Consider the following 67,883-nt stretch of genomic DNA (forward strand, 5'->3'; position numbering starts at 1 on the left):
ACTCAGCAGGTTGCCACAGCTCCGGCACCTCTGGCTGGAAACAAGGTCGACGGTAACGTTACCTAACGTTGCTGGCAATGGCCGCTTCCAGATGTTGAGCCGCTGCTCTTTCCCAAAGTCAACGGTTCGGTTCATGCTGAATGGGGACTCAAGTGTCTCATTTACTATCTGGAATGGAAGCGATGATATGGACTTTGTTTCAAGCAGAAAGGAGGAAAGAGTAGCACTGGCTGTTATGCCAAACCTTCAAGAGCTCAAGTGTGTCCTGTTTACCGTAGGTGCTTCAGTATATGATGGTGGTTTCTATGACCTTCTCGGCTTAGAGTACCTCATTTCGCTTCAGAAAATTACAGCAAACTTCTGTTGTTATGACACTGCTAAAGAGGTGGCGGAGGAAGAGAAGGCTGCACTGAGGCGGGTGGTTGAAGCCCATCCCAACTACCCCAACCTCAAAATAAAGTACTCCATACAGCGCCAGGGCACGCTATTGAAGCCCTGCATCTGAAGCAGCACTCCCCAAATCAAATGAAGAGGTACTATTACTCACTTGGATTTGTGCTAAAAGTTCCATCCATTCTCGAAGTGACTCCCACGACGTAGTATGTTTCATGTACTTACACAGCTCTCTGTTCCAGGTGATGATCGGGCAATTGACAAGCATTACTCTCGTTACGGAACGAAGACACGATAACATCACCGAATCAACAACAGCAGAGAAGACCAGAGGAGAAGACGATCAACCCCATTACTACATACCTAGCTTTTTCTCTTGAACCATTATATTTCGGTTCAATTCAATGCATGCACGTATGTACGTGCCTTTTTACTATTCCTGTCATATTAGTTCTTCTACACCAGCATCTCGTTAAATTCTGCTTCCCCATTCTCTTCTCTTGATCTTTAGGTGTATGCACAGACTCGCTACCTTTGCTTCACAATTGTCTTTATATACTGTTTCCTGAATCTGTCTACTCCTACAGAGTATCATTTTATTCTGTTCTCTTGAAGCTACCGCAGCCCATTTATTTGCAACCACAGGAGCCAGTTGTGTCTGCACCTAAAAAGATCTCCTGATAATATAGCCTTCCTTACTTTTTCCTCTCGCTCATAAGTTCTCCTTTCATTGGCTCGCCTCCATCGGAGGAGTTACTACTCGTGTTGGGATAACCACACTAACCCAACTGGTTAGCGACAGCGGAAGCACTGATTTTTATTCAGCTCATAGCGAAATTAGTTCAGTATCGGTTTCTTTTCACGGAGAGAAACATATCTAGCCACAGATCTCTGGAGGATAATTTCAGCAGCAAGACATCAATCAAGAGACACCAGGTTTAACGTAGAACCCCCCCCCCCCCTCTCCAAAAACGGGGTAAAAACCACGGGACCAAGCCAGCCAAATCTCCTTCCACTATATGATTGTGCGATTACAACAAGTTCTTCTCTAGATAGCGCTAGAGGCTCTCATACATTAAGATTCTACAAATCTTGGACAACAACAATGAGATTTTGGGGTGCTACTTAGGGAGCATAAGACCTCACCAAATGATGGTGGGACTCGGATTAGAGGCACCAAGGATGTGGATCTGATGCTTCACAACCTTGAGGATGAACCTTCTTGATCTTTTGCAAGATCTCTCTAATCTCCCTCTTCTCCCTCTCTTTTCTTTCTCTGGTTTTTCTTCTCCTTCTCACATTAGAAGGCTAAGCTGAAAATGCTCTGGTCTGGTGCTCTCGTAGTGTCCAGAGACTTCCCTTCCTTCTCTTGTAAGCCAAGAAGCAAAATACTAGGTAAACACAAGATTGGTCCACTCCCTTGTGCTGCACCTATGACATGTGGGCCTGCTCACTAGGAGCACTTTCTACTCCCAACACTGGGAGTATCTACTCTCATCTATGCCCACTCATGAGGAGGATTTCCTAACATATCTCCCCCTCCAACTCATGAGGAGGGCACCATCATGCCCGCTACCTTACTGCACACTTGTACCTTCTCTTTGGGTAGAACTTTGGTCATCATATCCGCACCATTCTGGTCGATATGGATTTTCTCAAGTTGTAGCAACTTGGAACTTATCACTTCTCGAAGCCAATGGTACCGCACCTCAATGTGCTTGGTTCGAGTATGTAGGCTTGAATTCTTGGCAAGATGAATAGCACTTTGGCTGTCACAGAATAGATTGTACTTCTCTTGCTTATGGCCTAGCTCTTGCAAGAAGTTTTTCATCCACAATACTTCCTTGCAAGCTTCAACTGCTACTATATACTCAGTCTCGGTTGTTGACAAAGAAATGCACTTCTGCAGCCTTGATTGCCATGACACGGCTCCCCCTGCAAATGTCACCGGATATCCAGATGTGGACTTCCTTGAGTCCTTATCTCCAACATAATCTGCATCTGTATAGCTGTTGGCGCTCCTTAAGTACCCATTTTATTATATAATTAGGAGTGGTTTTGGTAATTTCTTCGGGATGATTCATGTACTAACCCGCCACTTGGCACCCGAACCTGACCGTTTTCGATTTTGTCTTGGATTTTGGAGCATGTTGCATTTTGGCAGGAAATTGGATATTTTCGGAGATGTTTTGACGCAGGGTCACAACTGGGCTAAGATGAAGAATAAGGAGAAGAGCCCGCACGTGAAAGATGGAGCCGAAAGGGGCCAGAAGGAGCCCAGGCCGGCCGGCCTGGAGCCTTTAAGCCGGCCATCCAAGCCCATTCCAGGGCCCAATCGGCCTCAACTTTCTTCAGCGCGAAGTACTCGTCAACCCTAGCCGGTGTTTTACAAAAACCATCGACCAGAGCCACCTATATATGCCCCAAAGCCGCCGTCAAGAAGGAGAGAGCATCCAGAGATGATTTCGAGAGATCCATTCGAGTTAGACACAAGAGAAAGGCGACACCGGAGGCCTCATCGTCCCTCGGCGCCGCTGCAAGTTGGAGGACAGCAAGGGATCCATCCCTTGCCAGAGATTTCATCACCATGATCGACTACGCTTCGCCTAGCTTCATGGGGTAAAGTCCTCGTTTGTTCATGGGGTTGTAAGGAGACCTTGAGTTGTAATTGCCGAATCCTTTATGAGATTGATCTATCATGATTCTTGTTGATGATGCTTTGATGCTTAATAGGTCGCGACTTGTCTTTGGGTTTGCATTGCTCTTGCATGGTTTACTTAGATTACATCAACTATCGTGTTCTTGTTGTTTGTTACCAATTATCCTCGTGTAGTGATAGCATGCGGGAGGGAAAGGTTTTGATCTTGGAACACACCTTTGGTAGATTAGATCCGTTCTTTGTTGCTCGGCGATTACATCTCTAGTGATCCTAGACCCTATGGACAAATGCTTTTCATATCTTGTGCACACACCTATCATTGCTCACTAGTCTAGATTAGATTAAATTGGTTAGATTAGATCTATTTCACACTCAATCACTCAATATAGATCTTTTATCAATGTCATTAGTGCTTAGTTAAGCATAGTAGAACGCTCGTTCCGTGGATTGATAAACCTTGGGGGAATACTCTAAGGGAAAAGCTACACGATCCGTGCGCTTGCGGTACGTAAATTGGGGCTCTAAGGAGTGTTAACAAGCTTTTCTGGCGCCGTTGCCGGGGAACAAGCGATTTTGCTATGTTTAACTTTGTATTAATTTTGTTGGTTACTAACACTTAACCTTTTCCCTAGAATTTTTTTTTTGTTTTTGTTTTGATTGTCTAGATGGCCCTTCTCATTCAACACGTGGAGAAAGGAGAAAAATCACTAAGGGATTATGCAAGCCCGTGATCGGAGGACTTCAACATGCAAAAATCAGATTCGGTGTTGCGAGCCACCGAGTACGAGATCAAGCCTCAAATCATCAAGATGGCGGCGGCAAACCCCTTTAGAAGAGATGAGACAGACAACCCATATAGACATATCAAGTGGTTCACAATGCTATGCAACACGGTACAACAAGACGGAGTTCCGCTAGCTTGGTTTAGATGGAATCTCTTCCCATACTCACTTGCGGAAGAAGCGAGAAGATGGTTTGCACTTGCATCCTTTGAGGTAAAAGGAAATTGGAATGACTTGATGAAGAAATTTTGCGAGCGGTTCTTTCCGCTAAGCAAGGTTCAACATATTCGGAAGCAAGTGATCAACTTCGCGCAAGGAGAAAAAGAAGGGATAGATCAAGCATGGGATAGATTCAATGGATTGATTGAACAAGGACCGAAGCTCGGATTTTCCGGTGATGTACTCTTGCATACCTTTTATTTTTCCCTAACCCCCGAGTCCATGCAATTTGTTCAAATGTGTGCAGGAGGAGATCTCATGGAGAAAACACTCACGGAAGCCGCCCAACTCCTACAAAAAGTAAGCAAGGGTGCAGCCATGCGAAGAGATTGAGAAAAACGATGTTCGGCAAGCTCCGAGGAAGAATCTCAAGTGCAGGTGCTTGCTGGAATTTTCAGAAAAGAGACATCGGAAGTGAGGGAAGAACAACCAAAGCATGAGAAAGTTATAAAGACAAACCACGAGGAAGCATCGATCTGGAGTGCAACGAAAGACGACCCAGAAAAGAAAGGAAGAACCTTGGGCACCGCCAAATCACTAAGGGAATTCGAGCAAATGGATTGGATACCAATTGACTTCGGAAGATTGTTCGGCAAAGCAAGACTGCATCCAAATCAACGAGGAATGGCGAAGGTGATAGCGGAAGACTTTCCGCCGGATAATCACACGGGATATACATTTGGCATGGAATCGGCTGGTGATATTATTCGGAAACTTTTTGAAGAAAAAGAGGAAGAGATTGACTTGGACGAAGTGCTGGAGGTCAAAAGGATCATGGGAGTGAATACGGAATCATCACCATACGCGCACATAGCCCAAGTATATGCGATTGGAAGCAATCAAAGTGAAGGTAATCCATCACCCACACCTCGTGTTGATTGCATGATAAACGGAGTAAAATGTTGCAATGTTCTATGTGACGTTGGCACCCAAGTTAGTGTGATGAGTTCCAAGGTTTATATCGGGCTTTTTAACAAAACACCGAATCTAGATGCTACAATCATTAAATTGATCATGGGAGATGGTAGATTAATCAAATCGCTAGGAGTGCTTAGAAATCTAAATGTTGCTATAGCGGGTAAAGATATTCCTACCGACTTTTTTGTGATTAATGCTAGTAATGATGAACATGAAAGTATAATCCTTGGAAAACTCTTTCTCAAATTAGTAAATGCTATTCTAGATGTTGGAAAAAGGATTGTCACTTTTGATCTAGATGGAGAGAAGTACACTTTCAAATTTTATTCAAAATCGTCTCGTGCTTCACCTCTACCTCTTGATAACGAGGGGGTAGAGAGCATTCGTTTCATTGATTCCTTCAGGGATCCTCTCCAACGCGCTTTGGAGAATGGGGACGCTCAAGATGATCAAGATGGAGAACTAGTGGAAATAATGGAAGAGTTGAAGCCACAACACGGGAATTTGGAGGAAGAAAATTTTGAAGACATTGGAGAGTTAGATCAAGAAGAGGATGGTGCGCCTAATGTTGAGATGAAGCCGCTCCCCAAGGGATTGAAATATGAATTCTTAGGAGATGGCAAGACTTTCCCGGTGATTGTTAGCGACGAATTAAGCCCGGAAGAGACGGAGAAGTTGCTGAATTTATTGAAGAAGCACAAAAAGGTGATCGGCTACTCGATTAATGACTTGAAAGGTATTAGCCCCGCTTTTTGCACACATCGTATACAACTCGAGGAGCAATGCAAGCCGGTCGTAGAGCATCAAAGAAGGTTTAGCCATGCTATGCGTGATGTGGTGAAGAAGGAGGTTATCAAATTGTTGAATGCCGGAATAATATACCCCGTGCCACATAGTGAATGGGTAAGCCCCGTGCATTGCATTCTAAAGAAAGGAGGACTCACGGTTGTGAAAAATGAGAAGGAGCAATTGATACCGCAAAGAACCATCACGGGATGGAGGATGTGCATCGATTATAGAAAATTGAATAAGGCAACGAGGAAGGATCATTTTCCACTACCATTCATTGACGATATGCTAGAAAGGTTGGCAAAGCATTCACACTTTTGTTACCTTGATGGATACTCGGGATTCTTCCAAAATACCTATCCATCCGGATGATCAACATAAGACCACATTTACTTGCCCGTATGGAACTTTTGCATATCGGAGGATGCCTTTTGGATTGTGCAATGCGCCCGCTTCTTTTTAAAGGTGCATGATGACTATATTTTCAGATTTCATAGAAGAGATTATGGAGGTATTCATGGATGATTTCTTGGTGCATGGTACTAGCTTTGAAAATTTCTTGGCAAATTTGGAGAAAGTTCTTAAAAGATGTGGAGAGGTTGATCTTGTGCTTAATTGGGAGAAGTGTCATTTCATGGTGAAAGAAGGAATTGTCCTCGGTCATATTATCTCCAAGAGAGGGATAGAGGTGGACAAAGCAAAGATAGAAACCGTGGAGAAATTGCCACCACCTACAGATATCAAATCTTTGAGGAGCTTCCTCGGTCATGCCGGATTCTATAGGAGGTTCATAAAGGATTTTTCAAAAATCACCAAGCCACTGACACAACTTCTCCAAAAAGATGTGGAATACACCTTCGATAGTAATTGTCTTCACACCTTTCGAACACTCAAGCAATCTCTCATAAGTGCTCCTATCATGCAACCTCCGGATTGGAATCTACCTTTTGAAATCATGTGTGATGCAAGCGACTACGCCGTAGGAGCCGTTCTTGGACAAAAAAAGAGTGGGAGGTAAATGCTATCTACTACGCAAGCAAGACTCTCAATGAAGCCCAAGTTAATTATGCAACAACGGAGAAAGAATTGCTTGCCGTGGTATTCGCCTTCGAAAAATTCAGATCATATATAGTAAATTCAAAGGTGATAGTTTATACCGACCACGCGGCAATCAAGTATCTCTTGTCCAAGAAAGATGCTAAGACACGCTTGATTCGATGGATCCTATTGCTACAAGAATTCGATGTGGAGATAAGGGACAAGAAAGGGGCGGAAAATGTTGTGGCCGACCACCTATCAAAGATGTACCATGGAGATGATGGAAAAGAACCTATCAAGGACCAAATGAGAGATGATCACCTATATAGAATTCTCGACAAAGATGGTTGGATGAATGATATAACAAGGGCAATAAAAGGGATGCCCTTAGATCACTTGGAAAAGAATGTAAAGAAAAGAGTGATCGCGGAAAGAAGAAAATACTATTGGGATCCACCATACTTATATAGATATGGAGAAGATGGAGTCCTAAGAAGATGCATACTGAGGGAGGAACATGAAGAAGTTCTAAGAAAGTGTAACTCGTCGGGATATGGAGGACATTATGGGCACTTTAGAACTCAAGCTAAGGTATGGGCTAGTGGATTCTATTGGCCCGAGATGCATGAAGACGCAAAAAGATTTGTTTCGACTTGTCCGGAATGCCAAAGGACGGGGAATATCTCGCAAAGGAATGCCATGCCGTTGAACTACAACATGCAAATAGATCTATTTGATGTTTGGGGAATCGATTTCATGGGACCATTCGTGAACTCACATGGGTTTGAGCATATATTGGTGATGGTGGACTATGTTTCAAAGTGGGTTGAAGCTATGCCATGTCGGAAGGCATCAACGGAGGAGTCCTCACACAAGATTAAATCGGTAATCTTCCCTCGATATGGCGTCCCAAGAATCTTGATAAGCGATGGAGGAACACACTTCACGGGCAAAGACTTTGGTAAATGCTTGAAGAAATTGAGAATTGAACATAGAGTGTCAACAGCTTATCACCCCCAAACAAACGGACAAGCGGAAACTTCGAACAAGCAATTGAAGAATATTTTAAAGAAGACCGTGATAAAAGGAGGAAAAGATTGGTCGAAGAGACTAGATGATGCACTATGGGCATATCGTACGGCACACAAAACCCCGATTGGTATGACTCCTTATCAATTTGTTTATGGAAAAACATGCCACTTGCCGGTTGAGCTAGAACATAAGGCGTATTGGGCGATGAAGGAGATGAACTTTGATGCGGAAGCCGCTGGAATTAAAAGGAGAATCCAAATAAGCAAATTGGAGGAGTTAAGATTAAAAGCGTACAAAAGTGCAACAATTTACAAAGAAAGGATGAAGAGATGGTACGACAAGCGATTACAAAACAAGGAATTCAAAGGAGACAAGGTCCTCCTTTACAATTCAAGGTTCAAACTCTTTGGCAAAGGAAAATTGCAAAGCAAATGGGACGGACCATACGTCGTACACTCGGTTTCACCTATGGGAGCGGTGACAATTATGGATGCGAAAGGCGACCAATATGTGGTGAACGGACAGCGACTAAAGGTATTCTTGGAGCCCGACATCGTGCCCCTTCATTACATCGACATATACACCATGGATGAGGAACCGGAACGTCAAGCCTAACGACGTTAAGCAAGGTAAGTTTGTAAATATTCTTTTTTAAATTTTATTTTCATATTTTTATTTTTATTCTGGACGAACTTTGAGTAAAACATAGGCTTATAATTTGTTAGTTGGCACCTCGGAAAAAATTGGAGTCCAGGGGGCTGAAAAACCCCTTGGGCCGGCCGGCCCAACACCCCTAGGCTGGCCGGCCTGAGCTCTTTCGTGCACGTCTCGGTCTCGATTTTTGGTAGGTACGAGATAAGGAAATTTTAAACCCGTGCCTTATAGATTTCGCATGCCAAAAACACAGAGATATTGGACTTCTCGTCCAAGTCTTTTCAGGACTTAAATAGAGGCGCGGTTTAGATCAATTCTCTCATTCTTTTCAATCTACACCACCACCTTGTGAGAGACGTCGACAATAGCCGTTCCAGCGAGCGCAAGAGCCATGATTGCAGCGATGGAGATCAAGGAGGGGGGCATGGCGCCCGACACCCCCACACCAAACCAACAGGTGCCTAGCTCCACCTCGGCAACCAGTGCGCCGCCCCTCCTTGTCGAAGCAAAGCGATGTGAAGCGAAGCTCCCTCCGAAGAAATTTAATACCCAAGCACGGATGACCATCAGAGGGAAGAGCCCTCTGTGGCGCAAGGAGAAGCTAGCTCAAGTCCAAAGGGTGGTGTTATCATTAGCGACGAGGACGAGGGTGAGAAGCGACAAGACAATGAGCCACCCGCACCTAGGCATTCCTTGCGCCTTCTCAGAGTTAAAAGGAAAAACTACATCGAGCACACCCCAGAGGCGAAGGACTATGCGAGGGACAGCAATTGGGAGAGCTACATGAGCCCCGGTTCATGGGGCGCCACCGGTCGTGACTACGACGATGATTGGCTGGGGTGGGCCGAAGAGGAGAGAAGGGAGGATGACGACCCCTCCAGAGGTGACCGCGGTAAGGGAAAGAAGAAGGACGACGACGAGCCCGAGGAAGACGGTCCCAACCGCGGTGGCCATCACGTCGGGTGCTGTTTCAAGTCCCGCAATGAAATCACGGATCTCTACGCCACCATCAATAGGTGTCACGATCAAATCATGGCAATGGATCGAAGGATGAACGACATCGAGCGCTTGGCCGAAAGAGATTACAACTTCCTTCTCCGCAACATAAGGAAGTTATTCGGGATGGTCGGAGATCTACGAAAGCAAGGAGGAGGAGGGCGCCCTAGATGCAATTGCCCTAGGTGCCGTTGAGAACACCGACGAGCGTCACACCCGTCCTTTATATCATTGCGACGAGGGAGCCGCATAATCTAAGCATGGGGGAGAGGTGTGACGGCTCGTAGATTGAATTTTGTTAGTCTTTGTTTAGTCGAAAGTTCGTCGTGTGCATGTCTTTAATTTCGTTTGTGTGAGAGTCATAGTCTAGCGTTCGTAGATTGAATTTTGTTAGTCTTTGTTTAGTCGAAAGTTCGTCGTGTGCATGTCTTTAATTTCGTTTGTGTGAGAGTCATAGTCTAGCGTTGTGTGCTTTATTTTTCGCATGTGTGAGAGTGAGTCTTAAATTAGTGTTGAGTCATGAAAACAAAATAAAAAGAGTCTTTGTTTTTTTGTTAAATTGTAGGATCGTGCAATTTTATTTATGCATTCAGTTTTACTTTTTTTTAAAAGCAATTGTTCATGAGCGTTGTCATGGAAATTAATTCTTATTTGTGGAGCTTAGTAAATTATTCGTCCATGTTAATACCCACACTTGAGCTTTGATCTAGCGCTTGGTTTCGATTACGCTTGCGAGTAAGGCATGATTTGGAGGACTTTAATTTCACAAAAATAATAAAACCCCTACAAACATAAGGTTGATCAAGTTCTTGACAAGTCGAGAGTAAAAATCCTATCATCCACAAGCTATATTCGTTCCACCATAAGCATTGGATGTGCATTGAGTTGAGTTAGGATTTCTTTCTCTTGGGAGTTTTAATTTCGAGCAATAATCATGTCCGTATTTTTCATCTCTGAATTGCTAGCCCTGTCAATATTCGGTAATGAGAATTCCTCATTGGAACAACTCATGAGATCTACCGGATTCCAAAACCCGAACTCGAGATTATCTTGTTTATTATCCTTTTCCTTGACCACAACCCAATTATGAGGATACGTTTTGTTTCAGCGCATGAGTTGTATAAAAAATAATTTTGGGATGAAGAAAGGAAGGAGTACTAGAAAGACAGACCGAAGCTGAGCTGGGAAAGCCCCAGGCCGGCCGGCCTACACCCCTTGAGCCGGCCGGCCTAGGCCCCTCTGGCCTCGGCTCGGGCTCCAAAAATTCAGGGAGCCACTTTGGAGATTTGCCTATCTATGTTTTATAGAAAGTGTCATATGAAAAGGTTCGGAAAAGAGAAAGAAAATTCGGGAGAAAGAAAGGAAAAAAATGTATGAGAAGAGAAGAAAAGAATAAATGAAGGGATTCTATAGTTAGAGAAGTGCAAAGAGATATCACCTTGTTGTTTGAGAACAATATCCTCAATTCCAACCATGTGCAACCCGACAACGAGGACGACGCTTGTGCCTTGAAGTCAATCTTTTTGTATGCCTTTGCACATGTCCACCATTCTAAATCTTCTTACCCTTGAACCCCTTACATTATGGAGAAACTCTCATGATCATTGGCTCGGAAGGTAAGCAATCATTAGAAGGTTTTCTTAATTTGACAATATATATATGTATATACTTTGCTCGCATCACCTATAGCCCCACTTTATACTTGAGAGACTTTTGGGAGATGAGAGTTTGCAAATAATAATAGGATAGCCACTTATATCGAGAGACATGAAAGGACTTGTGCAAGAATTTTTTGTCTAACCTTTGTTGCAGGGTATTTTGCTTCTAAAAACTAAATGAAAAAAAACTCCAAGGATGGCAAGAAAAGCAAGTGTTGTCAATATTCAAGTTGACGGCTAAAGGTTTGAGTCGTGGAGTAATATTGGATGAGTTTTTAAACGCCCATGATATGATTACCCTCGCTACTCCTCTGACTTTTGTTTGAAGAAATATTGTTAGACTTGTTTGCATAAGTAAATTTTGTAATTTGAGAACTCTCGAGCAACCCATGGAAGGACTTGATGATTTGATTTGCTCGAGGATGAGCAAAAGCTAAGCATGGGGGAATGTTGGCGCTCCTTAAGTACCCATTTTATTATATAATTAGGAGTGGTTTTGGTCATTTCTTCGGGATGATTCATGTACTAACCCGCCACTTGGCACCCGAACTTGACTGTTTTCGATTTTGTCTTGGATTTTGGAGCATGTTGCATTTTGGCAGGAAATTGGACATTTTCGGAGATGTTTAGACGCAGGGTCACAACTGGGCTAAGATGAAGAATAAGGAGAAGAGCCTGCACGCGAAAGATGGAGCCGAAAGGGGCCAGAAGGAGCCCAGGCCGGCCGGCCTGGAGCCTTTAAGCCGGCCGGCCTAGCCCATTCTAGGGCCCAATCGGCCACAACTTTCTTCAGCGCGAAGTACTCGTCAACCCTAGCCGGTGTTTTACCAAAACCATCGACCAGAGACGCCTATATATGCCCCGAAGCCGCCATCAAGAAGGAGAGAGCATCTAGAGACGATTTCGAGAGATCCATTCGAGTTAGACACAAGAGAAAGGTGACACCGGAGGCCTCATCGTCCCTCGGCGCCGCTGCAAGTTGGAGGACAGCAAGGGATCCATCCCTTGCCGGAGATTTCGTCACCATGATCGACTACGCTTCGCCTAGCTTCATGGGGTAAAGTCCTCGTTTGTTCATGGCGTTGTAAGGAGACCTTGAGTTGTAATTGCCGAATCCTTTATGAGATTGATCTATCATGATTCTTGTTGATGATGCTTTGATGCTTAATAGGTCGCGACTTGGCTTTGGGTTTGCATTGCTCTTGCATGGTTTACTTAGATTACATCAACTATCGTGTTCTTGTTGTTCGTTACCGATTATCCTCGTGTAGTGACAGTATGCGGGAGGGAAAGGTTTTGATCTTGGAACACACCTTTGGTAGATTAGATCCGTTCTTTGTTGCTCGGCGATTACATCTCTAGTGATCCTAGACCCTATGGACAAATGCTCTTTATATCTTGTGCACACACACCTATCATTGCTCACTAGTCTAGATTAGATTAGATTAGATTGGTTAGATTAGATCTATTTGACACTCAATCACTCAATATAGATATTTTACCAACGTCATTAGTGCTTAGTTAAGCATAGTAGAATGCTTGTTCCGTGGACTGATAAACCTTGGGGGAATACTCTAAGAGAAAAGCTACACGATCCGTGCGCTTGCGGTACGTAAATTGGGGCTCTAAGGAGTGTCAACAATAGCCATGCAATACAGGATCACCACTTCCAAAGCATAAGCACAACTTCGAAGTGCCTCTGAGATATCTGAGTATCCATTTTACTACTGCCCAATGTGCTTCTCCTGGATTATTCATGAACCGGATAACAACACCAACTGCATAGGCTATGTCAGGCCTAGTGCACACCTTGGCATATATCAAGCTTCCCATAGCTGATTGATAAGATATTTTCTCCATTACTTCTTTCTCCTTTTTACTTGTAGGACATTGATTGATACCCAACTTATGATGTCCTGCAAGTGGAGAGCAAACTGGTTTTGCATTTCTCATATTGAATCTTTCAAGTACCTTTTCAATATATCCATCTTGTAAAAGCCAAAGCTTCTTCTTTGATCTATCACGAGAGATTTTCATGCTGAGTATTTGTTTTGCTGGTCCCAAATCTTTCATGGCAAATGACTTGCTCAAGGTCTTCTTCAGGAAAACGATCATCTTAGTGTTATTTCCTGCAATCATCATATCATCAACATACAGCAAGAGAATAATAAAGTCACCCTCGGCATACTTCTTCATAAAGACACATTGATAAGCTTTTCCATATGGTAACCAAGATCAGTCATAAAAGACTCAAATTTCTTGTACCACTGCCGAGGAGCTTGCTTCAAGCCATACAAGCTCTTGTTCAATTTGCAAACCAAGTGCTCTTTTCCAGCAACCTCGAACCCTTCTGGTTGCTCCATATATATCTCCTCCTCTAGGTCACCATGCAAGAATATTGTATTTACATCAAGTTGCTCAATTTCCGAATCCATTGCAGCAGCCATACCTAAGACAACTCGGATTGAAGACATCTTGACCACAGGAGGAAATATCTCATCAAAATCAATACCTTGTTTCTGACCAAAACTCTTCACAAACAATCTTGCCTTGTACCTTGGATGTGAGCTATTTTCTTCGGTATTCAATCTATACACCCACTTGTTCTTCAATGCTTTCTTGTCCCTTGGCAGATCCACGGATTCAAATGTATTGTTCTCATACAAGGAATTCATCTCATCTTGCATGGCTTCCAACTATTAATCCTTGTGCTGATCAAGCATAGCCTCATCATAACATGAGGGCTCTCCACCATTAGTCAACATCAAGTACTCATGTGGTGATACTTTGTAGAGGGCTGATAAACTCTTCTAGTTCTTCTCAACTGCTCCTGTTGTTGTCAATCTTCTGGAGGATCATCAATTTCAGCATCATTTTGATTAGATGGCTGATCATCATCCTGTACTGGACTAGCATCTTCAATTCTATCATCTCCCCCATGATTGTCGTGCACAATGGGAGAAGGAACTCCTGTTCAAAAAATGGGAGAAGGAACTGGATCCATGTCAATAACTTGAAGTGCTAAGATTTGCTTCTTTGGCTTCACAATATCTTCTATTGTCTCATCTTCAAAGAATACCACATCTTGGCTTCTCACAATTTTCCTGTTGATGGATCCCACAATCTGTAACCTGAAGCATCCCCAAATAAGTAGAGACTAAATGTGATACAAATATCAGTCCCAGGAGGCTGATAACACATTTATTCAACAGATAGTTCAGTTACCGTACAAACCTTCGTGGAGGCGAACACTCGATATAGACGATGATAAGTAGTAAAACAGCTACGGTGATACACCAGACTACGACCCAGGCGGGGTCCAACTCGGGCTCAGAGTAACGCGCTCACAGAAGCATCTTGCAGAGGGCCAACACCACAGGCAACATTGGGTGCGGACGCAACCTCTACTCGACGTCTTCAACAACGAAGTCTGGATCTTCCTCTGAAGCAAAACAACAAATATATTTCGGGTGAGTACAAAAGTACTCAACAAGTCCAACCCCATCCATAGAGGGGGATAACACAGATATGCACAGGATAAATCAAGGATAAGGCTGAGGTTTATTTGTAGCAAAGCTAGATTTTACACATGCAAGGGTTTATTTTTAAAAAAGATTTTCTCAAAGCAATTCTTTAGTAACCGAATAATGAGTGGGTTGATCCTACACAAAGGATCCAAGTTTTAATTCTACCGGACTCCTCATCCGCCGTAGCTCATGGCACAACTGACGGACACCTTCGAAAAACAACTCACACCATGAAACCATCCATCCCAGAAGCAAGTTATGTGACCAAGCCGTAACTCGCCCAGTACCGTGGGCACGGCTATTCGAATAGGTTTTAACTCTGCAGAGGTGTACAACTTTACCCACAAGTGGGGTACCACAACACGATCACCTTAGTGTTGGTGCAGATCCCAACAAAGCCATTACCCACCTTAGCTAGACCTGACTAGCCAACACGGAATCCACTAAGGAGCCATTGACCTATCACTGAGGTTTAACCGGTGCATAAGTCACCACGACCTTATCCTGTCTCTTTGATCACCCGTTGCTCTCAGCTCTCCTGATGGCTATCAGACTAACTAGTGGGGTTTATGCTAAGTCGTTGCCACACACAACAGTCGAGTGGTTTGTACAATAGTTGAGTTAGGCAAGATGACACATCAACTCGGTCCTTAATTGCGACAAGATTGATATCTCCCAACCTTCTTACTCAACCACAAAGGTACGAGCCTCCAATATGACAATTCACACAGAAATGCCATCCATCCATCCCATCTTAACATTCTTTTCTTTAATTTCTCAAATATCCCATTTTTGTCTTCACCAAATACTCACGCATTTTTCCTTTGATAAAACATGTTGTAACTATTTTTGAGTGTAATAAAATGAGCACAAGGTCCTAAGCATTCTAGCAGTACTTATCATCCAAACAGAGCGTATCATATTTAGAGATAAGCATAGGTTATCAAGGAATTGTCATAGCAATCAAGGGGTGGCTATCCAATGGGTTTCAGCAATAAATCATTATGCAATTTTGTAAAACAGGCTGATAGGTTGTGTTTATAAAACTGGGTCAAATATGCAATCAAAGGATGGAATTGGACTTACCATCTTCAAAGCCTTCCGAGAGCTCCTACTCGCGGTACAGTTCTTCAGGCTCCAGCTCGCGGTACTGCCCGGTGAACTCCTCAATGGGTTCTCCCTCGTTCACATCGGCATCTACAACGCACACAAACAAGCACACAATAAGGAAAAAAACAATGGTTTTACTGTTGAGCTCGAATCAGGAGAAATTTAGATAGGAAGATAGGAAGAATGTTTTCGGGAGAATTTTGGATAGCATCGGACGGAATAATGTTGGAAATGACATGGTTGAGTTTCGGAATAATTGGAGGATTTTTGGCGCATGAAATGATAGGTTAACAGGGTGTTTTAGGGGCTAAACCGGGGTTTAGGGACTTCTTTGTAATTGTTTCTGGGACAGAAGGGACTTGATTAGAATTTTTGAAAAATGTTCAGGCTATTCTGGAAAGGTGCAGGGGTCTATCTATAATTATTTTTGTGTAGTAGAGGGGCTGTTTCTTAAAAAGGAACAAAGAAGGGGGCTTCTTGGAAAAGGGCCTAGAGAGGGGGGTTCTTAAAGAAAAGGAGGAAGGGGAGGGAGCTAAGGGCAAAATAGCCCTTCTTCTTCCTCACGACCAGAACAGGGGAGGGGGAGGGGCTGGCACCGGCGGCCCGATTTCGGTGGTCCTAGGCCACGGCGGCGGCCGGGGAGAGGGGGAAAATGGAGAGGAAGGTGAGGGGAATTGATTCCCCTCCTCACCTTGGGCGGAGGTGGAGCGAGGAGGGCTGCCCACGGCAGCGGGCGGAGTTGGGCGGCGGCGGTGCTACTACGCAGGGGAGCGGGCGCGCGGTGAGGGGCGAGTTCGTGGAGGTGGAGAGCTGCGCGGAGGCCTATTTATAGGCGGAGCGAGGCAAGGGGAGGGCGGGGCGCAGCGGCCGGCCGGACGGCGAGCACAGCGGAGCTTTAATGGTTGTGGGGGCGGCTCGGTGTCGTAGAGCGGCGCGGTGGTGCTCGGAGGCGATGGCGAGGGGACGGGCGCACAGAGAAGGACGAGCAAGTGGAGGGGGCGGTGCAAGTGCAGTGGCCGGCGGCCAATGGTGAGGCGCCGTGTGTGTGCATCCGGCACTGCTTGCGGGTGAGCGCGCGCGACGAGGTGGCAGGGGGCATGGCGGCACAGCGAGATGGGACGGGCAAGCAGGGGCGGCCGCGCAAGTGGAGGGGTGGGGGCCGGCGTCAAGCTCTGCTCGGTGTCAAGCTGCTCTGTGTGCTGCGCGTGCTGGAAGGGAGAGAGAAGGAAGAAAGAGAAGGGAGAAAAGAAAAAGAGAAAAAGGAAAAGGGAGAGAGGAAGAGAGAAAGAGGAAAAAAATAGAGAGAGACGTCGGCGGGATTCGCAGTGACGGTCAGGAGCACGTGCCGCGGCTTCAGCGGGAAGCGACACGCGCGGAACGAGGAAGAACAGAGAGACGAGACGGTGATTGGTACGGGTGTCGGGACGGCGGATCGCCGGAAAAGATTTCGGGACGTTGGGAGCTCAAATGGAAAAAGATTTTGGGAATGATTTGAGCTCAACGACGAAAAAGGTTTTGAAAATTATTTTTAGCGAGTGATTTATTTTGATGAATTTTTGGGATGTTACATAACCAAACTCATCACCAGGGTGGCCTAGAAGGATGCATTGCTTAGTCTTGCTATCAAGATTTGACCTCTCATCTTTTGGGACGTGCACAAAAGCCATGCACCCAAAGACTTTCAAGTGTTTGAATGATACCTCCTTTCCATAACTTTTGAGAAATGTCACCGTCAACTGGAACACATGGAGACAGGTTGAGCACATATATTGCAGTCATCAACACCTCAGCCTAAAACTGATTTGGTAATTTTGTATGAGAGAGCATAGCCGTGACCCTCTCTGTGAGAGTTCTATTCATCCTCTCTGCAAGACCATTCTGCTGGGCTGTCTTCGGCATTGTCTTCTGTTGCCGGTTACCATGCATTCGACAGTATCTTTCAAATGGTCCTCTATACTCACCACCACTGTCTGATCTGTTTCCCTTTCAACCATGGCATGAAACTCCTTGAAAGCATCCAACACCTGATATTTGTCCTTCAAGACATATGCGAAAACCTTTCTAGAGTGGTCATCAATAAATGTGACAAAATATAAAGCTCCACTAAGTGAGTTCTCTGTCATGGAACAAACATCAGTGTGCACAAGATCAAGAATATCATTTGCATGATGTGGAGTAGTGGGTGTACAAAAAGCAACCCTATGTTGTTTACCAGCTAAACAATCTACACAGGGTTTTAAGGTCATACCTTTCACCTCAGGGAGAATGTCCAAAGCTATTCTCTTGACCATCAAGCTCAACCCAACACTCTTTGTAAGTTGTGCTAACATATTTGAATATCCTTTAGTTGGGTTGAGAGATTGAGTGTGTGTGTGTGTGAGAGAGAGAGAGAGAGCTTTGAGCAAGTTTTTTTAGAGCAACAGTGAGCAATATCATAGCTTGAGCACTCTTGGTGATGTCAAAGAAACTCATGTAGTATTTGTTACGCTTGGAAGTTTGCCTCCGAGACGGCTCGGAGTCACCGGCTAGCTACCAACATGTGGTGAGTAGTGGCAAGTTTGTACGGGCTGTGATCTTGCCCCCTTGGTGGAAAGGGTCAACATAGCAAAGAGAGGAAGTGGATGGAAGAAGACCCAACTCAGTGGAAATGAGGTGAAATAGACTCACGTTCCTAAAGAGTTCCTCAATGGAGTCTAGAATTCACAGTGGTTAATTTGAACTTCGGTAAAAACAAATCCTCGTGTGTCTCCTTATAGTTTACCTCATTACTTGTTGTTCTAGTTTTTATTTGTGCTTCTGCTCCAATCTACTTGGGTGTGCCTTTCCTGTGTGCAGGGATGATTTAGATACACTTGAAATCATCCATATAGAGGCACTACATCAAGTTTTGTTTGTGCTAGAACTGAAGGAGAGGAACAACTCTGATTTTCGTGATGTTTCTGCTAAGCACCAATCTGACCGGTCACATCAACCAGTGAGGCAGACCGGTCAGACCAATCCAATGACCGGTCAGACCGGTCCAATAACCGGTTAGTATGCTGACAGCTGCTTTAAGTTTTGAATTTGTAGAATTATCTATTCACCTCCCTTCTAGGTGACATCAAGGTCCTTTCAGATTGGCGGCAGGACGGGCGTGGGGTGTGCGGTGAAGACGAAGCGGAGGCTAGATGAACTATTTTCTTTTTTTTTTGGTGGACTAGCGAGATGAACTATTTCAAATTATTTAGGTAGTTCAGGATAGTTTTTGTACTCTTAGATTATAAATTCGATACTTCCTCCGTTTCATGAAAAGTGCAATCTTAAGTTTGAAAAAAAATTCCACAAAGAGTGCAATTCTAGAGATTGGATTTCAACTACCTGCCTAATTAAGTGGTCAGATTTGAATTGTATGCCAATACTAACCATATGTGGCTAACAATTGAGGGCATGCGAGTATTTTTACGCCACCGTTAATCTGTCTGAAAAAATCTAGAATTGCACTCTTTAGAGTATATAGTTGCATGGCCGCATGCATGTTGCATGGTATAGTAACTGAAATTAAAGGCACCACCAGTGTGGTGAAAAAACGAACCGTGGGGAGATTTGATGGAAGCATGAACACTGTGGCAGACGAAACATGGTTGTCGGAGTGAAAATCGAACTCCACGAACGAGCCGACTCATGGTGAATTAAATATTGAGCTGGACTGTTGAGGGAGGCAGATATTCCCGTGCCCTTGGCGTGAGCAGGGTTTACCTTTTTTTACCGAATCCCGCCAACTGCCGGAAACGAAATTTCGGCCGAAATTTCGCTAATTCCAAACGGAAAGAGAATTCAAATTCAAAAAACGAAATTTCGGTGAATTCCGACCGAAATTTCGGTGATTTTGACCGAAATTCGGTGATTTTCCACCGGAAAATGGTGTCAGTTGTGATTTTCCTACTGTTTCGGAGGTCAAATGAAAAACTTTTGAATACCAACTTTGTTCAGTTTTTCGAGATCTACAACTTTTGTTTCAGGAACTTTTTCATTTGAGCAATGGTTTGAAAGTTATTTAATTATTTCAAAAACCACCCATTTAAAGTCTTGTCATTTCATGTGACAACTTCCATTTTCTCTCTTAGGCCTCAACTAGACTTTTATTATTCTTGTTATTACGGATATGCCTATAAAATTTCAGAGACATTGGTTGATCCAATTGAAAGTTGTTTTAAATCCAGGACAAACATGATTTGAATTGGTTATCAATTCATGTGACAGTGTTTGAATTTTTTTTGGATTCAATTTGTATAGAGAATTGTTAAAGCATTCTGAAAGGTGTGCTTTCCTACTTTGTTAACTCTCATGCCAACTTAAATTCTACCTCATTAGACTACAAATAACCTTGTTTTTCAACTAAAATGCAATTTTAGCCTAGCAAATGATCTTAGATTTGAGTGTGTTCTAGTCCTATTTGCTCAAAAGAACACCTAGTTTTTTATCATATTTTTTCCGAATTTTTTATAAATATTTTTGAATTTTTAAATTTCAAAACGGAAAATGGCGAAAAGTATCGAAATTTCACTTCCCGGCTACTAGCGGAAACGAAATTTTCACCGAAATTTCGGCGAAATTTCGCCGAAAAGGTAAACCCTGGGCGTGAGAGGGAGAGGCTGCCCTGGTGGTTTCTTGTTTTTTTTTTCAAACGGGCCCTACATAAACGATGCTAACACAGTAGCCACCGAATACAGATTTTATTCGACGCATGGTGCCAGAACGATTCGCACCAGCAATGGAGCTGCTCTTAGCGGCTCCCACAGTCTGCGTTGCCACATGCATGGTAACAGGAACAGCCGTGATCTCTTTTTTTTTATCTTTAGTTGTTTTATCTTTTTAAAATTTAACGATATTTATTTAAGCTCTTGCTTTTTAGGAGGTAACAGCCTAACAAGAGTATACAAAATATACAAGATGACAATGTCTGAACTTAACAGAGACCGCTCACTGGTCGCTGCACATACAGAAGGACCAGAACTGCTATTCTTGAGAAGACTATTTTGAGGGCACCAGTGGTCAAATTTGAGCATGAGAGATTTTAGTCGTAAAATCATATTCCAGTTCAATCGCAGCATTGTTCTTCAGGAAGTCTGAGTACCAGTGAGCAGAATGTCTTGGCTGCCTTCTTCGCTCGTCAGTGTCGAAATCGACAGCAACAAGGCCATAATGCGACTTGAACCCACCGAATAACTCATACAGGTCAAATAATGACCACACATTGTACCCCCGCACGTCAGCTCCCTTTCTAGAATTTGCAAATGCCATCAGAGAAGGGAACAAAAACAGGTGCTGCTGTGTTCAACAACCAAGACAAGAAGCCTCAGAGAAACACATATAACAAATGCTTGTTGCTTAAATACCTGATGGCTTTCAGGGTGCCAGCTATGTATTTTGTCAAGTAGTCAATCCTCTCCAAATCATTCAGGGTGCCATCTGATCCTCCGTAGCCTGACTCCATGATGGGTCAAGTCAGCACAGAATTTTGCGACATCAGTAGCAATTTTTGAACATGAAAGTAATTACTGACTAACCATTTTCTTGAATATAAAACGTCAAATTTCCATATTTTTCCTGAAAATATTCAAGTATGAGCTCTAGTCCATGAGGATCTACCATTGTCCCTGGACGAAGCTGCTTCAAATAGACCAAGAAAGACACTTAACAGCTGTTTTGATCTGTTTACAATTTTCAGTCAAAAACAAGTTCTGCATCTCACCATTGCGGAAGGGGGGGCATCCTTTGTATCTGCAAACAAAAAAACAGACCAACCCTTAGAATATTTGGAATATGAGGGTACTGCAAAGGAATGTCTACAAACGTTAAACCTCTGAAAAGAATGGCCAAGTCAGCAGACAAGTCCTGCAGGGGTCCCTCTATTGTGTTTGGACGATTGTTCGTATATACAGAAGTGTAATGATTCAATCCAATGAAGTCAAATGCGTGAGTAACAAGCTCAGATTCATAGCTGGAGAAGGATGGAAGGCGGGAACCGGTAATCTTCCTCATAGTCTCTGGATAGTCTCCAAACACCAACGGATGCAGGATCCTAAAAATTTTGTAAATTCTTGTTTATAATTCAAGAATGAGGGTGAACAGACAACTGAGCTTTCCACATTACATCGATGGATCTTAGGCTTCAAATTCTTTTAAACGACTATATACTCTGACAGTTTCATATTGGAAAATATGATTTACACTTAACCACAAAGATGGATAAGTTTTTAATTATTCAGGGGTCAAGGGATACCTGGAGCAACTCATCAACAAAAAAATAGATATTGGAAAAAAAAATTAACATCTGTGTATTACTAGAGTCTACAGGAGAATCAACACTACAAAACATGTACCAGCCAAATAAGAAGGTCTTTGCTCTTTCAGTTGCTTCAATGTCTATTTTGGAATCTGTGAATGGATAGAACCACATGGTGTACAAATTCAGTCCAATAATGCCCTTCTGTGCAGCCTGAAATCGAAAATAAAAGCAACAGACTTAGTTCCCAACTTCACAAACAATATTCAGCTTAAGCTCGAATAAATAAAGTTTAGCAGGAAAAAGGAGTCATGAGAGCGGAAAGCTCACTTTGTACTTCCGCCTGTATAGGTAAACAGTTGACGCATGAGCCAGTAGGCTGTGGTGTATAAACAAGTATGGCTCAGTTGTGGAGTTTCCAACTGCACAATTGCTGCCAAACGGATAGGAGCAATGGTTTGGGGGTAGTTCTCCAATGTCATAAGCACCTTGAGCCAAGGCATTTGGCTGGAGCATAGTTGTCCAATGAGCAACTCTGTCGCCAAACTCATGGAAACACACATTGGCATAGGCCGTGAAATCCTCTCTGCAGGACAAATGCAAGGTAAAGTTTTCTGATTTTATTTCAAACGATTCTTGTGATTGAATGTAGGTAATGTCATCAGGATGGCCTCAAGTTAATTTACTGCTTACATAATTTTGGGGCTAATCCACCCACCGTACTCATCTTCGAGGATCTGAGGAAGGTCCATATGGTAAAGAACAGCATTTATCTTAATCCCTAATAAAAACCAGCAGGGTTAGCAAGGTCAATGTGTGGACAAATTACCTAGAGTTATTAGCATGGCTCATTTAGTAGTAAAGATTGATGTTAAGACATGTTCAGATATTCTTAATTGTGTAACATGTGGCGTTGTTTAGGCACACTAACTTCCAATTTTGAGACTTCATAACATCTAAATGACATGAAAATATCAAAACATATTTACCTTCTTTTACCAGATCATCCATCAAATTGTTGTAAAACTGCAGCCCTTTAGGATTCACTGCTCCTCTCCCACCTAATAAATAAGCAATAATTCAATCAAAGCATCCAAAAGATTAGCTTTTTATGCATGATATGATATCGAAAAATGTCAAAGGTTAAGATCTAATTGCCACACCAGGAATAAGTCTTGACCAAGAAATAGTAAACCGGTAAGCCTCCAGGCCTATATCACTCATTAGTTTGACATCTTGCTACATTGGAAATGCAAGGAATAGAGGTGAAAAGTAATTTCAAGTCTGTAACCACTGAAAGATTGTAGCAAATCAAACTGACCTTTGAACTTTTCACCATTAAGAGAGAAACCATACCTTGTACTTGTGGTAGCCGTCAGAAGCGATATCACCGGTTCCCCCATCCGTATTTCTCTCTATGGCTCGTGTGCGATACAATCACACACAAATTTAGTTAGTTGAGATAAATGCATAACTCCTGATCACAGGTTTAAAAATATATTTTTATTCCATTTAAATGTAATATTTGAGTGGAAATGGCAAGGGGGCTTCCTATCACATTAACAAAGATAGATCAGAGTACAAGACTACACTGGTAATAAAGCTTACCGAAACTTATTTTTGCTAAAAGGCACATTTCCACAACCAGAAGATTAACCAGCATTGGAAATGAATCTTTCTTTGAGGAAATTTGGAAACTAGTTGTGCCAAATTTGGGCAACATTTTGGATAAGTAACTGAACTTTCCCTTTACCATCTCAATCGTAGCGAATATGGGCTAAAAACTAGCATAGAACTTCGATGTTTTATAAGAAATATCCGAGAAAGACCTGAATGGGTGAAGGTGTCCCAGATGCTTGGACTCCTCCCGCCCTCAGCTGCTGCACCCTCATACTTCAACATCATATAGGTCAGGGCCAGAGAAAAGATGTTAACCGAAAATTCTATTGTCACCGTCTTTCTTTTCTATGTGCTTTAATCTAAATCAGGAGTCAGAAAAAGACAATAATAAGCTGTACTTGTATGGTCTTTGAGGTACCTGATAGGCTGAAGTTGCAGCTCCAAACGCAAAGCCATCCGGGAAATCACCCCTTGTGAACCGCAGGGTGCTCACACATTGTGCCCACAGAAGCAGCGCCCATGCTGCAGAGAAGAAGACAAGTTGAATGTGTCTTGCCATCGTGATGCTGCGAGCTTTCAAGCTATTGTCCTTCAGCTCATATAGATCTGTCAATGAGTCTGTCATTATTTAATATAGCCAGCGAATACCCTATTCTGCAATTAATGCCCATAATATAGCTGGCAGATTAAGACATCTGTCTTGTGAGGCACAAGCCAGTAGACAAGCATATTCATCCGTTATCTGTCCAAACACTGAACCCCGCGTGATACGCGTGTGAGCCGGACGTGTCCTGCCTTGGGCCACCTGGCGCGGGCCCAAGGATGAGCGAGGGGCTCGACGCATGTGGCACCTTGGCCAGGCACCTGGAGGAGCACATTTGTGCTACGTTAGAATTGTAGCAATTTTGATTATTTATTAGAGGTATTAAATAAAGTCAGTTTGCAAAATTAACTCCACCATTCCTAGGCTACTTCGCGAGACAAATCTAATGAGGACTTTGACCGCACGATTAGATAATGTACTGTAGTATTACTGTAGCCAATCATAGATTAATTACTGTAGCAAATAAACTTTATTTAGTACTCCATACATGCAAGATTTTTTTTAGCGCGAGTAGCGCAACAGAATCAAACAGCCCCTGTTCTTGTGTAAGCGCGTGGGGTGGTGGAAGCTGGAGGCGAACGGCAACTCCTGCGTTTGCTGAATGTCCAACACAAACAGCTACCTGGTTTGATTGGTAAGATTGGTCATCAGAGAAATGCCGTCCACATGCGCTGCTGTGTTCAACAACCAAGGGAAGAAGACTCAGAGAAACACACACAAAACATATGCTTATTGCTTAAATATGTACCTGATGGCTTTCAGTGTGCTTGCTATTTATTTGGGCAAGTAGCCAATCCTCTGCACATCAACCAGGGACCAGGGTGCCATCTGCTCCTCCAAAGCCTGACTCGATGGCACGACAAATCAGCATAGAATTTTGCAGCATTAGTTACACTTTCTGAGATGAAAATAAAATTGGGTACTGTCTTAAAATTAAAGTCACAAGGACTTCTGACTGACCATTTCCCTGGATATAAAATGACAATTTTCCATATTTTTCCCGAAAATATTCAAGTATGAGCTCCAGCCCATGAGGACCTACAATTTTTCCATGGAACAATCTTCAAATATACCAATCAAAGACACTTAACTGCTGTTTTGAACAGTTTAAAACTTTTCATTCAGAAGCAAGTTCTCCATCTCACCATCGCAGAGGTGGGGACATACTTGGTACCTGCAAAAACATACAAAACAGGGCAAACCGTAGAATATTTGGAGGCATATGAGCATACAAAGAGCAATGTTTACAGACATTGGACCTCTGAAAAGTGTGGCCAAATCAGCAGTGAAGTCCTATAAGGCTCCCTCTAATGAGGTAGCATTTTTTTTTTCTCGAATGCGCAGGAGAACTGCGCATCAATATATTAAGAAGAATGAAAAGGGGGGTAAAGAGCCCCCAAAAACAAAACTGTTACAAGATTGGGAGGGCCTGTAACATGCCCACCATACAAAACCTAAGGTGTTTGTTAAGAACAAAAACTAGGTAGGACCAGACCACAAGACCACAAGATTAGGATGCAGAAGCTAGGGCAAGGAGATGAGATACTCCTCTAGCCCCTGCCACTGCCCAAAGATGTGCTTCCTCCTTAAAGGTCGAGATGACATGGGCCAAGTTAGGTCTTCCTCCATCAAAGAGACACGAATTCCGATGCTTCCAAATTAGCCAAGCCCCCAAGATAATGATGGAGTCAAAGCCTTTCTTTTCTTGACCAGAGAATCTGCTGCTTGCTTTCACCCACCAATCCACGAAGGTCAGATCGTCTAGTTGTGGAGCAGCGGCATCTAGCACAAAAAGTTGGAGAATGCTGAACCATAATTGCCTGCTGAACACACATGATACCAGTAAGTGATCCATTGTTTCACCAACCTGATCACATAGTGGACATCTTGGTGGATGATCAAGACCCCGACGTGCTAGTCTGTCAGCTGTCCAACATCTATTGTGAGTTGCGGTCCACATGAAGAATTTGCACTTCCCTGGAGCTCAACTCTTCCAGATCTCTTCCCAAGGCTTAAAATAGGTGGCCCCAATAAACAAGGCTTCATAGGCTGATTTAGTGGAATACGAGCCAGAAGCTGAGAATTTCCAAATATGTGTATCTTCCACATCAGGCTGCAGTACCACATTAGAAAGAAGTTCCCAAAGATGCAGGTATTCAACTAGAACAGGCACAGTCAATGCACCTTTTATATCTGAGATCCATCTCCCACCAATGATGGCATCAAAAACTGACCTTTTTCTTGCTCTAACTGTTATACAACTAAACAAGTGTGGCAGGGCCTGTTCCAAGCTCTGATCTAACAACCACCTATCTTTCCAGAAATAAGTGTTTTTCCCATTTCCAACCACTGTCTTAACAGCCATATTAAAGAAAGCTTGGACTTGAGCCTGAGCTTGGATGGGGAAGAAAGCCCAAGCTTTGTTAGGTTCAGTTTTCTGCAGCCACAACCATCTGAGCTTCAGAGCATACCCCAAATTTTGAAGATTAGAAATACCTAAGCCCCCCAGATTCCTTGGTCTGGCCACCTTTGGCCAGGCTAGCAAGCAATGTCCTCCCCTCGCATCTCTTCTCCCTTTCCATAAGAAACCTCTTCTTATCTTATCAATAGCCTTCAATGCCCATGGGGGAAGATCAAGTGCCATGATGATGTAAATCAGTATTGAGGTGAGGACAAATTGAACCAAAATCATTCTTCCAGCTTTAGTAAGTAGGTCAGCCTTCCAGCTTGGGAGTCTGTCTGCAATTTTTTCAATGATGGGCTGAACCTGTTCTTTGGTTAGCTTAAGAGGAGAGAGAGGGACCCCTAGGTACTTGCAAGGGAAGTCAGAAAGCTGGCAAGGCAAAGTTTCCTATAGAACAGCTCTATCATCCTCGCTACATCTTATAGGAAGAACACTACTTTTCTGTAAGTTGGTTGTGAGGCCAGAAGCACTTCCAAAGAGCTGCAGGATATCCAACGTGATTTCAATGTCACCTGCTGATGGTCTCAAGAATAAAACAACATCATCCGCATACAAAGAGATCCTGTGTTGCAAAGCTCTTCTGGCGAGTGGTTGCAAGAGTTGTTCATCTGCAGCTTTCTTCACCAAATGGCACAACACATCCATGACTAGAATGAAAAGCATTGGTGACAATGGATCACCTTGCCTTAGTCCGCGTTGATGCTGTATCCTCTCCCCTGGAGAGCCATTTAGAAGCACTTGAGTGGAAGAAGTAGCCAGCAAGCCACTTAAAATATCACACCAAACTGATCCAAAACCCAGATGTTTCAAAACCTCCAAAAGGAAAGGCCATGACACCGAATCAAAAGCCTTATTGATGTCCAACTTCAAGAGGATACGGGCTTCTTTTTGTTGGTGCAGGAATTTTGTAGTATGGTGAACCAGCAAGAAATTGTCCAGGATGAAGCGACCCTTAATGAAAGCACTTTGATTAGGAGAGATCAACTTGTCAAGAGTGGCAGCAAGCCTGTTGGCTAAAATTTTTGTTATGAGTTTGGCAAAAGAGTGAACCAAGCTAATGGGCCTATAATCCTTGATGTTTGAGGCATCTTCTTTTTTGGGCAGGAGAGTGATGAAGGCTGAATTCAGCAACTCAAAATTGGCAAACTTTCTGCTCCAAACAACTGAGACTGCAGCCATAATATCTAATTTTATAGTCTGCCAGCAAACTTTATAGAATTTTCCTGTGAAGCCATCGGGACCAGGAGCTTTGTCTGAAGGTAGGGAGTTAATTGTTTTCCAAACTTCTTCTTCAGAAAAAGGTGCTTCTAGTTCATTGAGAGCAATGTTTGGCATGTCTAGTTCGGATAAGTTGACTGTCACTTCCCTATCTATGCTCCTGCCCAGAAGGTTGCTGTAGAAGTCAAAAATAACCTGCTCTTTCTCTTCGTGTTTGGTAAGAATTACCCCCTCATCAGTTGTGAGCTTACTGATAAAGTTTTTCCTCTTCCGATGGCGAGCATGTGCATGAAACAGGGCCGTATTGGCATCACCCTCGCTGAGCCAATTAATGTGAGATCTGCTCCTTGCTATAGTGCGCTGAAGGGAGGAGAGAGCCAAACAATATGGCTTGAGTTTATTTTTTAGCCAAATCTCAAGCCTGGAGAGACCTCGTGAATCCTGTGCAATTTCTAGTTGATGGAGAACTTCCCTGGCTAAGGCTAACTGTGAGTTGACATGTCCAATTTTCTTTTGACTCCAGCTTTGCAAACATCTCACGGTTGCTCTGAATTTTCTTGCCAGGGTGTCAAAAGGGCAATGAGAGGCTGGTTCAGATGCCCATGCAGATGGAACAGCATCCTGAAAACCCTCCAATTTGGTCCAAAAAGCCTCAAAATGGAATCTAGCCTTCCCTGGCTGAACGTCATTCATCCCCAGGAGGAGGGGACAGTGGTCCGAGCCGTCAGTAGCACAGCTTTGTAGGAGGCAATTAGGAAACAATTGTTCCCAATCTGCTGAACAAAGAACTCTATCAAGTTTAACCAACGTCGGCGAGTCCTGTTGATTAGACCAAGTAAATTTGCGACCAAGTAGAGGCAGGTCCTTTAGTTCTAACTCATTAATCAGGCAGCGGAATCTTCCTGTCATTGCTCTGTTAGTGAGACCTTTGTTTTTATCTTCTGAACTTGCAATTAAATTGAAATCCCCAAGAATTAACCATGGCCCTAGGCAGGCGGCTCTCACATCTCGAAGTTCTTGCATGAACAGAATTTTGTTGTCATCACCTTGAGGACCGTATACACATGTAAGCCACCAATCGTGAGAGCTGGCAGGAGAGAATTGGATTGAGATGCTGTGATTATCAACTCGGGTGGCCTTGGCAGGGCCAAGTCCATGGCGCCAAGCTACCAGAATTCCACCACTTGCACCTATGGACGGCAGCTCCAACCAATAAGGAAAATCAGAGCCAAGCATTGACAGAATGAAGCCACGAGAAATGCCTGAAACTTTTGTTTCTTGCAAGCATACAACCTCGACCTGACAGGAGGTAATCAAAGTTCTTACAGTGTCTTGACGTGCCTTAGAATTCAACCCACGCACGTTCCAGCAAAGTATCTTGGAGGGATTCATTTGTCACAAAAAAGGAGAAGAGCGACCAAAAGCTAGAGGGATCAACAATCAACCACAAGGTCCTGCTCCTCAACATCAGGAGCCGCCCAACCAAAAAGCGCAGACAGTGCCAGAACTTGGTTATCAGGAAGCCACCCCGATCCAGTGAAGAGCTTGCTGTATTCTTCTAGACTTTGTTGATCAATGCCAGCCGTCTCCCCAATCAGGTTCAGGGCCCTCATCACCTTCTTCTTTGCTCGCGAAGGCGCCCCTCCTCCCGGAGTGTCCGGCTCCATACCAGCGATGCGGCGGCTGCGTCGTGGAGGAGCACAAGGGGCACAGGCGCGTGAACGCAGCCTATTAGCTCCTGGAGTAGGGAGGATCATCGTCGTCTTCTTTGTTATCTTCGCCAGGAAGTGCCTCCGTTGGCTGGAGTGTTGAGCTGAAGTGGATGTGCCAAGTCGAACAGGAGAAACAGGAGGCGCGGCATCTGGCCCGGAGTGCTGCTGCTGAGGTTTTGGGCGCCGGGAGTAAACCCGCGCAAAGCTTGGAACAAGCGTTGTAGGAGGCGGTGGGATCTGAGCCACCTCAGCTTCAGGTTGAAGTGCTGGTCGCAGAGGTTCGTGAGTTGGTGAAGCATCCAGCCCGACGTCCTTGGTGGTCACAGCCGCCGTAGAGGCCATCGAGAGTGCAGGAGGTGGTGGCGCGCCATCAACAGTGCCCAGCACCGGAGACGTGCCACACACACCCCCAACAGACTCGAGCACGGTTGCTGAAGAAGCATCCGCCGTAGTGACCACCGAGGGCGTGGACGGGGACACACCATCAACGGTGACCATCACCGGAGGTGTGTCCAACCCACCCACACCGGTAGTCGCCGGGGTTGATGTAGAGACATCCGCTGCGGTGGCCGCAAGTGTTGGGGGGGTGGGTGCAGGAGGGGTTGTCGAAGAGATGCCCGCCGAAGTAAACACAGCCGCGGGGTGGGGCATGCCATCATCGGCGCCCGGCACCGGAAGCGTGCCACCCACCACCACGTCGACGACGGCCAAGGGTGTGGTAGAATCATCAGTCACCGGACAAAAGTCGACGGCGGCCCAGGGCGTCGGAGGAGACACGCCGTCACCGGTGCCTGATCCCGGCGACGATCCACCCGTACGCGGCACGGTGGCTGAAGGTGCGTCGGCGATGGGTGTAGAAGGGGACGTGCCGTCAACGATGACCGACACCGGAGGCGTGTCACCTACACCCGCAATAAAGGGAGTCAAAGCTGCCAAAGTGTCCACCGCTGTGTTGGTCGCGGGGGGTGGAGCCGAAGCAACGGAAGCTGCCGCCGCCAACGGGGTACAGCGGGACGTGTGACCCAAAGCATCAGCCACCGCTGCACCGGCCGAGGAGGAGATGTAAATGTCTTCCACAGCAGGAGAAGGCCCCTCCGCAGCAGGGTCGGGTCGCGTGCCCAGAGCCGCCCCGGGAACACTGCCATCAAAGCTGAGCGCAGGGCCGCCCATGCACGAAGCGTCGCCTCGGTTCTCGTCACCGTGTCCAACGACTGGCGGTCCCAGCCGCGTGTGGACTGGAGGGCGGTGGGCCCCTCCAGACGGCCCCGGCCCGCTCGCCTCCGCCGGAGCAGGGGAAGATGCAGACGGCCACCTGATCCACCGCCGGCGACGACGCCGATCAGAATCGGACGACGGAGGGGGTGGGGGAGGGGGCGGATTGGCTGGGGGTCCTCGCGCCGCCGCCGAAATTCTGATGGGGTAGCGGAGGGTACGAATGCCACCACCAAATGCCGCCGGCTCTGGAATCACGAGGTCCACCTCTGGAGGAATGGAGCTCGGAGAAGAACACCACGCCGTAAGCCGGTAAACTTCACGATTAGTTGCGGTCTCAGGAGGAAGGCCGCAGGGGATGCAATTATCCCCCAGCAGCTGTGCGACCGTCTCCAAATCCCAGGCGTGTGCAGGAATACCACGGAGCTCCACATCCATTGCCGAGGAGAAGAACGCCGCCTCAGAGTGGAGGAAGCGCGACCAACGCATAACATGAAGGCGAACCGGTGGAAACACCAATGGTCTACCATTGTTGAAGATCCTCGTGGCCAACTGCTCATCCGGCGAAATCAAGAGGAAATTAGCTGGTCCAAAACTGTGGAGGGACAGCAGATTTTCCTCGATCTCAAACCTTTGGGCAATGGCCGGCACAATGTACTCCGCGTGGCCGCCAGGGTTGTCGGCGATCACAGACAGAACGAGTGCCCGCTCAGCCAGACGTTCCTCCCTTTGGGAGATGGCCGTGGAGCGTGTGATCACCCATTGCGGACGTCGCGGCAGGCCACCATCATCGACTGGGCGCTCGTCCGCGCCAGAGGTCGAAGCAGGGGAATCGCCCGAGCCCTCCGGGAGTTGGGGAGGAGGCGGAGAAGGGGCGTCACTTCTTCCGCGCCGCTTGCGGGAGCGCCGCCGGTGCCGTCCCTGGCCAGCAACGTCCCCGGTCGAGGTTGGCACGGTAGCAGGGGAGGTGGCCATGGTCGACGGAGGCGCAGCCACCCTGGAGACCGGCCGCCAGACCAGACGTGGTGCGCGGCCTGACGGAGGAGTAGTACTCCGCACCGAGCAGTCGTGAGCGCGGTGGCCAAGCTCCCGGCAGTGGAAACACCTTGCGGCGAGAGTGCAGGCCGCCGCCCGGTGCCGGGGGGAGAAGCAGTTAAAGCACTTCCCCCGGAGATCCGCCGGCACAGGACGACGAGGACGACGCTCCAAACGCCTGAGCTCCTTATGCGTTCGCCGACTCACCACAGTTTGCCAGCCCTCATCGTCGTCGTGGACCGTAGCAGATGCAGGGAGTCGGCGCTCGCGCGGGTGCAGCACAATCCGTGGGGAAGAGCCGCCGAGACGAGCAGAGGAGGCCGCGGGGGAACCCAGCACCGGCGAGGCAGGTTTAACTGCCGCCAGCAACACCTCCTTGAACGTCGGCAGGGAGATGCCGCCGCCAGACTTTCCGGACGGCGGGGTATCGCGACACCAACGTTGCGCCTTGCCGCGGCCAGACTGAGTGACGGGGGAGGGGGGATCCTAGACGCCGGGATGGTGAAGTGGGACGGAAGGGTGGCCGCCGGGCTCGGGGTGAGCGGCGGCGGGCGGCTGGTGGCTGGGTTAAAGGCGTCGGGGAGGGGAGGGGGCGGGAGAGGCGAAGCGGTCGCCATTTCGGCCACTTTAACATATCTGACTCAGATCTCTAATGAGGTAGCATGATTCATTAGCAGTAAAGTTTCCGTAAATAGTGCTGAAATGCGATGAATTTAAAATATGATATATATGAAACTCATACCCTGAGAGAATATCCGTAGTTTATACAGGTAGTCCTAAATATTTCTCTCCGATGCATCAGATAATCAAACTGCATTTCAGCTTGCACACAGCACCGACGACAGAACGAGCGGTCTGGCATACCCTGTATGAAAATGGTCGTCAAACGAACGTGGCCAGTTCCCTTTAGGATTGGGTGCTTGCTGTGCCGGCCGTTTGTTCATTTTCTGATTCTTTTTTCTTCGAACGGCAGATTGCCACACCTGACACGAGAGACACAAAGCTATTAATTATTTAAATGCTAGTGGTTGCGGAAACTTGTGGACAAGGCAACACATCATGTTCTATTGTTCTCACTTCAGCTTATATGGAATGCAGAATAAACACTAAAAAAATTCCAATCAACCTTGCTGTCAGGTCAGGTCAGAGCAACCCAACTCATATATATAATGAGAGTATGTCACTAGCTTTCCATTGCTAGCTAAATTTATTACAAAAGAGTACATAGCAATCGGCTCATTGTAGCCTCAAAATTGAAAAACAAAAAAAAAATACCCCTAGATTTTACTAAATTGAGGACGGAAAATTTTTGGTTCCCAACAAACCCTAGAACTCATTTGCTTCAAAAATTTTCGGGTTTTCGTACTCTTTGACTCTTTCGCGTGTCCACAGCAACAAACATAGTATTTCCAGTGTTTGGATAGTTCAGGCCTGTCTCCTTATTTTTCCTCTTTGACGTTTTTATTTCATGATCTATAGGCTGAGAGTTTCCACTTTTTTTCTTTGGCTTTGGCCCTCTCTTCTTTACAAGCTTCACAATTGGGGCTTCAGCTACATTTATAATTGGCTTTGAATATGTTTCAGCAGTCTTCTTAATCCTCTCAAACTGCCAAAAATCTTCTTCAATAGCAGCCTCATTGTCTATAAGAATATCATCAACACTCTGCAAATATTACCAAAAGAATTGTCAACTGATTGCAAACCTAGCAAGCACCAAGGGAATAGAATGGATAATATGTGTGCATTTTTGATGCAACAGAGTTAGAATGAGATGAGATGTAACACAAGTCGTCAGGCTTATATGACTACAATGTTTGAGCAGCTAAATGAGCTTCTAACTATTTTTTGAAATGGCTTTTACAGTGACTTATTAGATTTAACTCAAATACTTTACTTAGAACTCAAATAATCTCATGAAAAAAAAGATTACAAACATATATCAATGAAATTTTAAACCTAATACAATAAGTGGCAAAAGAATATCAATCATTATCACTAAGCATTACATATCTAATAAAGAAAAAATAACATATTATATGACATGAACTTACTTCTTTGCATATGCCTTCCATATGAGGATCGAGTAGAGAACTATTTACGCCAAATAGCATCTCAAGAGTAATATCATCTTCAGCTAGTTCTGTTGTACCACATGGTGCAACTACATTCTTCTTTTTATGTAAACCATGTGAATGCTTCTTTTTCTGAGACTTTTGAGGAAGGCCTGTTTTGTTGCAAGCCTCGCTGAGATCACGTTGAAGATTAATGATTCGAGTTTGGAAACATTCAATTGCCATAAGACTTTTTCTCAAAGTATATTGTTCTAGGACAACATTACTTTCCTTTGACTTTAACATTGTATCATATGATCCAATACTGCTTTTGTTGTCCTCATCATCTGTATTAAAAACCAAGGATTTAAATGATTACAAACTGATAAGAGGATATAGTCAACACATAAACAAAGTAAGAAAATAGATTACAACAGTATGCAAATTCACCGATCTATCTCTAATAAGACATGCAAAGAAGCAAAATAACTAAAATTTGTATAAGACATGTTTACCAAATTCAAACAAAATATATTATAACATTTAGGTAATGCAACACCCTTATTTTTACCCAACCATGCTTTACAAAGATTGCTAGTGCTAAACAGCAGTTTCAATGGTTCAGCTTGAATTACATTCAGCAAGTACTATTTCCCTGTTAGAAGGGGTATTATAATGTGACATCCTAGGGTTCAAACCAATTCAAAAAAAAAAAAAGCCAAAGAACACACATGGCAGCCCTTTAATTCTTTGTACTTTCGTGCAGCAACAAAAGCTAGATAACAAAGATAATGCTCTTTACTTCAATGCAACAAAGATTGGAGTACATGGGCACAACAACAGCCCCAACGTACCTAAGTTATTGAAGTCATCAATAACCAATGGCTCATTTTCAGCTCCAATTCTTTCATTTTCTGTTCTACTCGTCTTGTTTTCTGCAAAAGAGTGAATTATTGAACAAATTAATGCTTCACTATTATCAAGTATCAACATGAAACTGGTTCAAACTGTTGATACTCTTGCAAGACAAAAAATATATATATTTCCAGGCCTATAAAATTAAAAGGACATAATGTCTAACCATGATTGTAATAGGAAAATATTTGATGCTTCTTGATGTATGCTGATGTGTCTGTACTATCTTCATATCTTTTTCTTTTCCTCCTCTTCATAGTTTCATAGCTGGGAAGGTCTAATTGCTGTAATTCTGATTTACATCTATCTGCTTTAATCATCTCCAACTGCAGATACTTTTCATGATTGATTAAAGCAAGTTCCTTATCATATTTTGCTACTTGCGACAAAAGTTCATTCATACGCAGCTCCAACCATTGACAGCGCCACCTTTCTGGGCCAATAGACTTCCTCCAATCGGATGTCACTTTTTTCTTTCTGAAGCAAAATATTGAGCTATTTACGAACTAATCATAAAAGGAAGTGACATCAAATATACCTATCTAACTGTCAAGAAAAGACATGAAAATAGAATAGAAGTATTATAAAAGATACCCAAATTATTAAGAGTTTCATATCCATTTCCACATAAAAAGAGTAGACGACACCAGCATCCATACTTTCACATTTGCGGGGATGTCAAGTTTCATGCCTTGAGCTTTTGCGTCACAAAATATTGTAAAGACGGTGGACCCTAAACCCCTAAACCCTAAACCCTAAATGATATTCATGATACCAAACTGAGATAATAAGGACTTAAACACGACGCATCTCTTACGATGAGGTGAAGAGTGTAAAAACATCATTTAGATGTAACTGCAAACGATTGTCATTGTTTCCTTCACCACTCCAGTAATAACAATATACAAACTGAACAGAGCTCACCTGACACTATGTGACACGGCAGGGGCATCAGGTCCCTTGATCTGAGAATAAAGGGGTGACTCCACTTCCATGATGCCTGCATCTGATTCCGCGTCATCATCGGAAACAAAGCCAGAATCGCCAAAGGAGCTCGAGCACTCCGTGCTGTCCCCGTGCTCATCTTCAGCCACCTCGTCTCCAAACGAACCAAATGGGGGAACCGGATCCTGGGCACGTTCCACGCCATCCGCAGGTTCGGATTTGACAACTACGTTGCGAGCCTTGCCATTGTCGCTAGACGCTGCCGCCATGAAAACAGAGCAGGAAAACCTGAACCGCCGATGTCGCCGCCGATTTGGCCGCGCCGCCGCCTGATCTAGTCGCCAGTCGCTAGGGTTTCGTGTGGAGAGACAGGGCCAGCCGCCAGCCTGCGAGCCGACTCGCAGAGGCGGCGGAGAACAAGGGAGGCCGAGTCGCGCGAGAGGACGACGAGAAAGACGTACGCACACGGGGCTGGCTGCTGCCTTGCTGGGCTGGGCTGGGCTGGGAGATTTGCTGGCCAACGCTTGGGGCCACATGGATCAAGCCACATGTATTGCATGTAGAGATGCAAACCCCACTTTTTTTTTCATTGGGTTGACTCAAAATTTGATAAAATGAATTAGAATAATATTTTATGTAATTAATTTGGGAGAAAAAATGAACTAAAATGAGAAACTCAAAAACACCAATGGGTACCCACTTGCATCTCTAATTGCATGCATAAGAAATACTACCTCCGTTTTACATTATAGTTCATTTGACTTTTTGACCTCAAGTTTGCTCTGTTCGCCTAAACGGCCGTTTAGTCCATTTAAACAATGTTTAAAAAGCATTTAAATAGTAAACAGAGATCACCCATGTTGTTTAGGCCCTAAACAATAAATTAAACAGTTGGCATGTTTAAATTCGTTTAAACCGTTAAAAACCATCTAAATAGAGTCGAGTTAAATGTGATTAAATGAGCTAAATGACCATTTAGTTCATAATTTAGTCAATAAGAGGAATGGAGGATTACAACGACTATAATCAATACCGAACTAACTAGTATCGTAAGTATATGAAGTGTTGTGGGATTTAGATTTCTTTTAGAAAGATTATTTGGTAGAATATTTACTTTTTATATGTGCAAATATGTAAACTTTCTAGCATATTTGACATTTACCTACATAAATATGTATATTTTAATGCTACTATGTTAAAACCGTTTAACTCCATCCAAACACCGTTTAAACGGACTAAACCTTAAACAAAGGGTGACCGACTGTTTATCGTTTAGCGTTTAGGATAACATTACAAGTTTGACAACTCATTTTACTCAAAAATTTGTGCAAATATCATTTTTTGTTGTAATAGAAGTTCTTGGAGAATGACTCAAATTTGATGATAAATGTGCAAATTTTTTAAATAAGACGAGTGGTCAAAGTTGGGGTAAAGAAAAAGTCAAACAAACTATTATTTGGAACGGAGGTAGTTCTTGCCTAGACATAGGGGATGTATTTTAAGATGGTTCCAGTAATCACTAATAAATGCCTCCTGTTTAGCATTAGTTTATATCCAAAAATAGAAGTACTAATTAGGTGGAGCCAAACTTTAGCATAAATTTAAAAACTTCAAAAGAATTCTAAGTGAAAGTGATAAAAGCTGGTAAAACATAGCACTCGAATTTAGTCCATGCAAACAGGCCCTTAGATTGTCCTGTGCTCTTCCGACCGATATAGAAAAAAATTGTGTGGAATGCGTATATACAATCTAATCGACGAGTTTGTTAGTAGTTCCCAACAAGGGGAAATGACTAGAAGCTTTTAACTGTAGTACTGCCATACGGCAGCAGAGGCTGTGATTTTTTAGATTACACAGTACAATTTGGACACTCACAACACACATACGCTCACATCTCTATGAATATACGTACGTAAACTCTATCCCTATGAGCATCTTCGAAGACTGAGCCGGCAAATTTTCGAGATTGACGAAGTCACCACAGGCACCTCGTTGTCGACGGGAACATCGCCTACCACTGAATGCACAACACCGTTAAATCCCAGAATATCCGCTCTTATAGGGAGTCGAATCCAGGACCTCATGTGCTACCGAGGCTCTTGTAACCACTAGGCTACAGGCCCTTTCGCAGCAGAGGCTGTGATGAGAAAGTGGAGGTTTGTAAGGACCTTAGAGTATATGGACCGTGCTTAGAGGTGGTAACGGGTCATGGCCCTAGTGGTCACTACACAGTCCAACTTGGACTTTTAATTTTTTAGCTCAAAATTATATAAAATTAGAGCTTGGTTCTTAGATTATCTAGATCAAAATTGCCGGTCCTTTACCACCCCTCCGTGCTGCATATAAAATACTTCCTCCGTTTCAAATTATAGATAGTTTTAACCTTTTTAGATACTTATATGTATCTAAGTATATGTAGAAAAATCAAAATGATATATCCATAATTTGGAATAGATGGAGTAAATGCTAAGATTTTAGAACGCGACAATTGCAACAAGATAGGAGGAGATGGTGACTGCACGGAAATTTATAGCCTGGATGAGGAGACGGGAGAAGAAGATTGTGTCTCAAGTCTATTGGCTTTTATCAGTTTGATGAATGGGTTGAACATGACGCTTGTGAGTTGTGACCAAGAGACGAGAGAATCTGAAACATTTGGATTTCACGGCCATTAGAAGCACACGAGAAAAGTTGATGTCCAGTAAAGATCGGATCTATCGTAGAGCAAAATTTAGGTTAGGTATAGATTATTATATAGACTAATATTAGACCTATCGATCTTGTTGCTAATTGCTATACGTAACGCGTGTGCGAATGGCAATTTCTAAACCTGTTGAACTGCAGTTATGCGATGTTGTGACTGCTCGGCGTCCTTATCCCAGTAAAAGAGAGTTCGGTGGACATCTCCCATGTTTTTTTATAAGCCACGGACAGCGAAAGACAACGCTTCGGAGACTTGTCTCCATTATTATTGTATCTTATTAATCCATTTGCGATCATATTGTGCATGTTCGCTGGGCTGGAGCTGGTGGCTGGTGTTGGAGTGGTATGAGAGAAAAATACTGTTGACTGGCTGGTGGCTGGAGACTGATGCTGGAGCGGTGTGAGAGGAAAATACTATTGGCTGGAGGCTGGTGGAGTTGCCGAACAGAGGGACTATTATTCTTCAACAGGATGAGCGGTGCCGTTACTGGACAGATGGTGATCGAGCGGCCGCCACGACAGCGCCATGGATCAACAATGTCGCAGCATCACGTAGCTAGGGGTGGTAATGGGACATGGCCCTAGTGGCCTCTTCAGAGCCCAACAAGACTCTTAAATTTTTTAGTTCAAAATTGTATAGGACTGAGTCTGGCGACTTGGCCCTTAGATTTTTTTTAGTTCAAAATATTAGGCCCTTTACCACCCCTTCACGTAACGCAATCCAAACCCAGGACTACCAGAGCTGGTAGGTCTTTTGAGCTTGAACGGAAGAGGCAATACCAAAGAAGCTTAGGTCATGTTTAGTTCCCCTTAAAGTTCTAAAAAATTTCCAGCGCTACAAGTAATTTTAAACATTTGACCACTAATTAGAAATCTTAAGTGTGAATAACTGACAAAATCCATTCCATAATCCCCGGGTGTAATTTCGAGACGAATTTTTTAAGCCTAATTAGGCCATGATTGGACAACGTCGTGCTACAGTAAATAATCTCTAATGATGGATTAATTAGGTTCGTTAGATTCGTCTCGCGATTTAAAACTCATCCGTGTAAAAAGTTTTATAAATAGATTTCATTTAGTACTTCTAAATGCTAAGATTCTGTTTCCAAAAATTTTGGAAAACGGAACTAAACAGGGACTTATTTATACATGGTTCATGCAGAGTAATTGCCAAAAGGGGGAAAGTGTGCAAGTGTGCATGAAACGATAGTATCTTTTCTTGGACTCTCTGCTGCCAAGTAGATGCACAACAACTAGTCCCATCAGGGTCCAACTTCACTGACTTGAAGAAGCGAAGTCACAAAGGTAAACAGTGATATGAGTCTGGATGAACAGTGTCCCTACCGTAAATCACTTCAGAGAATCCAGATTGGCCACCGCTACAGTGTTTGCTGACTTTGCTTCAGCACTTCAGAGAATCCAGATTGGTCCCATCAACCCCTGCTCTGCTTGCAAGTTGCAGCTCAGAATAACCAGAAATGGGAGACACGTGTTGCGCAATACATTGAGTGCAAGAAACGGCATGAACACACAAAACGTTGATGAATAATGGTTTGTGATCCAAGGGCAGCACGCAGGCATGCTAAATGATCCAGATGCGTGTCTCGTCAAACAAGAGTCCTGCACTCCAGATTCTCAAGAGCTCATTTCAGTTCAGTGTCCCACAGTACTGTTCGCCTGAAGCCTAAATTAGCTGTAACCACTCAACGTGTCCGGAGCAGCACATGCAGTGCAGACCACGGACCAAGTCCAACTCATGCGTGTCTATATCACTCAATCCTGACAACAGACTACAACAAACTGTGCAGAGCTTTGTATATGGACACGAAGGGCAACACATCCATCCTCCGAGTTCATTGCACATCTCCGTCTTTTTTTTTATCAAAAAAATATCAACGGGCAGCAATGTTCAATCTTCATTGAGCCACTATCGGACTTAATCCATTTATTTACAGAAAAAATCATGGTGCTTCAACAGAATGAACGGTGTCGGTTTGTTGGTTCGATGGTGACCGAGCGGCGGCCACGCCAGCGCCTCGGATAAACAATGTCACGGCATCACGTGACGCAAGGAAATCCACGACTACCAGAGCAGAGCAAAGCTTATTTATAAATTTTTTTATGTGTTGTGGCCAGAATAGAAAGTTCATGCAGTCCCAAGTGGATCATTGCCAAAAGGGGAAGTGAACATAAAACAATTGTATCTTTTCTTGGAGTACAGACTAGAATAACCGGAAAGGAAAGGTGCGCATTATTCAATTTAGTCGGTGCAAGACGAATGTGAACCGAGAGAAAGGTTATCAGCTACGTGCAGCTGAACATAAGAGAGAGATCCCTCCTACTGGATTGATGAAAAGAATGCATGGATTCTGAACATCCTCAATAAGTTCAAAAGGAACAGGCAGCCTTCATGTAAATACAGTACAAACCAAAGGGGACAAGAACAAACGGGTGTTCCGGTCTTCTTGGACGAAAAAGGTTCATTATAATATCGGAGTTCTGCAATTCCTATATACAATCATATACTCAGCATTAAGTTATTTTCAGTCATATCGAACCAGAACTCAGAAGTACGCAACAGCACTTCCATTCTTATGCAGCTAGCTACTCTCGGCATCAGGATTACAATCCTTTTATGCAAATATTTAAACGCCTACCCTGCAAACCTACCCAGCTTCGCATTCTTATTCTAATCATGACACACATCGTACATACAGTATATCTAGAGCTCGATGAAATCCGGATTACTATATGCAGATAAGCTCATATATATCGCTAAAAACACACGGCAATGCTTTGTTTGCTGCAGCATCTGGCAATGGCAATGGAAGAGACAAGTGAATGACGCGGTACCAGGATCAGGAGTAGAGCGGGCGCTCGGTCCAGGCGCCGGCCACGTGGCCGTTCTGGCAGACGTAGGCGCGCACGACGGGCTCGCCGTCGTCGTGGTAGCCGTAGAAGCTGCGGAGGCAGAAGGCGGAGTAGAGGTCCCACGCCTCCTTGCTGGCGCAGAAGGCGCAGTCGACGGCGACGGTGGGGCGGCGCGTGTCCCTGAGCGCGCAGCGCACCTGGGAGCGGGCGAAGTTGCGGAACACGCCGCGGAAGACCATGTACTTGCGGCGCTCCTCGGCGTGCACGCACCCGGGCCAGTCGCAGAGGTACAGCTGGTCGCCGCGGAAGCGGCTGGCCAGGAGCTTGTTCCCCTGCTCCCGGCTCAGCGTCCAGGACCCCGACGCCAGGTGCGCGCCCACCGTGCCCAGCCACCGCCGCGGGTGCCGGCGGCTCCCGGCCACCACGCCGCGCCGGGCGACGCCTGCGTTGGTTGCGGTGGCGGTGGCTTCCTCCGCCTCGCGGATCGCCGCCGGGGCCGCGGCAGCAGGCGGGATCTGCGGCTCGGACGAGCAGTCGTAGGCCGCGTCCAGGTACAGGTCGTCGTAGAGCGACCACGCGGCGGCGTCGCTGCCGGCGCCGTGCGCGAGCGGTGCCACGGCGGCGGGCGCCGCGTCGCCTGTGCGGTCGCGAGACGTGGCCGTGGCCTGGAGCCCCTCGACGGCGGCCGGGGCGGGGGCGCGGAAGTGGGCGTCGGGCCCGATGTCGAGCTCGAGGCCGAAATCGTCGGTGGGCTCGAGGAGCACCCCGGCGCGGAGGAGCCCCGGGCAGCAGACGGAGAGCTTGTGCAGCGCCGCCCAGGCGGCGGGCGCCCCGTCGGGGGCCGGCGCCGGGAGCAGCTCGGCGGGGAGCGCCCGCGACAGGCGCGGCGGGAGGCAGGCGGCGCGGAGCAGCGCGGCGAGGCGCGGGGACGCGCACGACGCCCGCGCCCAGTCCCGCGGGTCCCCCTCGAGCCGCCCCAGGATCTGGAGCAGCACGTCGTCGGCGAGCACCGCCAGCGACGACGCCGTCTCGGCCCCGGCCCCCGCGCGCGGCGCCCTCTTGTGAGGGCGCGCGACCCCGCCCTCCTCCTCCGCCTGGTGCCCGCCCATGGGAATCATGGGTGGCGACCGGCGGCGCGCTCGCTTTGGAATTCCACGGAGGTGGGAGGAGGCCGGAATGTTTTTATGCCGCTTTATTATCTTCTCTCTTTTCCGTCTCCTTTGCTTTCGGTGGGGGGATTGATGTTGGTGTCTGGATAGTGGAGGATTTTTTCGTGGTGGTGATGTAATCTAGGGAGATCGAGGATTTGCTTTTGTCCACTTCTTTTTATTTATAATTTATTTAACGTTTTTTTGTTTTTGCCGCGGCTGCCTGCAACGTGTGGATGTCGTTTGCGCATGGCTGATGCTGCAACTTGCGAATGATAAGGGCAAGTACAACGCGCTGTCGGGAACCGTAGACATGCAACGTTTTTTTTTTGCAAAAAACCCCCCAAGCAGCTGCAGTTAGTGCTCATCCGTCTACGGCTCGAGCGCGTGCTCCCAGGCGAAGCGGCGACGAAGATCCCCGTTGTAGGGCGCGCTGCGGAGAGGCGGCGGCGGCCATGATCCACAGCACGCGCGGGAGGGGGGTGGTTTCGTTGGGGGGGGGGGGGGGCGTCTATTCCTCGCTCGCGCGAGCTCGCGTCGAGTTGTCGCAGCTACGCTCCACCCCCCGCTCCTCCGCCTTCGTCCGCCTCCCAGGCTCCGGCGCCGCCCTCGGCGCCTCCGCCGCCGCCTTCCCTAACCGAGCTCGCCGCCGCACGCCGCCGCCTTCTCCTCGCCCCCGCCGCCGGCCCCGCCCACCGGTTGTTCGGCCCCGCCCGGCCGGCGGCGCTACCGCGCCGCCGCGCCCTCCGCCGGTCGATCCGCCGCCACCGCCTGGCTGCCGCCGCCCCGGCCTCCTCTTCTATAGCCGGAGGCCATGGAGCCATCCCACCCCCGGCAACCCAAACCCTAAAGGCCGCCGCCTCCCTCCACCACCCCGACCGCCGGCGACCTCGCCGGCGGCCGCTCCGCCCCACCAACCACCCCCAAGACCCCGGCAATCCCCTTCCCTAGCCCCGGCGCCACCACCATCGCGAGATCCAGAGGTAGAAGAAGTACAGTGTCACGCGGGCCCACCTGGCAGGGACTCCGTCTCCCCCTTCTGCGATAGGACGCGCTGCAGTAGCGCGCGCGAGGAATAGCCTCCGCGTCGTTTTGGCGCCTCGCCTTCCTCCTGCCAAATTCTTTTTCCCGTTCCCTATTGCAGCAGCCATCTCGACCAGAGGCGTATGGCACAACTCAGCTATGCATCACTTTTTTACAATTGATGACTTGTTGCATTTCTTGACTTTGCTGGGACGTATCCTAACAATTGAGGTTAGTTTCGGACTGTACTACTCCCTCCGTTCCAAATTATAAGTCATTTCAAAAATCTTGGAGAGTCAAATTATTTCAAAGTTTGACCAAAATTATAGAGAGAAATATAAAGATTTATGACATCAAATAGGTGCACTATGAAAATATAGCTAACAAAGAATCTAATGATACTTAATTAGTATCATAAATGTTATTATTTTGTCATATAAATTTGGTCAAACTTGAAAAACTTTGACTCTCCAAAATTTTTGGAATGACTTATAATTTGAAACGGAGTAAGTATTTCTTTACAACAAGTCAGTTTGAGTTTCCAGTTGATGTTTGTTTCCTATGGATTCCAGTTACAACACTGCCTAGAACAAATGTGTCCTAGATTTTAATGACAAGTGTCAGGGCTGATAAATCAAAAGTCCTACTACAAATTTATTTTGGACCAATCAAGCCATACATATCAATGTGTAGTAATAGGAACTGGTGCTTCTACTTTTGATAGGAACTTTATTTTGGACAAATCCTGCATACATATCCTCTGATGTTCATGATAGGAACTGGTGCTTCTACTTTTGATGCTCTGCCAGCCACATTGTATAAGTGAGAAGACACAAGATTAATCTATGCTTAGCATACAAGGTTAACACAGATTAATCTTCAGAAAGTTAGTTCAGCTACAAAAATGGATCAGGCAGCTTACTTATTGAACTACACATCTAGGTTTCACTGCAAAGCACTCCAAAAGTTACTGAACTGTTTTCAACTAATTGTCCTAATTGCCTTTGGTTCAGCAATTATAGGAGGACAATTTAACTATTATTATATTATATACACGTTTATTTTAAGAGTTATACGAATTATTTGAATATATTGTACAATTTCTCATGTATGCAACAAAATAGCTACAAAGATCAATTATGCACTAGATCACCATGAGTTTGTGTGTCAAAGGATGAAGTAATCACCCTGCGGACAGCTAAACAGACAACTCATTGTACAAACTGTTTTTTCAGCTGTCTGTTTGTGACAAAAAGACAGTTGTTGCCTGCACTGTTGTACATAACTGTACTATGCTGCTAGCCACTACCCCAGCTGTTCGTTACTACTACTAATACTTCCAGTTTGACAAAGTTTATACGTGCGCAGGAATTTGATTTTTTTTTCTTTAGGGGGGGTGGGGGGGTTCCTAATACTCTAATGTCAATTACAAATAGTTCAGTAATTGTAGATGATCGACGGAGTAATTACGGACATAAGGGGGACTTTGCCCCCATACACTCTGTTCGGCTGCAACCATCCAACAATATTTTTTTCTCCCACCAAATCAGCACCAGCCACCAGCACCAGCCAGTCAGCAGTATTTTTCTCTGACAACAAATCAGCACCAGCCATCAGTCACAGCCAGCTGAACAGAGAGATATGATTTAATTCTTTTATGAAAGGAAAAGAAGATAATTAAAATATTAAAATGATTGATGTTCATATATCAAGGTTAATATAAAGAAAATGGTTTGGGGTTAGAAACAATTTAGAAAAAAATATTTTTATCGATTTTCTATTGCATGTGATTTTGACAGGTGATGGAAATGTTTTTGCATTATATACCTCATTCACATAAAACATGGAGAGTGAGACTGCCATCATCTAAAAGATGCCTAATAGAAATATCTTGCCATTATATTTTCAATAAAAAAAGAAATATCTTGCCATTGTTGAAGATTCAATGTTTCTAATGTACTAGTGGATTCGGTGGATGATGGTCTAGACGTGACATGATGCCACACCAGAAAGTAATTCTATAGAGAAGAATTTGAAAAGTCAGCATCTTACTAGAATTCTACTCTTTTCTTAAAATACTCACTTTTCCATTGTAAATCCAAAACTAGGGGAAGCAAAATAATAAAATAAAACTACAATAAAAACTACCCACATGAAGAGCTACTTTTTGACCAATTACTTTGCTACAAAAAAAAAGAATAGCAAAAAAAATTCATGACTCCTTTGCCCTCATCTTTTTTGGAGTTTTGAAAAAAAAATATTATGGCTTTGTAAAATTCTATTGTATTGAAAAGCCGCGAATCATTTTGGAGTTTAAATGGCTACAATATTTCTAGAACCACAGATTTTTTAAGTTGAAAACTTCACTTGGAAATCCATTTTTATAACCCAAGGGCCAGTAAACTGAATCTAGCTGTCTCAAGACAGAGCAACTAATTACTCGCCCCGAAATCAGTTCTGTGCTAGCAAGTCTGTTTGCAACGTTATTACAAGACTTTAGACAAACTTTGATGTCTTGTACACATTTGTCCACTTGTAAATCAATAAAAATAGGACGTGGCTAACTTACGGCCGGCCGTAAGTTGGACCGGTGGTACGGCCGCCCTGTCAGAGGTGTGAGCATGCACTTGAAGGACAAGAAGAGAAAGAAAAAACACATGCATGCACGTAATTTCAAAACAAAAAAGATCATAGTTGTAAAACCAAGAATCGAAATCAAAATCCGATTGCACAGGTGTGGTTGTTTCAATAAAAACTTCAAAACAAGATCTCACACCACTATGCATTGATTATATAATTTTTTTGAGAGAAATATTTTTCCCATATTCTAATTTGCTTATGATGTTTGCAAAAAATGCTTATAAGTTTATATAATGTTGCTTTTGCATGCCCGAGTTCAGTTAAGTGGATATTGGTGTTCATATTGTGAAGATAGACTGTTTAGTGCCCATAGTGGATAGGGGTGGTAAAGGGCCCAAAATTTTGAACTACAAAAATATAAAGGCCGGGCCCTAAAAGGGTTGCGTACTAATTTTATACAATTTTGAGATAAAAAATTTAAGGGCTTTGATGGGCTGGGAAGAGGCCACTAGGGCCATGGCCTTTGTTAGGTAGCTAAATGTTGATTGCATGATCGATAATAGGCAACTTTAGCAGCTTGGTTGAGCATTTTAACTAATTTATTTTGATGTTTTTATTGTACATAAAGCAATTTATGGGTTTTGAAAAGTATTGTCCAAATATATTCAAGTGAGGTCTTGTTTTGAAGGTCTACTCAAAAGAGATATAATTGTGCAATCGGAATTTAAAATTTGATGGATGGTTTAAGAATTACAACTTTTTTAGTTTTAAAATTGCTTGCATGTACACTGTCCCGCGGTGGTGGAGGGTGAATTTAGTCTGCCGTACAATAGCGCGAACGTATGGCCAGATGTAATAAAGTCATTACCATAAAAATATGAGAAATTTTATTTCCCAAAAGAGAACACTGGTTGGCGGCTTGACGCTCCATCAAAAGATGATGAAAGCTTCTTTTTATTTCTCTCCTTAGGTATAAAGCCATGTAAAAACAATTTGTACATACCCATCCTTCCTAGTTTGTAAAAATATAGGTAAGAGACTTCCTTGCCGACTTCCTAAAAATAGTGAAAACAGAGTCATCTTGAGTCTCTATCACATTCTACCCAATTACCCGTACCCACTTTTCTAGCCTAGCCTCACCCGCATGAAGAGCGTCTCTTATGTGATCTAGAGCCCCTAACCTCTCATTCATGATCTCTTGTTTATTTTAGCGAACGTGCTTGAACGTGTATTCCATTAAGAGGAAACAAAGAGCAAAATGAGTATAGCAGATACGTGGTCGCCCCACGAGCTTGGGGCTACCAACATAACAAAGCAATAAAGGTAAAATGCTTTGGATTATAGGGCAATCTTGGCGTTAGGGAGCCGTCCAAGACCTAATACGACCTGGGGAAATTGTTTGTGAATAATATTTTATAGTCGTCTAATCGAACCTAGTCGCGATGACATCAAAAAGGTGATTTTCTAGATCAGTCGTTGATTAGGTGGATTAGTCGAATCTAGTCGTCTGTATAGCCATCCTATAGATCCAAGACCGATATGATATGCATACTATATAATACATAGTATATAGCAAGCATCAACACCACAAATTTCGGCGTGAGCTCCTGGGTAACAGGTATCTACTGGCAGCAGGGAGGCCGGAGGCATGGAGCTCTTGGGTGTTTCCTTGGCGACGACATGCTTCTAGGTGGCTGGATGCACTGGTGGACGCAACTTTGGGTGGGCAACGACACACATTTTGGTGGCCGGCAGCGTCTATTTTGGCGCGCGCGCGTGTGTTCCGACGGGTGGTATGGGATGAGGTGGCTTGGCAACACCTGCAGCTATGAGCATATACCAAAAACCTAATGGGCGTAATTCTCAGCCTAGTAGCCCATCGCCCACTAGCAGAGTCCCATCATCTCAAATTTGATCGTTATCATACGTAATCAGATGACTTATCCGGACGACTAGGGTTTCTAGTCGCTCAAACCTAGCCGCAACCCTTATCGGTGGCAAGGGAGCGATAAGCTCGATTAATCTGACTATCACAATTAGTTGGGCAACTAGAAAACATTAATGTGACCTGCTTGGTACCAACATGAGGCTTCATCCGCGATAGTGGATAGGAGTTGCACCGTTTTACAAGAATGATCAAAGGTTCTCAATATGTCATTGGGCAAGGTTTGGAGATACCTGCACGTTCCCCTACCCACATCTATAAGTTAATTGCCCAATCATTATCCTCCCGTATCCTATCCATTTTAAATTGTCCATACCCAACAGGTAACGGATAAATATCCTGAATATGGATAATAGTCGTATTAAGCACAAGATATCAATAAACAGACTAACTTGGCCAGCTATATACAAGCAGTGAATTCGGAACAATAAGGAAAAGGGGGCCATTAGTGGAGACTGATTACTAACAAATTCTGATAATACAATTGTAACACCCCTGGTGTTAATTTTGTGCATTAGTCGCTAATCTGGTGCTTAAACATTGTTATTAGCATTAATTGCGCATGCACAATAACATATGAAATTTGCATGTCATCACATGCAATCAAGTTTAATTATGTTTGTGCAATTTTTGCTAATAGCATGTTTGACAAATGTTTTGAAAACGTTGTTTAATTCAAAACCACGGTCCATAATCAATTCCTGTCTGGATCCTCTCTTGAGCTAAGCCTGAATTCAGTGTTGACCGCTCTTTGACTCTCTTTTATTTCTCAAATCGTAACTCAGATTAACTTTTGCCCAAAAGCAATCTTGTAGATCTTTTTATCCTCTACAACTTTTGTTTTGGCCAATATTCAAGTTTCAAAGCGAGATTTTGAGTTTTGAGCGGTCAAAATCAAGCTAATTTCATTTGCAACTCCACAGTGCTTCCTGCTCCTGACGCCGTACCGACGCTCATGCCGGAGACCGGCACAGCGCCGGCGACTCCACGCGTCGCCGCCCCAGTGGTCCTCGCCCTCCACGTGAGCTGTTCTTATCCGTTCACGGCGCCCTATCCTTTCTTTTCCACTCCCTTCGTCCTCCTCTCGATTCGAGCCGAGCAGGAGTAGAGCCACGCCCCCGGCGCCGCGCCGGCCGTTCCTCGCTGCCTCGCTCCAATTCGGCGCGCCCCAAACCTCCCTAACCTCGTTTCGCACCTCCGCCGCACCTCCCCAAGCCTCGCTCAAGCTTCCCCGACCCGGAATTGGCTCAGCCACCACCAGTCACCATTGGAGCCGCCCGAAGCTCCTGCTCCCCATCGACCCCTCACCTCCGGCCATCTCCCGCCCAAGCCAAGCCCCTGAACGGGTTCCCCTCGTCGCGCTAAAGCTTCCCAGTCTGACCCCGCTCGCTCTCCATCGCCGGAGCACCGCCCTGCGCCCCCACCACGGCCGCCGGGCCACGGCCACCGCGGACAGCACGCCTCCGGTCGCCTCATGCCGCGCCAAGACCACCCTGAGGTAGCCTGTGACCTCCTCTTGCTCCTCCCCCTCTTTCTCCTCGCCGCTGGTGAGCACCGTCGCTGGAATCGGGCTCCCCGTGCGCTCCTGTGTACCTATTTCCGCCCAGGGGCCTCGTGCAAGAATAGATAAAAGTGTAGGGGTCTTTTTCTGAAGTCATAAACTCATATGAATAGTGTCACGAAGGGCCTTTTCAATATTTTAGCTGCAAACTTTGAAAATCCGTATAAAATAGTAGAAAAATGCTAAAAATGCAAAACCAGTTTTGTTAGCTTCATCTTTTAATGCTCTATACCATAGAACCATGAGATGTGTTGTTTGATAACTTTTGCTGTGCAGTTTTATTTATGCTAGATAAATGCTTTTATAGATTGTTAAATGCCCTAAATGGAGTTAGGAGAATGAGAAAAATATAAAACCAGATGGATTAGCTTTGTTTTGGCGTGTAGTGCTTAAGAAAAATACTAAACTTGCTGTTTGGTTAATTTTTCTGTGATGTATTGATTTAATCTTGGTTAATGCTTGTTTAAGCTTTTTTATTTAGTATCTGCAGTTTTGGAAGTTCAAAAATCATGAAATTTATGTAGTAGCTTACTCCTTGAATGCTCAGTTCACTATAAAAAATTCATGTCCAGAAGATATGTGCACGTTTGCAAATATGTTTTGTTGAGATTGTCTTGTTAAGGCTAAATTAAATATTCTTGGTTGCCAATATTTGTTGGTAAATTTTTGCAGCATGCTTGATCAATACCTTAACCTGCTGGTAAAGTTTTACTACCAGGCTATGGCTGCAAGTTATGTTTTCTCCTTCGTTTCGTTTTTAGCTATAGCTTTACCTTTTATGTTGTTGCTTAGAATTTATTTTCGGCAAGTATAATTTCAGCAAATTGCTTGGTTTAGTTTACGTTTCAGGTTCGTTGCGTTTAGAATCAGAATATGAGTTACTTTCATATGGCTTGGTTCTATGTGCTTTTTAGTTGAATAAAAGTCCCTAGTTATTCCATCTTGCTTATGTCTTCTTTTGCTTAGCTTTTCTAAATAAAGTTAGTAATGCTCTTTGGGTGGAAACCTTCTGGCTAAAATAGGTTAGATCTGAATTTCTCCTAGGGCGGCGCCAAACCTTTTTTTTCACTTTGATCTTGTTGCCTTGTTTGCTCAGTAATTGTTGCTGGCCGTGTCTCTCTTTAATAGCCTTGTGTTGCATCATGAGCACTCATGCATCATGTGTTGTTTTCCTTATGTTTATGCACTTGCATCGTTGCATATCACCTAGGTACACTAGATGTGCGACGCATGGAACTGAAGGGCAAGGTTGGAGCCAAGCCAAAAGATGGTGGTTGGTGGACATATCCTAAAGAGAGAAGGACCAGCTGGAGCAACTGAAAACCCGGCCCAAGGTCGGAAGGGCCCAAGGCCTTGTTAGCACTAACACTGACTTAGTGTTACCCCAGGCAAGCCCCGGAGCATAACCCTTAATTTCAGTATTCAATGTTTATTATATAATCATTGTGCATTTACATTTGTAGGAGTTGATTGGGACTGTAGATGCATGATCCCTAGGTTTCCTTAGTTACTCTACTAGTGTGCAGGTTGTTAGTATTTCAATGCTTAATTAGGACTCGGTAGAAGTCGAGTGATTCCTGTCACTCGCGAGTTATAGGTCCTTGTTACTTCTGGCCAGAGTTACTTGAGAATGAATCAATGAGGAAAGAGAAATGGAGACCAGGCGGAGATGAAATTGGTTATAGATATGAAATGGATGGAAAGTAAGCCTCCGCCTGTGTCGATTGAGGACCGTACCATTGTTGGCAGTGTTGATCGAGGATTGAACAGTACTAACCACATACCGGAAGTAGGAGGTAGTCGAAACCGGTAAACTGTGTACCGCTTTACGAAGATACTTTGAATTCCGTTCTGCTACGCTGGGCGTGGGATGATGGCAGGTGTTGGATTGGATGTCACCTCCGGGTTCTCCGAGAGTTCACCGTGAGGGGCCCTTCACCTGGGTTTTACCAGGCGTAGTTCAGATGTCGTGGTAATGATGGGAACAGCTGACGCGTGTGGCCCGGCGTGGTTTGCATGTGTCGTGTGAGTTAGGTCCACCTTGCAAGGTTAAATCGGATCGATTCGCCGTGACTCGCGGTTATGAGAGCCTTGATCTCTTTGTCACATCGTAGTAAGAACATGAAATGAGAATGGAATGAAGAGAACTGGATTGTAATATTACCAGAGGATTTCTCTGTTCTACCATGTGTGCTCTAGAAATTCAGGCAAACCTAGTTGGTATGGTTTATACTAATCCTAAGCTAAATTTTAAAAGTAAGGATCCATTGTTAGTTGCCTTTTCAGCAAAATAAACTCCAGAGCCAAAAAGCTTTGCATGTCTAGATAGTGGGCTAAGTATACATATAGTCGGGTAAGCCTTGCTGAGTATTAGTATACTCAGGGTTTGTTGTTATCCTGTTTTCATGTTTTTGTTGTTGGTTGGAGCTAACCAGGATTTACACCGGTGGGCTCAATGTGACATCCTCACGTCTTCGTAGTATCGTGATTTTTAAATCAAACTTCTTTTAAATTCCGCTGCATTTTTTGAACTCTCATATTTTAGGTAAACTTGTTTGTAAAACTCCGCATTGTAAATTAAATTTGAGAACTTTTATCTGCTTGTAATCATCTGTGCTCGTCTTCCAGTGTTTTTCGATCCTTAACCCGACAGACGACCAGATTACACCGTTTTAAGTGCGTGGTAACTTGATTAACTATTAAGATGATAGTTAGCGCACTTAAGCCGGTTTAATTTGGGCGGTTCTGTTACAACAATGATCTTAGATAATAAAAATAATCAAGGAATATTACAAACAGTCTCCTGTTAATATGCACCTTCATAGGGATCGATAGCAACAGACTAAGGCCGGTCCTAGTGGAAGTGTCATCGACACAGTTATCATGACAGTAAACTAGATAATCGAGTCGGAGGAGTGTCATGGTGATGATACTCCTCTCACATCCTATGACACTCCTCCTCTCTCTTCATAATGAGGCTGCCATGTCAACAAAATTAATGTCCATGATACTTCCACGACACTCTCACTGAAATTAGCCTAAGATTGCTGGGGAAATAACTACAAGAGAACATTGAGCAGACATAAAACCGGACATCCGGAGATGTACAACAATCATAATATGAGCATTGACCAATCCTTTTATCCCATCTGTAGAGTACATGATAATAGAAAAATATCGTTCGTATCTGTTCCACACCACCAGCAAAGCAACTAGAGACCTGTAGATCTTTATGGAAACCTTGTCCTGCTCCAACAACAAAACAAATGAAGTCGAAACTTAATAACCTTGATTGTAGTAAGCATAAGCATTACAAAAATATACTAGTATTAAAAGTACAACAATACCTACTGTAGCCATCTTTGGCCTAAAATACAAGAGCAATGATACAAAAAATGCCATCAAAATAAGAAAAGCAAGTAAATGCCATGCAATACTGCGAGTAGGGTAAACATGAAAGCCTACCTTAATCATCATCATTTTGATCTTCTTGACTTTTTGTTGTTAGAGATGATTCAGAAGTAGGTACGTCACCTTCAACACCCCTAGGCATGGCTGTTTGAAATAAAAAAATGTTAGGAAGCCTATATATTAAGTAACAAGAATATTTTTTAGTTTAAATATGCACCTGGTATACGACCATTTAACCAATCAGGTGAACACATTGTAGCCTTGATTGTTTCTGGGAGCAGATTATAATGGTAATCATTAAGTATTCACTTTGCAGAACTGAAAGTAGACTCAGATGCCACGGTTGAAAGTGGAACACTTAGTATAACACGAGCCATCAGAGAAATGATCCGATATTTTAAGCCATTAACACTCCACCAAGACAAAATATCCAAAGAACTGATTCTAATTCCAGGAGAAGCTGGGTCTTCAAGATAGATGTCCAACTCTGATTTACTATGACGGCTTGAATTGCTCTCGTAGATAAACTTCTCTAGTCCCAATCTAGTTGCAAATAGACTAGATGATGATTGTGTTGAACTAGGTACTGCTGCCTCAAAATTCCTTAATGAGTTAACATCTGATGATGTTTGGGAGGGTTGACTTGCATATTCACTAAACAATTCAAGAAATGATTTTCTTGCGGATACAATTCTTAGTTTAGCCACAAATGGATCATAAAGCAATTTGTAGTACTACTCAATGGATTTCATTTTGTAGCGGGGGTCAAGAATTGTTGCGATTTCTAATAATTTATTTGCAATGTCCCAATATTTCTCAAACTTATCCACCATTGGTACAACCATTGATGCAACAAATGCATTAACACTGAATTGCCACTCATGGAGAAGAAGATAAATTCCATAGAAATCATTGAAGTACAGACTTAAAGTGGGATAATTTGTAGCTGAAACTCTTTTTGTAACCTCATAAAAGACCTTGAGACAATCTGCTACAAAATGAATATGAGCTATCACATTCATGCGGTCTATCAAAAGCATCACATAATTTCATAGCTCTTTCAAGCATAAGAAAAGTAGAATTCCATCTTAGTTGGAACATCAGTTTTGAGAGATAAATTAGGAGCATTAACTTGTTGTGCAATGAGCTTGAATTTTTTCTTTCTCGATGTGGATCCATTCACATACTTGATAGTTTCTCGGATATTCCCTATAGCTGAAAAAATGACACTCAAACCATCTTGCGCAATTAAATTCAGCACATGAGCGGCACACCGAATATGAAAGAGATTTTCATCTAAGTGCAAGGCTTTCTTTGACAAGAGAAATTTCTTCAAATCACGGACCACAACATTGTTTATAGTACAATTGTGTCGGGTACCATAACTTTGGGGCACCCTAACCAGGGACTAAAACGCTCTCAAACACGCAAAACGTAATTAAGCACTCAGGCCAAATTCTCCCCTGGAGCAGCACCGTCATCCAGCCCAAAAACCACTCCAGGAGTGAAGGGCCCAAATGTACATTCAGCCCACAGCCCAGCTCCACGGTACGGCTCTTCCGAGGCCTCACCAGCCGTGGAGAAAACTCCGCCTCGCTCGAGGGCTCCCCGCTCGAGGCCCCTCGAAGCATAGGAAATCCCCGCCTCGCTCGAGGCCCCCTCAGCCGAGCCCTCCGCAGAGCATCGAGCCCTCGGACCCAATCAAACGGGTCTGAGCCCTGCCTAGCGAACCTTTGTGAACACTTTATGGAGCGTGTCTCCGGACAGTAAGCCGACCCTTATCGAATGGGGCATGGACGTTCACTCGAACCACCCACTAACAGCTCGCCGAAGCATCTATGGCTCGCAGCCCGGGCAAGGGTAGCATGGCTTGCTTCACCCCTCCTCCTTGCAGAAAGGCAGACCGAGGGTCCTGACAACAAGACGAGGGTTCCTGTTAGAGGAGTCAAGGGACTATTCGGGCTTAGCCCATTAGGGTTAATTAGTCGCTTGCTTAGGGGTCAAGTAAACCTCTCCATATAAGGAGAGGAGATGTATCAATCTAATCAAGCAAGAGATTAGAAGGAAATCATTTCTCTCTTGCCGGCCGTGGGCGAAGCCCCGCGGCCGGCGTTCCCAGCGCCCCCAACCCTAGCCGCCGCTCTCTCGCCCTCGCAGCCCTCCTCCTGTGAACAGTTCCCACGGTACTGTAGCACCGCGGGTACTGTAGCGCGCCACCGCCGCCCCCGCACGATCTCAATCCCAATCACGTTCATAACAATCTGGTATCAGAGATGCCAGGCGACGACAAGTCCGAGCCACCGCCGCCGCCACCAACCATGGAGGGTCTGGCCGCCATGATGACCAAGCTGCTGAGCAGCATGGGCGACATGGAGACGCGCATGGAGGCGCGCATCACCTCTATGGAGTCGCGCCTTCAACCGCCGCCGACGTCGACCCCTGCGGCGTCCATGCCCTATGGGATGCCAGGGTACGGATCTACAACCCTGGTGAGTTCTTCATCGATGGCCGCCGCCACGCTGTCCACGGCACCCCCAACGTCTTCGCCGACCCTGCCGATCACCAAGGATCTGTGCGCCGACATAAGGGTTACAATAGTCCAGATACAAGCCGCTCTCCAGGAGATGATACAACTTGAGCGAAAGAGAGAGGCGGTCGTGCACCTACAAGCGGCAACGCGCAAGTTCTTGGTGCGACGGCTCGTCCGCGTGATGCGCAAGGAGCAACAGGACCAAGCGGCTTCATTCATCCAGGCGGCGGTGAGGCTGCAGGCTGCAGCACGCGGCCTCCTAGCACGGCGACGGCTGCAGAAGATGCGCTTGAAGATGCAAGAGGCGGCTTTGATAGCGATCGACCTCGGCAATTGGGGGCGCGACCTCGGGAAATGGGGGCGCGACCTTGTCCCGTCGGAAGGCCACCAGCGCTCACGCCAACTCGCCGTTGTCTTCAAGCGCGCGCTAGGTAGCGAACTCCAATTCTGCAGCAGCGATAAGGGAGGCGCTTTCCTCCTTGTCATCGGTGGAGGCACATCGCCTCGCGCTATCACGTTCTGTCACCGGCCGCCACGAGGACGTCTCCGCTGGTCACTGTTGCGACTAATTTCCGGTGGCGATACCTGTCCTCCCCTCTCGTTCCGATGGTCTCCATGGGATCCAGGCGGCTACTTACGTGCAGGTCCAGCACAAGGAGGGTGTCCTCCGTATCTTCAAGAGTCAAAAATAAAGAATTGCAGTTTATTTAAAATAAGCCGAGATGTAAAAGGCTTGTTCTTAGGTTTTCGGTTTGCGTCTAGTGGAGTCATCGTTAGCGTCAATGTTAAGTTGCAGCTCGAGGACGAGCTGCATGTCCAGGTAGGGTGTAGTGTTAGAGGAGTCAAGGGCCTATTGGGCTTTAGCCCATTAGGGTTAATTAGTCGCTTGCTTAGGGGTCAAGTAAACCTCTCTATATAAGGAGATGAGATGTATCAATGTAATCAAGCAAGAGATTAGAAGGAAATCCCTTCTCTCCTGCCGGCCGTGGGCGAAGCCCCGCGGCCGGCGTTCCCAGCGCCCCCCAACCCTAGCCGCCGCTCTCTCGCCCTTGCAGCCGTCATCTCGTGAACAGTACCCGCGAGGTACTGTAGCACCGCGGGTACTGTAGCACGGTAGCAATCACCCCTCTCGCTCCCTCATGATCTCAATCCCAACAACAGCCATAACAGTTCCCATGATCGCCCTCACGCGGGCTGGGGCTTGAGGGCTCCTCGCAAGACTATGGCAAAAGTTGTACCCTCGAATGAACCGGCTGCTGCCCGGTGGTGAAGTCCCACATGTCAAACGTGTCTCTGCGCATGCTCGATGAGCTATTTGAGTTGGTCCAACAAGGGCAAGGGTCGCCTTATTAGCTGAAAAGAATGCCGAAGCCGGCTGAAATAATGCCGAGGCCAGCTGAAACGAATGTTGAGTGGCCAAACCACTAGATCAACCATACAAACGTGATGTTCATAGCCCTTGGACGAGTGATTGCACTCCTCCAAGGCCTCGGGGGCTACACCAGCGGGTGCGCTGACGCGCTCCCACGGAGGAAACTTCACAAATTCGAGGAACTAAGCCCTTAATCAACAAGCAAGAAGAAAAACCACACCGAAGAAATGAAAGGCTTTATTATTTTTTTGCAAACAAAGATTACAAAGGGTTATCGGCTCAAAGCCGTTAAAAGATACACCCTAACCAAGGACTAAAACGCCCTCAAACACGCAGAACGCAATTAAGCACTCAGACCAAATTCTCCCCTGGAGCAGCACCATCATCCATGATTGGATGCCCAAAAGCGACTCCAGGAGTGAAGGGCCCAAATGTACATTCGGCCCACGGCCCAGCTTCAAGGTACGGCTCTTCCGAGGCCTCACCAGCCATGGAGCAAATTCCGCCTCACTCGAGGGCTCCCCGCCGAGGCCCCTCGAAGTGCAGGCAATCTCCGCCTTGCTCAAGGCCCCCTCAGCCGAGGCCTCCGCAGGTCCTCGGCGTGGGAGAAACTCCGCCTCGTTCGAGACCTCCCTCGGCAGACTGAAGCCGTGGCTCAACCACACGACGGGACGGGCGCATTTATTGCCAGCCACTCCGCAGCATGGGAAGGGAGTCAGCTGGCGTCGGCCACCACGCCGCACAGCAGACGTGACCGGCATCCCGTCTGCCTGCTCCAACCACTGTGTTGCCATTCCCGGTACAGGGTGGACCTGCAGAACACTCTGCGAATAGGTCTGACATCGCCTCGCTATTGTGCCGCCCACCCCTTGTACTTTCTCCTCTGCAAGACCCTCGGCGGGCATGGGCAACGACCCTCGAACGCGGTACGGCCCTTGACCGGGGCAAGAATGCCATCTGCAGCACCCTCGGCGCCCCGCCTTGTCAAATGCGGAGCACAGCCGCCGCCACGCCGATGGCTGGCGATACAGGACAGGGACACGTCGTGGGCACGGTCAGGGGATTCGCAAGGACGACGACCACCCCCGACGCCATGCCCCACAGCACTCGGCGACAGGAACGACCAATAGTTCTCCCCCAATTCGGGGAAAAAGGGACGGCCCCGTAGATATCTCACACATGTAACCTCTCTCCTTGAGCCTATAAAAGGAGGAAGGAGCACACGTACTGAGGACAAGCCAAGAATGCTCAGTCGCACACACACGCACACTTACATTTCCTGATATTGGCACTCATCTCAATCAGCTCTAGCACACCCAGGGACTTGGGAGCTTCTCTCCCTCTCCCGCTGTAAGGATCGATGGACCAAGAGGGGGGGTGAATTGGGCCTTTTTCAAAATTCTAAAGTAATAAAACAACCTTAACCTATGCAATGCTAGTAAGGCTCAATTCACCAACCGGCTAAACAAAGCAAACTACACAAGCTAACAAAGATATGAAACTAAGCAAGGTAGAGCTAAGTTATGATCTCTAATGTCAAGCACATGAAAAGTTGCAAGAAAGTAAATGCTTGAAATGAAAGAGTGGGCAAGAGACAACCGGATTTTTCCCGTGGTGTCGATGTGTTGGCACACACCCCTAATCCACGTTGTGACACTCACTAAGAGTCTTGTCACCTCCCATGTCACCGAGACTTGGGTGCTCACTAAGAGTCTCCGTTCACCATCCCGGCGTGGTGGAGCTCAAGCCACGTACACACTTCTTCGGGCTCCCACAATCCTTGGCAAGCTCCGGAAGAAACACCTTCAATCACCAAGATCGTCTAGGTGCTGCCAAACACCAAGAGTAACAAGCTACTAAGCCTTCACTTGACCTACACTCAGTTGGCCCTAGCTCAAGCACACTTGCTACACTTGCAAAGGATGAGTTCTTCAAGGTTGAAGCACAAACTAAGCACTAGATCTTCTCTCTTTTGCTCAAAGCTCTTTCTCTTCTTCTCAAGGGTGGCCTCCGGTTTTCAGGGTGTCAAAAGGCAACTGAAATGAACCAGGGGGTACCCTTATATAGAGTGGAGGAGGTCACATAGCCGTTGGAAGTTTTCTGCAGAAAAACCGTGACCACCGGAAGAACCGACGGTATAGAAAATATGGGCATCGGTTCAACCGGTCTCTCTGTGTCAAAGAAGTAGCCGTTGGAGTTCTGACACAGTATCCACGCTTGCGTCATTGTACCGGTGCATGCTCCGTAGGGGCATCGGATCAACCGGTGCTGAAGAGGTTTACTGATCAACTCAAACAAGCGTTCTGGAACAAAGTACATCCAATGCACCGGTGCTTTGATTCTGAAGCGTCGGTTCAACCGGTGCTGAAGAGAAGTTGGAGTCCACCAAAATATGCTCCCTGGAACAAAAGACTTTCATTGCACCGGTGCTTTGATTTCGGAGAGTCGGTTCAACCGGTGCTGAAGAGAGGTTGAAGTCCTCCAAAACATGCTCTCTGGAACAAAGGACTTTCATTGCACCGGTGCTTTGATTTCGACCATCGGTTCAACCGGTGCTAAACTTGATTTCTGCCTTCATCCAGAGAAGATAGACCGACAGGTCATCGGTCCTTCCGCCATGCATCGGATGCTCCGATGCTAGGTCACCGGTTCAACCGGTGCTACTGATTTTCTTTGTTTTCAGCTGTTTTGACTTGGATTCGAATGTGACTTTGATTGTTTCTTCTTCCAAGAGTTGTGTTGACTTCTATTGACCATCTTTTGCTGTTTTTGAGTGAGTGTGCAAGATTTCTAAGGCCAACTCAAGTTTGATCAAGCTACTAACTCATGAACCCCTCTTAATAGTACGATCAAGAACTAGAAACTATAAAACCTAACTAAATCAAATGTCATTCTACTCCTTGTGACACTTGAGACTAGAAAGGTCCTTAATCTTTCAAATTGAGTCCTTGGTACGCATGATTGTTTCGAATTGAGGGGTCTCCTTTCATATTTCATATGAGACTAATCCAGTTGTTGAGCTTTCCTTTAAAACACACGTTAGTCACATACGGTTGTCATAAATCACCGAAACTTACCATTAGCATCTATCGGCCTAGATGCGCTACAATCTCCCCCTTTTTGGTGATTGATGACAACACAAAGTAGAGATACATACTATAAGAAAAAGAAAGAGATAAACAAGCATGCATTACTTGAATTAAAGCACATGTAGGGACATGTCAACACAGAGCATACACAATATCCAAATAACATGTCCAAACACAAAATCCAAGAAGATCCAATCACGCCACAAACCACCAAGCTCCCCCTATCTCTACTCCCCCTATCTATCTCCCCCTTTGGCAACAAAGCACCAAAAAGGAAGGCAATCTAATCCTGAGCTGGAGAAGGCGGGGTCTTCCGGCTGGGTCCGGTGGAGAACTGAGCGGCGGAGTCGTCGGCGTCGTCGTCCGTCCAGTCGTCGTCGACCGAAGAGGACTTCTGCTCGACCGGAGTCGTCGGAGCAGCAGAAGTAGCTGGAGTAGCGGTAGAAGCTGGCACGGCGACGATCGTGGAGTCCGTCGGAGGAGCAGACGTGACGGGAGTCAGGTCTGGCTGAGTGGGGCGCGCGACGGACGGACGGAGCACCTCAGGCTGTGAAGGTGACTCGAACGTGAGTGACTGAGCCGAGGGGTGCTGGAGCTGGTGTAGGGTCTACTGCTGTCTATGAAACTCTGCACGCTGCTCGGCAGTCCAAACACTAGGCTGAGGAGCAGGAGCCGGAGCAGCAGTAGGAACAGGACTGGCAAACAACCCGGTCTGAAGAAGTGGTGACATCGGGAAAGATGACAAGGGTGTCTGCACAAATCCGCCAGCAGGTGGAGGAGGAGCAGTGGGGTCGAACTGGAGCTGCTGGGGTGTAGGGAGTTGAGGCTCAGGCAGTCCAGTGTGACAATACAGCTGACCGAAGCATCCCGAGAAGAATGTGAACATCTGCTGCTGTATCTGGGACTGCTGCTGTAGCTGTAGCCTCATGGCCTCCTGCTGCTGCCGAATGCCCTCAAGAACAAGTGTCTGGGCCTCCTGCTGACGAGCCTGCTCGGCCTGCATGCTCAGCTGAGCTGCAGCAAATCTGTCCTGCTGATCTGATAGCCGAGTAAAAATGGTAGCGAGTGCATCGGGCTGAGTGACCTGAGCAGTGGAGACTGGAGGAGCGGGGACACGTGCTGCACCAGAAGATCCTGCCTCATCATCATGAGCTCCTCGAGGGACGGTAACAGTGGGAATGAAATCCTCGTCATCCTCCGAGTCCTCTGAGTCAGTGATCAGGTAGTGTGGGAGCTGGGCCTCTGCTGCTGCTAGTGAAGCGTCCTCGGCTGCTGTCGGATCATCTGCAACTCTGCCCTCAGCCAAGAAACGCTCATCCAGAACCCGCTGTGCTCGGCACTGGCCTCTCGAGCCACGACGACCGTCTCGAGGTGTAGCAGGTGAGTAAAAACTGAATTGTGTCCTCGAGTGCTCCAGCTCATCCATGTGCTCATTCTGACTTAGCTGAGCCAGAATCCAGCAGATCCAATGAGCAAATGGATGGCGACGGTGAACTGTCATCCCATCCAGAATCACATCCTCTAGCTCGCAGATAAAGAAGTCGACAAGGTCAAAGTCACGACCTGTCATGAAATAAAGTAGAAGCCACTGCTGCAGAGCTGTGATCCCCTCATTGTATCCAATCCGAAACAACAAGCTCTTCCTCAAAGCTAGATGGATAGAGTGTGCCAGGGGAGTCAGCCTGTCCGGAGTCCTCGGTGTGCCAGGCAGGAAAGGCTGCTGAAAGAGAACACTGATCTCCTCGTCAGATGGAACGTGAGACTCATGAGGATGTCGAGGAGGTACCGTGCTGCCATAAGCCTGATAGTGTACGAAGTGTGGCTCCTCGGCAATCTGAACTCCAAGAAAGGTAGCCAGTCGTGCTCGGGTCAAACGATAGTGCCTCTCCTGGAACATGAAATCAATAAACTGCCGGTCCTCCTCAATGAATAGAGTGGCGTAGAAGACTCGAACCCACTCTCGAATGTACCTGGACCTCTCACTGAGTAGAGCAGGCAATCCAACATATCTCTCGAAGAGAGGAAGCACTGGAGTCCCACCTGCTGCTACACGCATAGCTACCCAGTGGAGCATCTTGTGCTCACTGATCTTGATGTCCAACTGGCAGTAGGTATGGTAAAAGGATTCCTGAAGCAGAGTGTAAAAACGACGATCAACTCCAACATCCCTCTGCTCGGGAAACCACTGCTCCGGGGTCACATAACGCAGTCTCTTGACCCTAGGTCCTGGATACCCCTGAGATCGAACAACTCAACCTCGGGCAGCAACTCACCACTGTCCTGATCTCCTATCTGAGTGTCACTGCCGGTGTGCTGCTGCTGCTGTGCATGGCCTGCTCCCCTCTGAGTGCCACCACCTCGAGTCCGTGGACGTGAGCGGGACTCAGGTGTGGCCTGAGCTGTCTGAGTACGTCCTGAGCGACGTAACTGCTGCTGTGGCTCCCCCTGAGCCTGAGGATCCCTGATCCTGAGCGATCCCTGCCTATCTGCTGCATCTGCAACTGCCTCAGCCTGCTCTCGCTCGCGGTCCTCACGGGTGCGCTTCTTCTTCTTCTGCGCAACCACCTTACCCTTGCCCTTCTTGTCACTAGCCATCTGTCATAGAGAGTCAAAACAAAGATTTGATTTGAGCCTATGACGTGAAATCTAGTGGATAGCAGCCTTGATATCGAAGACACGCTAAAAGATTTAAAAGATTATCTATGTGAGCATGTGCAAAGATAAGTGACAAGATTCTTATGTGTGTGATCAAGACAAGGATATATGTAAACATGTGTGCAAAGGATGATGTATCAAAGGAATTTCACTTTGCAACAAGGTGTAAAGGCCATACCCTTGCAAATCAGGGAAGAAAGCGAAGAAAAGCCTAAGAGGCAATTCCTCGAGCACCTTGAGGGCGCCTAAGCAAAGGGTGGATGGATCAAATCGATCTTGAATGCTTGAGCGTGGGAGGCTGATCGGAGCAGGGGAGGCTGCGCGTGTGTGGAGAGGCCGTCGGTGGCGGTGAGCGGCGGCGCGTGGGTGGCACAGGCGCGGCGTGGGCGCGCGAGCATCTGCGGAGCAGCAGCGCAGGAGAGGTGGGGTCGCGCGCGGGCGGCGCCGCAGTGGAGAGCTCGGGCACGGCGGCGGCTTGGAGTGGCGAGCAGGCGGCGCGTGAGCGGCGGCGGAGGGACAGCGCAGGAGCGGCGGCGGCGGAGCGGTGTACGGGCGCGGGTGCAGGGGCGGCGGTTTCGCGAGGAGGAAGAAACAAACATGTGAGACTGATGCGTGGGACCCGCGGAAGAGTTAAGAGAAAATAGAACGAGCGGGCCCGCCAACCCTAAGCACCGGAAGGTCCGATGGTTCAGAGAAATAGCGTCGGTGTATCCATCGGAGTAACGTTGACCGGATCTGAACGAAAATGAAACGTGGTCAACAGGGTCACCGGAAGATCCGCCACTGAGGCACCGGAACATCCGACAGGCGTCGGTGCATCGGCAGGAGTAAAGTCCAGAGGCTATGCAAGGGCCATTTACTCCACGCAGTAGCACCGGTTGAACCGATGCTGAAGCGTCGGTTCATCCGCCATGCATCGGAAGCACCGGTGGCCATCGGTGTTAAAATAGGAGGTTGTTCCAGAGGCAATGCAGAAGCCGAGCCACGAAGACTTTAAGCACCGGTTGAACCGATGATGGATAAACACAGGGCGTCGGTTTAACCGGTGGTTAAGGTAAATTTCTGCTAAACTACTAACTCTACTTCTGATCCAAATTTCCAAAACCAAAGCCATAAACACTCAATTTGGATCATTTTCGAGAGACAACCTCACCCCTTAAACACTCATACTAAGTGCTCGCAAGCTTTTATATAAACATAGACAAATTAAGAACCAAGCGAGGTTTAAACACAAAAACCAAATGTATGAGCCACTTTGCCTATGAACTTAGAGATAGAAACTTTAAGTTCGATAGGACGTGACTCAATAGGCATGAAAGCACAACATTGATCTTATCACGCTTGTAGAGATGATATATCATATTTAGCATGAATATCTTTCTCGAAGTGTGATTTGCTCCCTTGTGATGCTACTAACGAGATGCAATGCCAATGCAAAGCGAGAAATTAAACATGGATGCATTTTATATGACAGGCACATGCATTGCAAAATTTAAATCTATCTTGTCAAGTTTGAACCCTCGTTAAGCTTCTTTATGATGAACCATTCTTCATGCCATGAGCGAAACCAAGACCACCGGCTCATGCAAGACCCATGTTCATCACTATCTTAACAAGGTTAGACAAGCCCCTAGCACATGTACATATGAAATGCATCTATATGACAAGGCAATTACATGACGTTAGAAGCATCTAGAACGTTAAGCTCACTCCTTAGCCTAACAAAAGTACTCTCGTCTAAAGGTTTTGTGAAAATATCCGCCAATTGCTCCTCGGATCTCACACCTTGAAGAGATATATCTCCTTTGGCTTCGTGATCACGCAAGAAGTGATGGCGAATATCAATGTGCTTTGTGCGAGAGTGTTGAACCGGATTTTTGGCAATTTTTACGGCACTTTCATTGTCACAAAGGAGCGGGATCCTATCTAGTTTCACACCAAAGTCCAAAAGGGTTTGCTTCATATATAGGATTTGGGCACAACATGCACCGGCCGCTATATATTCCGCTTCCGTGGTGGACAAAGCCACGGAATTTTGCTTCTTACTCGACCAAGAAACTAGAGAACGCCCAAGCAAGTGGCAACCCCCGGAGGTACTCTTGCGATCCACACGGCTTCCGGCAAAATCCGAATCCGAGTATCCCAAGAGATCTAAACTAGCGCCTTTGGGGTACCACAAGCCTATGCTAGGGGTGTGCTTGAGATACCGAAGGATCCTATTCACAGCCGAAAGGTGTGATTCCTTTGGGTTAGCTTGAAAGCGGGCACACAAGCACACACTAAACATTATATCGGGCCTAGATGCGGTAAGGTAAAGCAAAGACCCTATCATAGAACGATAGAGGGATTGATCAACCGATTTACCGTCCACATCCAAGTCGAGATGCCCATTGGTTGCCATGGGAGTCTTGATTGGCTTGCACTCATCCATCTTGAACTTCTTCAAGATATCTTTAGTATACTTTTCTTGATGGATGAATGTCCCTTCCTTCATTTGTTTGACTTGAAAACCAAGGAAGAAGGTCAATTCGCCAATCATGGACATCTCGAATTCCCTAGACATCATGGTAGCAAACTCATGGCTTAGTAAATCATTAGTTGAGCCAAAGATAATATCGTCAACATAAATTTGACAAATGAAAAGATCCCCGTTGACGTCTTTTGTGAACAACGTGGTGTCCACCCTCCCGATCTTGAAGCCTTGCATGATTAGGAAGTCACGAAGCCTCTCATACCAAGCCCTTGGAGCTTGTTTGAGCCCATAGAGTGCCTTGTGCAACCTATAAACATGGTTAGGATTCCTCGGATCTTCAAACCCGGGAGGTTGCTCAACATAAACAAGTTCGTTAATAACGCCATTTAAGAATGCACTTTTCACATCCATTTGATATAACTTAATGTTATGATGTGAAGAGTAAGCAAGAAGGATACGGATAGCTTCAAGTCTTGCGACCGGAGCAAAAGTTTCACCAAAATCCAAACCTTCGACTTGAGAAAACCCTTTTGCTACAAGTCTTGCCTTGTTGCGTACCACCACCCCATGTTCATCTTGCTTGTTTCGAAAGACCCACTTGGTGCCGATGATGTTCTTGTCTTTCGGAGGAGCTTCGAGGACCCAAACTTCATTGCGGGTGAAGTTGTTCAATTCTTCTTGCATGGCCATCACCCAATCCGAGTCCTCAAGCGCTTCCTCTATGCTAGTGGGTTCAATACAAGAAACAAACGAGTGATGTTCGCAAAATGAAGCATGCTTAGAGCGAGTTCTTACTCTCTTTAAAAGACTACCAATGATTTGACCAATTGGATGATCCTTGGAGATGCGACCATGCTTCACTAGCGGTATTTGCGTGGATGCTTGTTGGGGTGGATCATGGGTGACTTGTGGTGGAACACTTTGCTCTTCTTGTTCTTGGACTTGAGGTGTTGGCGTTGGCACATCTTCTTGAGGTAGTGGATCATCTTTTTCTTGATCTTCATCCACTTGGGGTGCCGTGGAGGTGCTTGGTGTGGATGAGGAAGGTCCTCCCCCTTGATCATTGCCTTCATGCACCTCTTCCGGCTTGATATCCCCAATGGACATATTCTTCAAGGCTTCATCAATCTCTTCATCACCTACATTTTCATGGCCAACAACCTCCTCTTGGGAGCCATTAGATTCATCAAACTCCACATCACATGTTTCTTCAACTAACCCGGAAGTTTGATTGAATACTCTATATGCTTTGGAGTTTGATGCATAACCAAGAAAGAAACCTTCATCACATCTACTCTCAAACTTACCGAGTCTTTTCTTCTTATAGATGAAGCATTTGCAACCAAAGACTCGAAAGTATGATATGTTTGGTTTCCTCCCGGTGATGAGCTCATATGGAGTTTTCCTGAGGAGTCGGTGAGGATACACTCGGTTGGATGCATGACACGCCGTGTTGATTGCTTCCGCCCAAAACTTCTCGGACGTGCTATAATCATCCAACATTGCTCTTGCTAGGGTGATGAGTGTCTTGTTCTTTCTTTCCACCACTCCATTTTGTTGAGGCGTGTAGGTGGCGGAAAACTCATGCTTGATGCCCTCTTCATCGCACCATTCTTCAATCTTCATATTTTTGAACTCGGTGCCGTTGTCACTCCGGATCTTCACAATTGGGGAGTTGTACTCCCTTTGAGCTCTTCTTGCAAATGTCTTGAAGATTTCCGAAGTTTCACCCTTATCGTCTAGAAACATAACCCAAGTGTAACATGAAAAATCATCAACTATTACTAGGCAATAGAGGTTACCACCAATGCTCTTGTATGTAGTTGGACCAAAGAGATCCATGTGAAGTAGCTCGAGCGGCTTGGAGGTAGACAACATCGTCTTGATGGGATGATGTGTTGCGACTTGCTTCCCGGCTTGCATGCTTTACATAGCTTGTTCTTGTCAAACGTGACATCCTTCAAGCCGGTGATCATCCCTCTCTTGTGGGCTTTCTTGAGGTTGCTCATGCCAATATGAGCAATTCTTCTATGCCAAAGCCACCCAAGAGAAGACTTGGTGAAGAGGCATGTCATGGTGCTCGTTTGCTTTGAAGAGAAGTCCACTAAATAGATGTTGTCATGCCTAAACCCCGTGAATACCATTGACTTGTCTTCTTCAAGAGTTACTACAACACCATTCTTGTCAAAGGTACATGTTAGTCCAAGATCACACAACTGAGCAATAGAAATGAGATTAAAACTAAGTGCTTCTACAAACAAGACATTAGAAATAGATAAATATTTAGAGATTGCTATTCTACCCAAACCTAAGACTTTCCCCGTTGAGTTATCACCATAGGTGACATGTTCATGATCGCCGGGGTCTTTAAGAGAGGTGAACATGCTATCATTGCCGGTCATGTGTTGAGAGCAACCGCTATCAAGTACCCAATGTTTTCCACCGGCTTTGTAGTTCACCTACACACATGAGAATTCACTTTTGAGTTTTAGGAACCCAAACAAGCTTTGGGCCTTGCACATGAGTGACAAGAGCTTTTGGAACCCAAAGTTGCTTGGGGAGCTTCTTCTTTGACTCCTTAGCAATTTTGCCAATAAATTTGGCCTTCACCTTGCCCTTCACTTTACTCAAGAGAAAATGGTTATTTTGAAACATTGATGAGTAATTCTTAGGTAAAGTGGGAAGAGGACGTGATGGTAAGGTGCA

General features: G+C 45.7%; 4 protein-coding genes across 9 annotated transcripts in view; 1 reads left to right on the forward strand and 3 right to left on the reverse strand.

Annotated features, from left to right (window-relative positions):
* LOC120698942 (disease resistance protein RGA5-like) overlaps nt 1-965 on the forward strand; it is a 6,574-nt gene extending 5,609 nt beyond the window's left edge. For both annotated transcript variants that reach the window (XM_039982744.1, XM_039982743.1), the window contains 2 exons: nt 1-533; nt 636-965. The exon at nt 1-533 is cut by the window's left edge. The gene's annotated coding sequence lies outside the window, so the exon portion shown is untranslated. The remainder of the gene's footprint in view (nt 534-635) is intronic.
* Nucleotides 966-20,617: 19,652 nt separating this feature from the next.
* On the reverse strand, nt 20,618-24,389 carry LOC120698943 (beta-glucosidase 20-like). Of its 4 annotated transcripts, none has more exons than XM_039982747.1 (13): nt 24,079-24,389; nt 23,870-23,933; nt 23,397-23,455; nt 23,204-23,279; nt 23,030-23,101; nt 22,734-22,821; nt 22,371-22,626; nt 22,138-22,253; nt 21,616-21,836; nt 21,507-21,535; nt 21,322-21,421; nt 21,151-21,238; nt 20,618-21,035 (listed from the first exon to the last, which is right to left on the reverse strand). In XM_039982747.1, the coding sequence occupies exons 1-13, from the start codon at nt 24,283-24,285 to the stop codon at nt 20,807-20,809; spliced, it is 1,605 nt and encodes a 534-aa protein (XP_039838681.1). In that variant the 5' UTR covers nt 24,286-24,389; the 3' UTR covers nt 20,618-20,806. The 4 variants fall into 4 exon arrangements, with proteins under 4 accessions (XP_039838681.1, XP_039838682.1, XP_039838680.1 ...); XM_039982748.1 differs by having other exon boundaries at nt 23,397-23,461; nt 24,079-24,301; XM_039982746.1 differs by having other exon boundaries at nt 20,624-21,035; nt 21,322-21,424.
* Nucleotides 24,390-33,020: 8,631 nt separating this feature from the next.
* Nucleotides 33,021-36,299, reverse strand: LOC120698945. Of its 2 annotated transcripts, XM_039982749.1 has the most exons (5): nt 35,796-36,296; nt 35,038-35,348; nt 34,811-34,891; nt 33,957-34,303; nt 33,021-33,568 (listed from the first exon to the last, which is right to left on the reverse strand). In XM_039982749.1, exons 1-5 carry the CDS (start codon nt 36,083-36,085, stop codon nt 33,248-33,250), a joined length of 1,350 nt encoding a protein of 449 aa, XP_039838683.1. In that variant the 5' UTR covers nt 36,086-36,296; the 3' UTR covers nt 33,021-33,247. The 2 variants fall into 2 exon arrangements, with proteins under 2 accessions (XP_039838683.1, XP_039838684.1); XM_039982750.1 differs by lacking the exon at nt 35,038-35,348 and having other exon boundaries at nt 35,796-36,299.
* Nucleotides 36,300-40,965: 4,666 nt separating this feature from the next.
* Nucleotides 40,966-42,629, reverse strand: LOC120698946 (phytochrome A-associated F-box protein-like). The gene has a single exon (XM_039982751.1). It carries the CDS (start codon nt 42,506-42,508, stop codon nt 41,378-41,380), a length of 1,131 nt encoding a protein of 376 aa, XP_039838685.1. The 5' UTR covers nt 42,509-42,629; the 3' UTR covers nt 40,966-41,377.
* Nucleotides 42,630-67,883: the final 25,254 nt, after the last annotated feature.

This window comes from Panicum virgatum, chromosome 3K (genome assembly GCF_016808335.1).
Source record: "Panicum virgatum strain AP13 chromosome 3K, P.virgatum_v5, whole genome shotgun sequence".
In the NCBI taxonomy this organism is placed as follows: Eukaryota; Viridiplantae; Streptophyta; class Magnoliopsida; order Poales; family Poaceae; genus Panicum; species Panicum virgatum.

Excerpts from the sequence above, each read along its gene's own strand:
- LOC120698943 (XM_039982745.1), bottom strand. The coding sequence starts at position 24,285 with ATGACAGACTCATTGACAGATCTATATGAGCTGAAGGACAATAGCTTG. Across the intron at positions 23,934-24,078 it reads CTGCAACTTCAGCCTATCAG|TATGAGGGTGCAGCAGCTGA; the intron begins GTACCTCAAAGA and ends ATGATGTTGAAG. Across the intron at positions 21,837-22,137 it reads AAGACCTTCTTATTTGGCTG|GATCCTGCATCCGTTGGTGT; the intron begins GTACATGTTTTG and ends CAAAATTTTTAG.
- LOC120698945 (XM_039982749.1), bottom strand. The coding sequence starts at position 36,085 with ATGGCGGCAGCGTCTAGCGACAATGGCAAGGCTCGCAACGTAGTTGTC. Across the intron at positions 35,349-35,795 it reads GCCGTGTCACATAGTGTCAG|AAAGAAAAAAGTGACATCCG; the intron begins GTGAGCTCTGTT and ends ATTTTGCTTCAG. Across the intron at positions 34,304-34,810 it reads TGATGACTTCAATAACTTAG|ATGATGAGGACAACAAAAGC; the intron begins GTACGTTGGGGC and ends TTTTTAATACAG.
- LOC120698946 (XM_039982751.1), bottom strand. The coding sequence starts at position 42,508 with ATGATTCCCATGGGCGGGCACCAGGCGGAGGAGGAGGGCGGGGTCGCG.